Source organism: Sinohyriopsis cumingii, chromosome 3 (assembly GCF_028554795.1).
Source record: "Sinohyriopsis cumingii isolate HCF-2022 chromosome 3, ASM2855479v2, whole genome shotgun sequence".
NCBI lineage: Eukaryota > Metazoa > Mollusca > Bivalvia > Unionida > Unionidae > Sinohyriopsis > Sinohyriopsis cumingii.
Window position 1 is genome coordinate 50631600 of NC_142963.1, and position 61682 is coordinate 50693281.

At 36.2% G+C, this 61682-nt stretch overlaps 1 protein-coding gene across 1 annotated transcript; it reads left to right on the forward strand.

The window, feature by feature from the left end:
* The first annotated feature begins 24739 nt into the window (after positions 1-24739).
* On the forward strand, positions 24740-39909 carry LOC149802838 (autocrine proliferation repressor protein A-like). Its single transcript, XM_089951321.1, has 14 exons — positions 24740-25185; positions 25660-25771; positions 26315-26426; positions 27396-27512; positions 28379-28471; positions 29732-29821; positions 32861-32990; positions 33534-33654; positions 35360-35447; positions 35887-35925; positions 36309-36397; positions 37292-37385; positions 38953-39018; positions 39518-39909. Exons 1-14 carry the CDS (start codon positions 24978-24980, stop codon positions 39635-39637), a joined length of 1479 nt encoding a protein of 492 aa, XP_089807447.1. The 5' UTR covers positions 24740-24977; the 3' UTR covers positions 39638-39909.
* Positions 39910-61682: the final 21773 nt, after the last annotated feature.

The following is a 61682-nucleotide window of genomic DNA, read 5'->3' on the forward strand; positions in this document are numbered from 1 at the left end:
ATGTCATTCCGGATAAAATATGCATTGCAGTTTACGTATAATTCTTGTTCTATGGCATGACGCTTATAACTACGTCAAGTCTTATCTTACGACTGATGTATCTTTAAACAAAATCATCTTACAATGCTGCTTTACAAAAGCCCTGTACAGAACAAGTTTGCTCAAGGCATCTGTGCACGAGTACTTAAAAATGTTTAGAAATTATGCCGATCCACTATCAGGCAAAAATGTTGCTAATGAAAAAAAGAAAAGAAAACTTTAAATTAAATTCTAAAACTTGCCTAGAACAGAATTAACCACATATAACAGAAAACATTTCGACAAGGGAAAATGATGTGATTTAAAACAGCGTGATTTTATGATGGTATAAGAACTTTTGCACACCATGAGACTTGGTAGAGTGAGTAGATAATATATCAGAGATATGAATTAGAATCCCGTCGAATATCTTGCCTTTGTTTATTTGTAACTTGTCGTACTAAGCCAGTATGGCTGCCGTTACTTAAAATTAGGAAAGCAGACTTAATTGTCAGATTGTATCATCCTGACAGAGATTTCCTGGTCAGCTTCTCTGTCATTTGGACTTTTGGTAGGTATCAGCCATGGGAGCGATCTCCAGTCTAGAATTCCCTTCTTTGTACAGCCATACATTTCCGTCTATGTATTTCCAGATTTTGTTCTGCGTGTCGCAATTTACGTTTTCCTTCGACGCCATAGGTATATTCCATTCTCAAATATTACTAAAGCTCAGGATCTTTGATAGTTAATATTTGTAATAGAAACACGATAATAAAATGTAGCATAGTTCCAATATAAAACTAAGTCTAGAAACTAACTTTCATAAAGTCTGTTAATCATCTTTTCAGTGTAATGATTGGATTTAGCGTATGTCCTATTTACAGAGTGATTTTATTAATGAATCTAGCCGATAGCTAACAAAAAGTGCAATTTACTTTTTCCGGGAGAATCAAACTTCAGTAATTTACTTTTTCTGAGGAAGCATTACCATATGTTATTTTTAGCCTTAAATCCTTACTTTATCTTGATCACTTTACAAAAGAATCTCCGTGTTAAAATTATAAATTGGGTTTTCTTTCAATAAATAATAAGCAGATGTGATTCATTTTTTGACAAATTATAAAAGCAACCGATTTGTCATTACCTTCCTGAAATCGTAATTTTAAGCAAAAATATATTTTTTCAACGTCTTCTCCCTTCAGTGTTATGTTGGTTTGTATAAGCCGAAGAACCCTTTCCTCTTTATCATTTATGTTCTGTATCCATTTAAGGATTGTTTCTCACAATATGGATGTGAACTGAAAATTGAGAGCAAAACGAGTTTTTATGAATATGAGAAAGACATGTTTGATATTCCGATCACCAGAGTCTACACACTGGGGACATTTCTTCAGACAGGAAGTTTTAACACGGGTCTTACCTATTTTATCCTCGAAGTAATGGAACAATGTAACACACAGAATGTGTTCCTGATATGTGTTGGCACACTCGTCGGAGGTAGGTGGTGATGCCACTTTTCGTGTATTTCTGCTGTTTTGGTCATACGCAAGAGGCAATCATTTTTCTCCAGATATTTCAATTATCTTTAACTGGAAAGAAGTTTTGTTACCCTTCGTAATAGTGGGCACAAAAAATACTTGTTAACCTTCTTGTACCAGTATAAACTAAAATATTTACATGCTTCTAAAGGTTATCATGGCATATCTAATTATTTCATAGCTTATTTGTCAAATTTTGTCTCCAAGCCTTGTCCTAAGGGTGGTTGCCAAAATTGTGATGGATATAGTATGTGGCCTCTTCTTCCTCTTTTCACAGGCACAAGACTCTCTGTTTATCATTTTCTTTCTTTTTCCCTGTGATATTTTTTATTAATCAAAAACGTCTAAATCTCGGACGGTTCTTCATTTCTTAGTCTGTCTAGCTTTATGAGTGTGCAGTCCTCTGAAGGGGTCTCTTTCTGCCTTGTGGGGTCAGGGAAGCAGGAATGCCTGCCTCGGTAGCGCCTAGGAAATTTATATGAGTTTCTCGTCGGCCCAAAATGTCTTTGCCTGTTTGAAGCAAGAAATTTTTGCCTGATCTCAAGAAAGCTTCTTTGAGGTTTTGTTTGTCGATAATGACATTTTGAAGAAACTCTATACCTTGCGTTAATGTGGCATATTTCAAGGCGTGCAATCCGCATGTCACCATCGGCTTCAAAACAGGGACCACTGAACGAAAAGTCGATTTCAACATATCTCCTAAACCATGTCCTCGCTGCCCACATGCGTTCTCTCAAGATGCGTTGAAAACGTTCCACGATGCTAAGATTCTCGGTGGTGAAAAAAATGAATGTCACATTTCTTTAATTCTTTTTGGAAAGGTTGGTTCAGAAATTCGGTGCCTTTGTCGGTTTGCCATCGCGACCGCTTTGTTTCAATACCAAATTGAGGGCTCGCACTAAAATTCACTGCTCGAAATCTTTCAGAGTGGGCAGAGCTGTTTCGTGTAAAGATTTATGGTGAAAGTCTTGTAGTCATTGCAATAGTTGACCGTACCTTTGCGATTTTTCTGTTTCAGACAAATCGTTGCAATCCATCAAAGACTGCAGTTTGTGTTGTAACTGGGATATCTCGGGTAAATTCGGATTGAGAGGCAACTGCGGGGTCCGTTGTTCTTGCCAACGATGGTATTCCATTCGTCGTTTGTAAGGCACTAAAGCCAGTTTTCGTCCTTCCATCGGATTTCAATGGTCACGTCTGAGATTTTTAGATCCAAAAGATTCCTTTTATCTCTTGGTCCTTTTTATCTTGCTCCCATAAGTCCTCGCATGAATGTTCCAAATACTCCTTTCAGCAAGGGTCCTAACAACATGGACAAAATTCCTACGCGTTGTACCAAAATCTTTTTCTTTTGACGAATGTGTATTTTCTTCTCAACCATTTGGCTAAGAACGTGACAATGTTTGGCTAAGCATTTTCTCTGATGTTTAGACAAAGGTAATGTGCCTTTCAAGACGTTCAGATAACATTCGTACATGGTATCGATGACGTTTTTGGAGGCTTTTTAAATTAGTTTTTTCTCATGGATGGAGAAGCTTTGGACAGAACGGACAACATGTCCACGTGTTTGACTAAACGAGGAGGCACCCCTTTCCTTTACTTTCTTTTGGGGTTAGAAGAGTGATGGCTTCTAGGGAGTGGCATCTTTGGATGTTCAGGAGCACACAAAAACTGATTCCCATTCATTGCCTCAGGTCTTTTTTTATACTGGAATGAGTCGCCACTGATTGTCTTTGGATCATATGAACTTGATGACAGGCATCATACGTCATGGACGGGTTCGCAACGGACTACATCGGGACAGTTCAAGATTGGACAAGTCCAGTAAACTCTGTAACATGCCAGATCACTCTTGGACTTTGATTTTGGGAGCAGGTAGTTTGTGAGCAGCTACCACAGCTGCCACAGCAGCTAAAGAGGAGGAGGGTGTCACCGCTGAAGGAGAAGATCTTGGAGGAGTGACTTTTTTCTTGGGGAGGACTATGGGGGCATTGGAATCCCATTCTAAGAGGGTGTGAATGGTGACACCTTGTAGAGAACCGCTACCTCCAGGTTTCAATATGATTTGCTTTTGGGTTTGAGTGTCGATGCGGGGATAGGCCAGTTGCGTCAAAACTACCTAACTGTTTGGCTAAGACCTGCACTTGTGATTTTTCTCTAGGGCTTTTAAACAAGACCACGTAATGAGCATTGAGACTAATGGTGCGATGGGTTTTACTTTGTTGAAACAAATTTTGCGTTCGGTAAATGACACTGGCATTACGATGGTGCCGTTTGCGCGTAAACCACAGTTTAATTTATTCTTCGTCTTCTCCTAACATGTCGTCGAAAATAACCAGATGGGTTTGAGTTGGGTCAGACACGATCTCTTCGTCTTCGCCAGGAATGCCTTCCACAAACACAGTGGAATCGTCTTGACTTTCTCGCAATAGGTTGTACGCTGATTGCCACTCTTTGTAACACCACACTATCCGTTGAGATGGACGATTGATCAAATGATGTTTATGTTCGATCAAACGTTTGACAAATTCGGATTTGCCCGGTAACTGACATGTTAAAGGGATGGCGAAGATACAAGGCCTCCCAACTGGCACAATCTAAGTGTTCGTCGATGACTTTGAAAGAGGGGGAAGAGGGAGCAGAGACAGCAGAGGTAGCCTTAGTGCAAGGAATGTCACTTTTGACACGAAGACAGACAAGACAAGAGTTTTATACTTTTTCAGGACACGTTTAATTTTTTTAAATGAAACAACACGAAAGACACAAATACATAAAATCCAAATGGTTAAGTACATCGATAAAATACACATCAAAATGATCAAAGTGGAATATAAACAAGTGACTGTACAACATGTTTTTGGCAACAGAGGTGTCCTAGGGACATTGTAATGTTCTTAAAGTCTCTAGATTGAGTAGTCACACAGGTGTCCTTCCTGAATGCCTCCGACAAAAAGAGGTATAAAAACGATATACCATGCCACGACATTCATCAGTGGTGATACAACAGATTCTGTGGAAGGAAATCAATGAGAGTATTCAAACGGTTGAGGATTACTAGCACATATTACGACAACTGTGTCCCATCACAGTCGCAGTATTAAGGCAAACGTACAGGGAACGAATATTCGTTTTTCACAGGTTCATTTATATGAGGGTGCTGTTAAATCCGCAGGAGTCGTTTGGTTCGGTTCGATTTTTCAATAGTTTTCAATAGTTGGCTCTATTCCATTCTACCTTATAGTACCTGTCGGTATATGTTCGTCCTACGACGATGGCACGAGCTTAAACACATCTTGTCTTGAGGGTTGTTAATTCGGACGAGACTCTTTATGGTGCTGCGATGGTCTTCCATCAATAACACCTTTTTGCGTCCTGTCCCTTCGAGAAGAGACACGTGGATCATGAACAGTATCGCGTTTCCATCGGTGATATGAAAATTGTCGTTGGATTGTTGCACGTGGTGAATCTTGTCGATGACTTTGGAAGGTGTCAGTTCTGGTGGGCTACTGAACTCGATCCAAACGGGGGACTTCACACTATTGTGATGAATGGAAAGTCTCAAGCGATTGTTTTCTTCGGCTTGACATTGCCGTTTCAAAATGGTTATCAAAGAATCCCACATCTCGGTGATGAACCTCTCTGCTTTTCCAACGGTACGTTGGACTTTAAATCTTTTAACTTCACCGTGTAAGTGTAAGCCGTTGTCCTAAATTTTCTAGAGGAGCGCTGTCCGTCTCCCGAATGTGGTAGTAGTTTTGAGGAGTTAATGGCAGTGGACTTTGGATGGGTATAGAATATCCGGATATGGATTCTGGCTCACTCATGTCATCTTCAAAATCGCTTCCATGAATATGAGCCACAACTTCAGCTACAGTGCGAGCCCATAAATCACGTTTCTGTCTCTTACTTTCTTCTTCTTTCTCCACGAAATGATGCGATCGTTTCATCCTGCTGCAAAACGTCAAATGACTACATTTTAAACGCCATGGGTCTCTACGTTAATGTCAAACCAGAGTATTCCCTAAATAAAGGGTCAGTGTCTTCCCTTCCATTATTCATTTCACTTTTAAACGATGAACTAGCCAGCACCGATCGAATTTCTGATCAGAGCTTTGCGAGGTGTCATACGAAGGTTTTCTTCAGACAAGCCGACGTACTACTCCACCTCCTTTCGAGATAAAGTCAAGATACTTGCTATATCTGTAAGAAGATCTGGCATTCGGCTACAGAGTGTCAGTAGAGACAAAAGTCAAGATACATGTTCTCATTGTCAAGAGAAAGGACATTGGTCTTCATAATGCCCGAAGAAACAACAGTAGCAAGAGGAAGAGAAGGGTTCCGAACACAAAGATGTACCCTCCCCAAAGGATGAACTCAGACATGTACAGAAAGAGCCAAAAGGGAAGAAAAGAAGACGAGGAAAAAGTGAGGAAGAAGAGGATGAAAAACCTATGAAGTGAAGAAATTTAAAAAACAGAGATTGAACACAGACACAGAAGAAATCAATGAACTTTTTAAAGTGTTCTGTTGTGTTGTGTTGTGTTGTGGATTGGATTGTAAAATTTGTACCAGAATAGACCATTCAACGTAAGCATCTCTTGGTTTTGATTTGATATAATAAGGGCCTACACTCAAGCATTCTCTCTCTCTCTCTCTCTCTCTCTCTCACACACACACACACACACACACACACACACACGTGTACATCATGGGCAAAATAAGGGATTTTGAGTTTTAATTGATTTTGGCAAAACGAATATTATCTCATTTCGAGAGAAGTGGGTGGCCTTGAAAAGGACCGTTGGGTGTTTGTTTATATTTTTAAAAACACTTAGGAACGGGACGTAATCACCTTTAGCTGCCTTAAGCCTTTGCCACGGCCAAAGCCTACTTCTGGACTGGCTCCTGTCGATGATGATTTGGTAGAAATCACTAGGAGTGGTATCGCAGGCGTAGTAACAGGGTGGGGTTGTTTGGCTCGGGAAGGTCTTTTTCTCTGGGTCGTATTAAAGAAGTCTGATACATTTGTTTCAGACTCCTTAACTCTGCCAAAATGTCTAAGAGTACCATCACTGTCTGACTTTCACTGTCCTCCTTCTCTCCTAGACCTTGTTTATTCTCTGCTGCTTCTTCTTCTCCCTATCGTTTCCCTCTTCTTGAATCTTCTTCTTGCTGTTGCTGTTGAAGGAGAAAGGCTTGTTCTGCTCCTTTCGGCTGTTGTAAAAAAAATAATCTCTAATTCTTCTTTCTGTCTCTGTTCAACAGCCCCAATATTCCCATGTTAGATTCCAGTTGTCCGTACATGTTCACAGAGGGGAGGGTCTGAAAAATATTGTCCGTAAACTTTCCCAAGGGGGGTCAGTAATGTATTTCCCCATTGTCCGTAGGATATCCCACTAAACTACTCGGATGCCTTCGTAGCTGGAAACTTGACACTTTAGAGATGTTCAACGACAGGGAGTTGACAGAAGATAACGATCCTGGATTTAAGGACCCCGAATAGAAAAATCTATAATAGATGGTTTGCATTTGGACTTGGGTTTGCAAGACAAATATTTGTTAACTGGAGTGAATGTACGCCTAAGACTAAATCGAAGTAGTACCGTGTTTTATTCCATGACTAATGCTACCCAGTACAAAATCATCATCGAAGAAGTTAGACTTTACGCACGCTGTTTGGAACTCTAATGTAAAGTGGGACACTGCAAGCAGCCAGACTTTGAGTAGAACGACAGCCAAAGTAACCTCTACGACGGGTGGAAATGAAAACCTTCACCATTGCTTTTCGACTCCAATCCTTGATTGAAGATCATGTTTTCCAAGGGCAGCTAACCAAACATTTTCTCATTTGGATCGTGTGGTCATCAACCTAGTCGTCGATCAAAATCCTTTCTAGTCCCAACACTTCATCATGTCCAAGACAGGCGTCACTCGAAATAGCCCGACGATGTGAACCTGGCCCTTTGAATCTAACGCTGCCCAGAAAAGTTATTTGAGATCATTCTTGGTACCGTTTGAAACCACGTGACAGTTATGTACCGATAACAACCACGGCATTTTTTTTTTGGATGATTATGCAGAAGGATAATCTTTGGGGAGCTTTAATTTTACTCCAGACTTAGGCAGTGACGAAGACATAAAATCATGCCGACTTTATGTGAAACTTCAGTTTGCAGCAGTTCTAGTTAAGACAATAAACGTCATCTTGTATGCAGAATTTCACATTACTATGGAAATCAACTAAACGCAACATCTCCATTGTATATTGGAAAATTAAAACTAATGGCATGTCTGAAATATTTTCAGTCTGTGAGTGTCGGTGTATGTTCAAATCTAGCTTGAAAAGACTCTTAACCTTATTTGGTGGCTTAAAGGAAATGTTTATTAATACTATACACATCACAATCGATAGAAAATGAAGTGCCACTGAATACATCATATCAAGGTATGGTGTTTATGTTAAATATACACTATAAATGTGCAATGTAGCAAAGTTCTTCTGTTAAGAAGGTATTGAACGTTTAACCTACTCTTGTCTAGACTTAGTCTTAATGTAATGTTCGTGCGGACATGATTTTTCCGGGACTAATCAAAGAGAAATAAACGAACCATTTTAACTTTAACTTATAATCAAAAGTATATGATATATTTTATTATCTGGAAGAAACTAATTTCTTTCTATATTGAAAAACAAATGTACAAAACACAAGTGTAATGAATATTCCCCTGAATGGTACTAAAGATAGTTCATAGATTAAGTGCACTCTATACAGGTAAATACATTCTCAGCCGACTGTTATCAAGGCTGCACGTGCTTCGTATTGGATTAATTTGTTAGTAGTTCCCAAGGGGTTAGTACGCATGCATCAACATTTGCATTCGTCTGAAGTCGAGAAATAAATAGTTTATTTCTTCGGTTCGAGCAAGTAGATATTTACTTCTCAGAATCATTTATTTCATTGATTCACTCCTTAAATGTATATTTAATAGAAAGCTTATAACTTTATTACACCTATTTAAATCTTACATTGTCTTCCACTCAACTTTTCTATTTAAAAGTTCTTTAAAAGCACATAACGGTTCTCTAAAATATGCAGGATAGAAACTCTACATGTCAAACAAAAGAAATTAATTGTATTCCAGTGATAGTAAGAAGTCTGCAGTTACTGTGCTAAAATTTAAATCAATTATTTCGACAAAGCTTGTCTCTGTTAGGATAAGTTATATATTTAACATGCGGGGTTTTTTTTATAGCTGTTCTCAGAAATCAAGAGCAGCTACCGCATTTACACGCTTAAAAAAAGGGTTCAATTGCAAGCGGCATAGACCCAGATATGTCGTCACATAATGATCCAGTAGATCTGCGTCTATGCAGTTTCTTAGGAGTAATCGGGAGAAGAAATAAAAGAAAGAATAGACCTGATCTGCGGCGGCATTATTCTCTGGCAGATCCGTGTCGTTGTTGCTTGCAGTTAACTTCGACGTATTAGCGGGTGTATATGGTAACTAAATTGGAAATCAAATCCAGATATTCACTTATTTGCCCTGAACTCAATAAGATGGCATAAGTGCGGTACGTTCTCAATTAAATAGGTGTAAAATGAAACCTGTTTTTTTTTTAAAGGTTTCTCAAACTCCATGATAATTTTCCAAATGAATTTTTATTTGACTGCTGACCATTCGCATGGCAATTCTAGCTGCATGCAATGATATACTGTCCTGAAAAACACAAAAGAAGATAGGAAAAATACCGAGTGAAAAACGAAGGCAACCAGTTAATAGGTATTGATTGGAACATGACAGAAACTCACTGCACGGTCGGTTTATCAGACGATACATGAGCAAGTAGCTACTTTCATCAGAAGTGACCGAAACAGATCCCTTGTCCAAGTTATTTAGCAAACTTTTGAATCAGTCTGATTCTATTTATGGCTTTGATTGGTTTAGTGAAATGATGCTCTTATGGAATGTTTATTTGTGGCATTTAAACTCTTTTTAAACGTTAAATAAACACATTAATAAGGCAACAGGCAAATCACGTATGTTTTATTTCTACCCTATACAAATCTACATCAAAATTGTTCATCGAAGAAATAAAATTCTCAATTTTAAGACAGTTTAGACCCAAAATGTTGACTTGCTTTATAACCAGATAAAAACCAACATATTTTAATAAAGTATCTCAAGAAAGCCAATTATACCACGTTGTGCCTAAACACTAACGTGACGACAAAGGTGCAGACGAACCTAAAGTTCTCTCTCTCTCTCTCTCTCTCTCTCTCTCTCTCTCTCTCTATATATATATATATATATATATATATATATATATATATATATATATATATATATATATATATATCACCATAGAAACATGTCATATAACGCTATATATTGTAATAAATGCAGTCAGAGTTAATGTTGCTGAGCCATCGCTAAAGTATGATCGTTAAATATAAATGAATTACGGAGTTAAAGCTACACGAGGAGAGGTGATATTACACATTGGAGAAGAAACTAAATAATAATACCCGAGTCATTTCAAACGCTGCATATATATTCAATGTGTTGTTCGAAGCGATATATGTCTTTAATTGACTATCAACAAATTAATCTCTGCTGGATCATCTGTTTTATATAATACGCCAGTAATACACATATATTCTATCAGCAGTAAATAAAATATATTGAAACGTCAAGGGTTATATGTACATAATAGAAAACAAGTATCGTTCATTTTCATTCGTGATTCTTTTCATCATGCGTGCTTGCTTTTGGTTCGTTTGCTTTTTGTCTTTTTTTCTGAGTGACAAAATGTCATAGAAAAGACGTAAAGCTTAAAATGTAACAGGAATATAACTTCAAATGCCTAATCAACTAAATCGCCCTTCATATCAATTTTGTTATCTTCATCATGAAAATGATCAAATTTAAAACTCTGTTTTAGCCGTTTTTGGTGCTCATGATACCTAACTAATAATCATAGAATGTGTTCCTTGTTCTAAATCGGATTTGTAAATGACTGACATTTTATGTGCACTTTGTGGTAATACGATAACATCCATGGTCCCTAATTGATGTCCTACGTAATGCACGAGGAAGCTAATGCTTTCTCAGCTCCAATAATGCAGTAATAATTCTACTTTAGCTACAGTTTAAGCTCTCTAAAGGGAGAAAAGAGTTTGTGCAAATATCCGTTGCAAGAAAAGGCACTTGAAGTAATACATCTGAAATATGGCAAAACATACAGTCCGTAACGATACGAATATTAAATGCTATCGGCGATCCCTTTTCTTGCCATGGAAAATAAAGACAGTTTACAGTATAAAGACCAGATAGAAACCATTTGTAAAAGTCTTTGGTATTATACATACATGCATACATACATGCATACATACATACATACATACATACATACATACATATGTGCGTGCGTGCGTGCGTGCATGCATGCATGCATACATACATACATACATACATACATACATACATACATACATACATACATACATAGGTTTAATTAGTTGCCACCTCTTGTGCATGCTTTTAAAGATATAGAAATCTCCACAATAAGTAACATACTTTTGGGAACTAATGATGCAACAGATTTTTAGAATATACACAAACTTTTTTTGAAAAGACGAAATATACTATATTAGGTTCCCAGTATTTAAAGGATGGTGAGGACGACCTCTAAGATTTTTCTATATAATCAGTGTTTATATTTTTAATTAGATTTAAATAAAATATGTTCTACCCATGTTTTCATATCCATTTCAACAATTTCAATCATGGGCAAAGACATAATCTTACAGTTTCATTTGGAGCACTCCCAGGACTTTCCGCCAGTGATCGAAAAAAAAAAATTGGAAATACTGCAGTTACTGCTATTGCATTGATTTGTATCTTTTTTACCAGTCGACTTATCTAGCACACCACAACATCACACAGAATAATCACATTCGTTACACTCGACTCGTCAAAGACGAATTGGCTGAAACATTCCATCATTGTTTTCTTGGGGCAAGAGCTCTCTAAAGAGCTTCCTTTCATCGAACTGATTAATTACATACATATCAACGTTTTTAGTAGACACAAAGAAATATTTCACACATGAAGCAGAAAAGTATTACGTAGATTATATTTTATTACATATTTATTAAGGCAAAAAAGGCGTCCATTTGGGTTATTTTCACCACTCTGTGCCAAAACTTTAAACGCCGGCGTATTATATCGATTAAAAGCAGTTCCGAAATTTTACAATAACTTTATGATGGCGATTTTTCTAAATTTTGCTTTTGCATACAGCATTCGTTGTTTTAAATCGTATATTTGGTCAAATTATGGACTGTTTTCATATGAGAATGAAGAGATTTTTATTTAATACATTTCTTGCGCGGATTGATACAGTTGTCATTGGTGGGACATGAATGCCGTAAAAAATATTACAAAGCGGTCGTATCCAGCAGACTTCAGAGAGTAACATGTTAAAAAAGGGATTTTAATGACTGTGAGATATTTTGTCTTTACTTTGTTTATTTCTGCTTTAAATGTGAACTATTGTTTTGCCTTGTGAAACGTATAGTCGTGTTCGACAAGAGACCCTACGACCAAATTTCGACTATCACTTAATTTCGGTTTATACTCAACACTCATCAATACCAGATTTATGCAATACTTTCAAGATGAGTATGGCTGTAATAAGTCAAATTCGATACTTATACGGTTTATAGCTATATTTAGTCAATACCAGATTCATGCAATACTCTCATGGTCTATTGCTATATTTGATAAAGAGTGTTTCCTAAAATGGTGTGACGTTTGCCGTCGAGTATATCAGGTACATGATACGAGTGTATCATGTATATGATACGAGTGTATCAGGTATAAGATATGAGTATAGCAGGTATGTGATACGAGTTTATCATGTATATGATACTAGTGTATCAGGTATATGATATGAGTATATCATGTATATGATACGAGTATATCAGGTATGTGATACGAGTGTATCAGGTATATGACATGAGTGTATCATGTATATGATACGAGTATATCAGGTATATGATACGAGTGTATCAGGTATATGATACTGTATGGATAACACAGAATATCGAGTAGCAACAGATCATATCAGTTCAGTCACTGCAATTTTCATAATTCATTTGGAAAACTAATTATAAATAAAGTTAATACTTTATGCCTGCTCTTTGTTGTGTGGAGTTCATTGCAAGGAATGTTTTAACTGCATCACACCGTATTTACACGACTGAATTTTATAGAAAAGGTACGACGTCTTCCTATTGTCAAAACGGTACATACACCCACTATATGTTCCGGTGTCACGCGACATTAATGAAGGAAATCCCAAGTATAAGCGTAAAACAAGAAACTGTATTGTTTTCATAAATGCGAAACACAATAACATCTATTTTTCATTCCATTTTGATTCGCGTGTCAATGTTATTTTTGCTCTTATATAAAGTACACTACGATGTGATCATGTAGATGACTTAAAATGATCCCAAATTAAATGGTAATTCTTGTTTTAAAATATAACACTGATGTAGTTTTATCCAAGCCGGTTCATTTTTTATCGCTTAGTATTCTGCACGTTAGCTTTTATCACAAAATTTCAAGAGGAAAATTTACTGAGCGCGCGAGGTCTAACATTTGTTCAATACTCTGTACTTTCATGGTGAACCACCATCTCGCGACATTCAATCCGACTATTCATTCTGGTAATTACAATTATCATCATGGTAATTATTATTATTGTTCTTTCGTTATTGTTATTTCAATTTCAAAATGAAAAGAGAAGGGCACGAATTTGGGCGAAGCTGGAATGTCTTCGTAGCAGATTTTCATGTTGGCTTGGTTCATCAGTAACTAGTGATGTTAAAAGTTAAACACGTAAGCCTCAGACTGTGAGAGGTGTAGAAATTAATATTTTTATTAAATGTATGATTTAAGTTTATTCTTTTAAGACGTGATGAAATGCAGACCCCGAATTTACTTTGGGTGTGATTATTTACTACCCTCCACGGATAGTAAAATTGAAGAATTTTATTAAAAAGAAGAAGTAATCACAGACGTGGTTTATCCATTGTTTAGCAAGCATATATTTTCTTTGTGGTTCTTGGTGTATACTACTAGTGGCAGAGGAAGTATACAGATTTATGGGGAAACAAATCTTGAGAATAATACATAGCTGATTAAATGTTCGTTATTTTGGTACAAAAGGTAGAACAAAAGTCTAACCATGCATCACATATACATATATTTCATACTTTAACATGCAATAAATTCTCATTCATTTTACCCACAAGTTTGCTATCTAACACAATAATGAATGATGGAGTGTATTTACTATGCATATTTGTGTACCTGTGGAAATTGCAGCAGTAAAGAAACAGTCGAGAAGTGTTGATGCTGTAAAGAGATTATGATTTTGAATAAGACTGAGGAGGTCAGGGTGGACTGTATCATTGATTATCCTAGATTCCAGACAGTTTGCTTTGATGAATATATCCTGGAAGCAGCATAATGTGCCTAAAGACAGCAATATGGAAATTGCAAGAAAATTCTGTCCGAGGACATGAACACTAGTAGGCAAAATATTCTTACAATAGTTATGGTGCTACTATCAGAGTCAATTTAGGGACAAGTGATTGCTTTATACACATGTGAAAATTATGCTTAAAATTCTTTGTCATGAAATCCCTCCTTTATTGACAAAATGTATTACTTTACTTGAGTGTTGAATTTTTACCCGAACCTTTCATTTCGGTAATAGATTCTGCTAAAATTATTTGTCCATTATCTTGGAAATTCTCATGAAAAAATCTTTAACTTGAATCCTCTGTAATTTCATTTCTTGAACAGATTCTGTACTACGACATTAAAAACATACTGGTGTCTGTTCATGTTCACTTTAGATTAATTTAGCTTGCTAACACATGTTGTAGTAACATCTAATTTTATGCTAAATGCATTGACTATGAAAACATGAAATAAGTAAAAGAAAACTGGGATACATCAAATAACATAACTTTATTCAAGTTTACAAATTTGTTGTGTATTCTATTAGCAGTCATAATAAATACACGGCTGCATAGAGGTGGCAACAACTATCAAATGACTCTGGCTTACTGAACCACTTCCTCCAGCGCAGCCATCAATTCTTCGACATTCTCTGGAGAAAAAAAATTGTTACCCCAGTACTTCAAGAAAATGAGAAATGTCATCCACTCCCTCTATTCACACTGACAATTTACCAAAGAGAAGTAATGGAATTGGAAACAAAACTCAAATATTATTCATTTTAAGATACATATAAATCATAGGTTAATTAATGATTGAATAATAATAATAATAATAATAATAATAATAATAATAATAATAATAATAATTTTGTTGCGATATGTGATTTTGAATGTGTGCTACGAGAAAGACAGTGTTTGCATTGTTTTGATTAAAATCTGTCAAATCAGAGTTTCTTTAGTTTCTTCCTTCTGTGTTTATATGTATAGGGGAGAGGGAGGAAGAGGGGGCAAAAATATTAAAGGGTGGATGGTATCATTCATTGTGATATAAATAGCAATATCTACATACCCTTGGCAACATGCCACACATCAAAGGAGTGAGTGGTTGTCATATTCTCTCTGATCCATTTCTGTACCTGAACATACCTGTCGGTAATAATAGTGTCTTCCTCCACACCGTGATTCTGCAATTTTTATGGCTCTAGAAAGGTCCTCTTTCTCCATGTGGTAACTACTCTTTGCTTCATTGCTCTGAACAAAAGAGAAAGAAAAAAATAGGTTGAGCAAATTAACATTACTTCTATTTCTTGAAATGCGATGTCACTTGTACAAAGCTTAAATGTTTACCAACATTTAAAAATGGACTTTTGCATAACATTGAAAAAGTAAGCTCATTTTCTTGCATCATTGTCATGTATGAATGCTGACAAGTACATGAAAGTTTGCAATGCCTTTCCTCCTTTTCTTTACTTGCTGGACATTTACTTGACAACCTGTGTATTAGGTGAAATTTTAGACGTGTGTATACTGATCATTGTTGTTTTCACAGTTGAGGATTTCTCTTGAATATGTGTATCAGTTAAAGTGTATCAATGCTAAATAATAACAATTTGATATGTGTTTGGTCTACCAAGTCAAACGCTTGCATAATCACACTGAGCTTAATTAATACAATGTTATATGTTTCCTTTGCTGTTTTTTTTTTCTTAATTATCCTATCAGTCTGACATTGAACAGCAATACTGCATGACGGTGTGTATAGTCCCTGCAATAAGAGCATGAAATTTGTGTCTGGCAAATTTTAGTGTCTGCCTTTACGGTAAATATGGTTGTCACAGATGAAGTCTTCTGCATGTCTGAACAATAGTTGACAAATGCACCAAACCTTTTAGCTTACTTTTATATTTAAGGGTTGATCATAGAGTTTGACATATTACCAATACATTGTAGCTTTTCCGCAATAAAAAAAAATAACTTAATTATTGACTCATATGCTGATATAATTTGCGAGGCCTTAGAAATTCATATGAACTATGAAGCTATACAAACCATGTAAACATAGGGAATTCATGGAAAATTCACTGTGACATCATCAAAATACCCCATAGGATATATCATACCATCTAATGTCTTCGGTTCTCTCTAGTGCATTATCTTCCGGGTGCTGGTTCTCAAATATATATCTATAATTAGAGCAGTTTTATAACGTAAAATATTTACACCGACAGCATCAAAATATGTTTTTAAATTCTTTTTCTATGATTCTGTACATATTGTGAATAATAATACTATACTCTCCACATTGAACGAACATTACTAATCGCATTCACAATCAATGGGTTGTCGGTTTGATTCTGACCTAGGCATTCATCCATTGACGCAGTGGTGTATATTCTGGCGAACAAGGTAATTTACTCACAGTGCCTCAGCACGATTGGGTAATTAGCCTTACAATTAAACACAATTAATACATTAAGTATTCACCACATTTTGGCTTTGGCAGAAAACATTTTAAGAAAAACGAAGTTACGATGATCAAATTATAAACTCTCCCTTCATTCTATACAAAATATTTGCAATGTATAATGTAGAATACTAAACCCTATGTAGCATAAGAAATATGTTAAACCACAGTTATATAATATGTGATAAATTTCTGTATTACAATGAGGGTAATAATAAAGATAGCTATAAAACTAGCTTTTCAACAACTTGAAAAACCAGAAATGTTTTATCTTCATGGAGGTCTTTAATCGAACATTGAGCATGTAAATGAAAGAACGTTGCAAAATGGTTGTGTGCGCTTTCAAATTGTGGGAAAACAACGCTCCACCTGATAAAAGAAATAAACACTTATTTTATTCTATTGCGCTTACCTGTTATATCATGAAGTACAAGACTTCCAACAGGAAAGTAATTATGACATATACTGGTGATAAATTAGATACAGAGAGAGAATACTATATTAATATTAATAGCGGAGCTAATACTTTGTTTGTAATATGTATTTCTTCTAACCTTGTGTTGCAAAAATAATCAAGGCAACTCTTTTCACTGCTTAAATGCACACGCACGATCTTGATGGAATATGTATGTTAAGCGTTTTCATCATCCGGAATGATAACAAGCTTGTATTTCTTAAACAACTTATGATTTCTTTTATGACGCTTTCGAAATCATAATAAACTACAAAAGGAACTTTTACTGGTAGGTTCTAAAATTTACAACCCTCCTCTTTCAGCCACGATCTCACGTGAATAATCTTCCAAATTTCGTATTGTGTCTTGAACTGCCTTTTATCATTATTATCTAACTATGGGTACAAAAATATATATGCAATATTTATGTATAAAATGTCATCTAACTGTGGGTACAAAAAAGTCTTTGCAATATGTATGCATAAAATGGTGAGAAATATTTATGATCTTATAATCCAGTGCGCTTATTTTTGTCAGAGACAATTCTTGGACGAAAACGGTTATTTCTATCACAAGTGTCCGAGTGGTCTAAAGCGCCCAGCGTTACGGATCACTGCCACCTCTGTCTGCGTGGGTTCGAGTCTCGGGCTCGGCCAATGAGGGTACGTGAGAAAGCATGCCAGTAGCTTCTCCTGGGTCGGTGGTTCTTTCCAGGGTTTTCCCGGATTCTTCCTCCAGCCTTTATACTGGCCACCATTTATAGCCTATCATGTGCTGCAAAATGGAGTTAAACCCTATAACAACAACAACTGTATCTCCTGCAAGTTGGTCTAATGCATTAAATTGGTATCTCCCAAGATCACAGGATGACATGAGATTTTGGCAGAATCAACTATTATATGCAAAATGAATGTCAACATCTGCTTGTCGGATTTTGTTAATGCATTTAGATGCAAATTTCTAGAACTAGTCCAATCAGCAACGAACTCCATGTTTATTTCTAGGCCCGACTACCATCTTAATGAAAAATACCTTTAGTAGATGACTATGCATTTAGACCAAATAAACATTCGCATAATGATAAAACAAATGCAATCGGCATTCGTTTTAAAATTCGACCACTACATGGCTGGAGATACTTCAAGCTAGTGAAAATATTATCTGATTGATAATGGACCTGAAGAACATAAAACTGTACAACACGGTTTTGGCGAGCCTGCACCCGTTGGTTTAATAGCTGTTTGAAATATGCATTACAATTCTGGAACAGGTATTGCTGAATACTGGATAATATTGTTAGCGGATCAAACGAATTCTTGCCAGACAGTTCTGAATATACACATGCTTAGAAAAAATTAGGTGCACATATGTTCTTTTTCGTTGTTCAAAGTTGTTCGTTCCTATGCAGATAACAGATTACTGGTAATTTCTAATAGCTATAAATATTAATGTGGACATTGCTTTAAAACTCACGCTTGTAGCCATTAAAAACATTTATCACAGTTTGATGACTTGGCCGTTTTTGGTTTTTTGTGTATTACTTATATGGGCAACCTTAAGTATATATAGACATTGTAACTATATATTATGCAAAGATATATTTGTGTTTGAATATTCACATTAAATCACTTCAATCACTTCAATTTTACTTTAACTTTATTGTCTACCGGGAAGAAGGACATTTTGTCACATACACAGAGACTGATGGAATTGACTATTTCCGCAAACAAGTTGTAGTCACCTGTTCCGACTACCTCTATTGCATTCTTCCTATATCCTATATCTGAGGTATAAATACATATATATAGGCTATAAAACGTATGTGTCCGCTGATTAATGTTAATTATTTTAGCATGTGATGGCCTGAGTTGCAATATAATATCGAGTGGCCATCGAAAACTGATATCTGCTTGGACTGGTCCTCAACGGCAACCGTTTAGCCAATTCAATGTGAAAATCTAACAACAACCATCAATATGGTAAATGACAGGAATACAACTGTTTAAAAACCTCTTCCCAACAAACGAACAATACCTGTGGCTGGTTCCTGAATAAGAATAGGTACGAATTGTGCAGTCAAGGACTGCTTCGAAACACCAACAGAGTCTAAGCCATCAACACACGGTAAAGTTTATGATAACGATGTCATTTTACAAAGAATAATATGACTGAATGAAGGGAAACGGCTATATAGTCATTACTAAATTTTGAATAGTCTCTACAAATAGAAACCCCGCTAACTTGGCAAGAGATTCCTGAAAACGGTTACTCAAATTCTTCGATACATTAAAAGAATTAAATCCATCTTTATACAAAGAGTAAATTTTGCGATAATGAGGTAAACATCGTAATGAATAACGTGACTGAGAGAAGGGGTAAGAAAAGACATTTAGTCCTTGCTGAATTGCGAACTGATTCTGCAAATATAAAGACCTTGTTCACCCTGCAAAATGTTCCTAAAAATAGTATTGGGTCTCTTCACCGATTTGAACACAATAACAGAATCAAACCATCTTTATACATAGGGTTACAAAGAAACAAAAACGTCTGTGAAATAATATATCATAAAATGGAGATATTGTGGTATCCGAATATTTAATTACCTAAAGAACAATTGCATACAAATTTACCTTTTCTCTACAACTATTTTTCACCAACACTTACTTCAAAGCCTGCATGGTGAAGAGTAATTTATGAAGGGAAACAATTCATGTGTAAGTGAACGACTTGCAGATTACCATTATGATCTTCTCTTTGAGAATTTATATCCTATTATACCGACGGGCACAACAATATCTTTGATAAAAATATTTAATCCTACGGTAAAATAAACAATAGTTGTTGGCTTTGTTCAGTAATACACGATATTTCATCAACGAAAAAGGAAATCAAAGAATGTATCAGCATTGTTGACAACGCTATGACGATCCTCGGACTCGACAGATACAACGATGATTACGCGTGATCTGCTGACCCGTCAATGATAATACACAAGGATGCAAAAAATGCGTACTGAACATAAACAATTTATAACCCGGTACCCATGTAAATGTAGAAGATTTAACGTTTCATCGTTCTAATTACAACATTGGATTCGCGCAGCGTCCAGGACAGTTTCATGAACCTTCGTTATTGTTTTCATGCGCGATTCCTGTCAGTCATATTTTCGGGTTTTGCAGGGTCTACTTTCTAAAGCAAACACATAGTCATGTTATATCGAAAGCCTGACAACAATAATGCAATTTGGAATGTTGTTGATGTTTAAATTGTGTTGTCAGAATTATATTGTGGATGCCTGTGATAATCTCTTCAGTGGCTAAAAAAACACGTTTGTTCTCGTTTATGAGCAAGTAACTACCCAACATGGTGTCAGCGCACCGAGTCGTGTATAGCGTTTCTAAGTATAGTTTGTGCGCGTGGTGAACAGAATATATATCAAATGATACTTGACCTTTCATAAGAATCAGAAGTTTCTTTGCTCTTAATGATCATCCGAAACCATCAGAAGAAACTGTGCCTGACTTAAATCCCAATCATGATACTCTTGGATATCACTAGCTGTTGTCGTTCTTGGATAGGTATGAAAACATTGACACATGTCTTCAGATTTCCCAAACAATCCATGGTCAATATCCAATTTCTTGCATATGTAACCTAGCCTGGTTATTGTGGTGATGTATTGCCGTGTTTCTCTTTCATAAGATAGACCGAATGAGGATTATTACCACGCCTGTGGAAATCCCGTAATTCTTGTAGTTTTAATAAAACAGCACTTTCGAATAATGCTATATCACGAAGTTAATGCCGGCCTTATTGAAAATCAGCTTGCAAAAATAAGGAGCTATAAGAAACGATCTCGGTTTCATATTGAAACTTTCTCCGGCAAAGTTAACAGAAAATGCCCCATGTCGTTTACCCGAACGAAACTTAATTTTAAAAAAAAGTTTTTTTAAAAACACCTCATGACATAAGATTATCCAAGTCGGAGGTGAACACAAATGCAAACAAAGTGGAATATTTATATTCCACGCATTTATTCCAACGTTGTTATTGAATATGGCTTCAGAGATTGTAAATGCGGCTGCTTTAGGGGCTATCGGAACTGCAGCTAAGATGGCTCTGAAAAAAGGCGGTTGACACAACAATATGCACACAGGTCTTCGGCTACCCTGACGACTAGTAAACTACCGTCTTCGACTATCCGGTACGGCTGGCAAATAGCCTCGCCGTTAATGAAACTGAAGCTTCTCGCGTATCCATTAACTATTTGATTTGCTCGCCATGCCAGAGTCAGTCAAGCATTTCCCAGGGTTTTTTTATGCGAAATGAACTTGCATCAATGATCCTTCTCCTAGGAAAACTGGTATCATTAACTTGGGTTCATCAACAGGACCTGGATATCATTGGTTCGCATACGTGGTAATGTCTCGACATATATTTCATTTTGACTCGTACCGGCTTGCAACGCCATATGAAGTTGATTCTTTATGTGGTGCCTTTTCTACTCGATGCTCAAGAGTTGCTGGTGCTGGACAAAAACCACTGTTTTATTCAACGCTGCCGTGACAAACTCGGATGGAGGGCACCACTGTATACTCTTGAGCATTAACCAGCACCATGCGCATACATTGATTTTATATTAACACTTAGAAAGTATGTTTCATACTATACATTTACGGACACTAAGGCGTAGGGACCCGACATGGCCCTGATATGGATTTGCCACCGAAGCGGATTTGACTGAGTTTACTAGCCGGGTTGTTGCTGGCATCGACCCGGGCGAGCTTCGTATTTTCCAAGATCAAACTTGGAAACTTTAAATGTCTAATGTGGACATTCAAGATTTTGTCATGACGTCGCGATGTCAAAATAGTTTAAATTGCCTGAATATGAAAATCGAGTCTGTCGTTTGCTTTTATCGAAGACTATATGAATGGAAAAGCCACTCAGGTGCTGTCACAACTTCCCTCTCAAATTTCTTCATTTACAAAATACCTAGTGCGGATTACCAGCAAAAGGAGAAAAAAAAGAAACTTACCATATATTAAGGTCGACTTGTTTTTACTGACGTGGATGGTTTTGATAAACCTAAACCTCATACCTTAACAGCGCGCGAGTCTAGATCATATGTATTTATCGTCTGCGGTTATTATAGTGGATTCAGTTGACAGCATTGATATATAATCAGCCTGGTATATATAACAACCCCGACACGGGTCTTTCAAAATCTTTCAAATATCTTTCATTTTTACGATAGCATTGATAGCTAAAGATGAAATTCTTTTTGAAGCATTCGACATCTATCCGGACGGATACTTATCGCTGTTTGAGATTTGCGTTTCAAATTTATTATTACATGTGAATGATGGATTCTGAAAGCAGTGGCGATAATTTGACCGGCTGACAGCGGATGCTAACAGTGATTCTAATTTTGTATCATTTGTCAGCGAATGTTTTGAGCGTGTTCACAAACTGTTATATACACAGAAACAAAATCTTGTTAAAAGCCAGTTGGAAATTTACCTTTTGGACTACCCTAATATAATGATACTAATAAAAATTACAACTGCGATTTTACTGTGCAAAAGTTATCATGTTTGCGAAGAGTTTTCCGTGTGCTTGCAAAGAATTACGACAATGTTTGCAAAGTGTTTTCACAATGACACCGATGTTAGAAGTGTATATATATATATATATATATATATATATATATATATATATATATATATATATATATATATATATATATAAAGATGGAATTGTCTGCTCCTATGAAGGCAGTGTTTTTATATCTTTTGGTGTTGTCGCCGTCTACATTTCGAAAGAATTTGTTATTAGCTACATTATTTTCAATGGCTGATTTTACGTAAAATCGTCCTTGTTTGCCAAGCGTTTCCACAATGACACCGCTGTGGGCAGCATATATAAGGATGGAATTGTGAGCACCTGTGGTGGAAGCATTCGTTGGAGATGACGTTTTATAAATTGTTTGCACTAACTTTGTAAAATCGTGTTTCGCTCGTGTTTCGCTCGAAGAATTTGCTATACATGATAGTTCCATGATAGTTATATTTTACAACCCAATTTTTAACCACACCACACACACTCGCGTGTGACGTTAGGTGAAAAATGAGCAGAGTCATGAGGTGTAGAAGTCACTGACTCAGATCAGTAACCTAAATCTAAAATACCCATTGTGATACTACTATTGTTGAAAAAGTAAAGCCATATAGACAATGATTATTATTATCGATATATTAGGACAGAATTTTTGAGTAAATGTATTAAGATTAAAACTTTGTCTAAATTGTATTAAAAGCAATTTTTCATTAAATTCTATTGAAAGTAAATTTTCACTAAAATATATTGAGATTAATTTTATCTATTTGTGTAACACAGCTGTATGCTGATTTATAAAAAGTCGCGCTTTACGAGCAGGTGCAGAAATCCATAAAATATATTTCTCTTTTATGTAAGGGTCAACAATTTAGATTTGGTGGGAAGCTGCTGAACAGGCAAATTATTTAATCAATAATAGATGAGTTAAGCGAGATGATTCACACGGTTTCCGTGGGAAAGGTCGAGAGCCTTGTTCTGATCCGAAATGAGCGCAAACAAAACTGCGTATAAATAGAGACCAGACTTACGCAGAATTAGTTCGTTCCTCGTGTCAGAAAAGCTCTGTATTTTCCATACAGATAAGAATCGTCTGTGTTCGCAAATTTCTTCAAAAAATGGGCACTTTTTAATATTTGAGATTTTAACGGTAACGTTCATATTTTTCCAATGTTTTTGTGAGTTCTTTCTATTCTATATTATAATATAATGGAATGTTTAATTGTGTGCGTCTCCAAATTATTATTTTATTTATTTCGTTCTCTAATGTTCCATTTGATGTGATTATGTGAATTATTACGATTGTATACAGATGTTTTTCGATGATGGACCACATAAAACCAAAAGTAAGATAATAAAAAATATAAGAGCTTGGGGATTACCAACGGTTGGTCTTTATAAAATTACTGAAAATTACTTGGTTGAGACGAGTGACGAAACAAACAACATAAGTGGATCCATGTTTGAATGATTCTAAAATATTTTCTTTAGGTACAAAATACATTCCACAGTTTAGGAAATAATTTTAAAAATCCATTGTTGGAAACATGTGTTAAAAGATTAGTCATCTTTTTATATACAGTTAAAATTGATTCCATAACTACGAATGTAGTTTGTCCATTATTGTTGTAAGCAAAATACCCACATACAGAGCATATGTTTCAAATTGATACTTGAATGGTATTAGTATTGTCCTAGGATAGTTAATAACTCTAAAGCTAATTAATCCCAAACTCATACGCTCTCTCTCTCTCTCTCTCTCTCTCTCTCACACACACACACACACACACACACATCAGGCGACAATATCTATGTCATAGGTCATATACATAATAGAAAACTCAGATATAGTAGCTATCGATTATTTGTATATTCAAGCTGCTATTCTTATTCATTGTATGTCTGTGTTATATGAGTCTGTAAAGCGATCATCCCAGGAATACCCAACATTACTATTGCTTACACTGTCTGGGGTAATAAACATTTTATATACACAAAAATTGTTCAGCATGTGACTACCTTCATATCTTAATGGATAACCTTAACTGTGCAAGGTTGGAAAGAACGATAACGAAACATTCAGTGACCTATCATACAGCTACGGCATAACCTATTTAACACGGGATGCAAAATAAGCACATGTAATAACTGACCGACTGATGAATAGCATATACATGCAGGTGACTTATACGTGCTATATAAGTCAGGAGATTTTGGCCGGATCTTTAGACAAAGGGTAACTTACAACTTGATCGGATAACCATAACTGTACTTAGATAAAGATAAAGCCAAAAGCACTTGAAGTTTATATCCAGGCTTATACACACACGCGTCTCATCATTATAATGAATAAACAACAAACAACCAGTACAAATCGGTCTCTGGCAGCAACGCTCTTGATGCTGATCCTTATTTCGAAAGGTCACAGTACTCCTCTGGATGACTATGTATACGCCCCCGATGACCACTATAGTTACCAGGAAATCGCATCATTTAGGGGCCCGGATTACACTATGTACACTTACAACATGACATCGCAAAAATGGAAAGATGGTAATATCTCTCTCTCTCTCTCTCTCTCTCTCTCACACACACACACACACACACTCACACACACACAGACAGAGACACAAATCCAGGTATTTTCTTTTCATTGATTTTCCGTGATGTCTGCCGACAATAAAATTTAAAAAACATTTTAACAAATATTTTTAATACCTTGCAAAATGGAGGTCGGAGCGAGATAGATATGACTTTTTTAAGGGAGGAAATTTTTGTGTCTTGCCTGTTTATGGAAAATCGTTATACCTTCTTATTTCCTGTGAATCAATCGTCACTCGCATATATATATATATATATATATATATATATATATATATATATATATATATTATAATTCAGCGTGAATTTCATTACTTTTTCAATACATTGCAAATAACCAGGTAACATCAATAACAGAGCAAGCTAATACTATATATTGACTCACTGAAAGAAAGCTGCTAAAGCGATTTCCATCAAATGTTGCAGAGAGTATTTTAGACCGTCCAGTTTGGTGGCACTATCTAACGATTACCATTCCTGACAAGGTTGTCTTTGATTCGGCATTCCTCTTCATAGATGGTGGTTCCAATCATGATAGGTAAGGAGAACGCAATATCCAGAATATTTTATGATTTCGATTATCACCTGTTCTGTGTTCAAAAGTATAAGTTTGCAATGTTTATATACTTCATGTGACTGATGACATTCATCTGCATAGGTATTAAAATGATAAGGTTGTAATCTTTTATTTCTCCTACACAAAACAATATTTGACTTTCCTGAAAAAGGAACAATTTGCATAGGCAACAAGATGTTTCTAAAATTAGGTGTGATGTGTTACATCTCCACTATATGTAAATAAACCATTTTTTTGTAAATTTTCACTTTATTTGCAGAAAAATAACTCGTTTGTAATGGTTTGCATAAAAATAATAAAGCATTTCAACATTGATTTTATCTTACTTTTTGTTGTCTGTCTCTCAGATTTATGCTTTAAAAACGTAAATATTAGCTTTTGCTATCTTTTTCCAAATATATTCTACCAAGTATTACGAATCCATTAACATGCATTGACTCAAAACATATATACAGTACTTTTTATTTTAAAAATCACATTTTTTAAATTTTTATATTGGAACAGTCCTCCCAGCGTTACTGATACTTTTGTTGCCTTGACAACAACATTTGCGGCTAGTACAGGGGCAGTTGGTGCCAACCTTAAAATGATTCCAAACGAGCCTATTGTTTTCAGTGTGAGTAACGTCAGAAACTATTAAGTCACATGAGAATGTTAATCTCGCTCTCTCCTCGCACTCATTCGCTAACTGAAATACTTAGACAACAGTGTTTGATTGTCAATCTATAATATAATAGAAGCTTTTTAGGAGAAAAGTATGCACTTATCTGATTGATTAACGGATTCGAGTCGCCAAGTGATCTGGTCACCAGAACCCAAGTTATTCAAAGGACCTTAAATTTCGTTATGCCTCAGAACAGCAAACCAACACTTACTTAGTTTTCAGTTGACCTGGATATATTTTCAACTTCAGCTTTATGTACCCATTTTAGTCATTACATCATGTATTTTAGCTATATGACATAAAATGAGTACTGCAAAAACTCTATATCGTAATCAATTCTAACTGACAAGAGTACCTACATTACATAATGGAAATTGTTAATAGATAAAAATAAATTAATAAACCTAACACTCTAAGAACTGATTTGTTTTATTCTTTTAGTTTCTAAAACATTTAAAAGGTAATCTGAAACAGCCTATATAAATGTACAGCTTAGATATTGTCACACCAAAAGGGGTTATGTTTTCAAACCATAATGCCCTCTGATGTTATGGAAGGTAACTTCAACTCTACAACTAAATTTTCATAGGGGCAACATTATAAAAAACAGAATGTGAATGTTTCTAACCTGGTTAATATTTTGTGGGGTTTGAAAACTAAAGCAATGCTTTCTTTTTATGTGACAGTTGATTAAATATGTTTACCAGTTGGTAATGACAATACTATACAAGAATTAATTACGATGTATAGTTTCGGCTGTGCTCATTTGGTTTAAATACATCATGAAAGACCAGGATGAAGATACTAACCTTAGACTGGTTTACGTACAAAGTCATTCATGCTAACACGTGCAAATGGCAAGGAAGCTTTGTTTAATTCACATTAAGCGAGTTTGAGCATGAACCGGATTTATACTTGCAGGCCGATCCGACAAAGAAGGAAAGGGGGGAAGATGCTATAATAGCGTGGACCTGGAAAACTTTTGTAATGACAAACTCATCCGACCCGGAAATCCTTCTGAGAATGCCAATGACAAAAGTAAGACGATTTAATCTTATTTTTTTTAAATGAAAAAAACCACTTCTTTTGCAGTGTCTTTGTTTTTCTTACCCTCTTCTATTTGGGTTATAGATATGTAACTGGACACAACACGCTTCAAATAACCCTCGAGCAGAGTATTGTTCATAAGTCATAATTTTGTTTTCTTTTAGCACAATTTTAATTTTAAAATTTTAGTAGGTAAAGACATCTATTTAGTGTAATTTTAAACTGTTTGATAGTTGCATCTCATAAGCACACCATAACGGTGATCAAAAGTCAATTTAGACTGAACTAACAGTGCCCAATTATAATATTCCGTGAGAAATACATTGTAAAACTAATTGCATTGTATTGTATTTCAGTCGCAAAAGTTTGATTCTTTAATATTTGTTATCTCCTTGCTACAATTCGATTTGAGAAATTTGAATTTACCACATTTAGCCACGGGGATGCAGAACAGGCCCGAGGGGTCTCCTGCATGCGGTAAGTGGTGACTAATGGCGGCAGGAATTCACTGCTTAGTGTGCCATTCTCGAGACTGAAAGGGTGCGGGTTTGAACCTTCGCATCTCATCCCAGGTCGGCTAACATAGTGTCTCTCTGCAAGGAATTTATTCCAATTGCACTGGCTCTAAAATACTCCTCCTCAATAACGAATCCGTTTAACACCAACCAACCCAAACCAAACCAAAACCAATTTTCTTTAGTGCATCTGTTGAACATGGGCTTCGTTGCTGCGTCCCTTTTGCTTGTGTCTGTATGCGAAATAAAATAAGTGTTGATAACGTAAAGTCAGTTAAATCTCCCTGAAAACAAAATCACAATAAATATGTTATTATTATTATTATTATTATTATATCACAGGCTGCAGTACGCGCCCTGGACACCATTACTAGCGTTGCCATGGCAAAAGTCGGAAAGAAAGTAGACACATTCGTGGTCGGTGGTGCATCAAAGGTAAGACACTACTCAGAGAAGTAGATACTGCAAGCAAAATCAACTTATGTAATTATCCCCTAGTATTATTACATATTCTTGCATGATCAGATGATTTTGCAGCCGTGACGCTATTGATATTGTACCTTTGTTGTACTCCAACATAAGAGGTTCATGCCTTTCTCAAGTAATTTTGTAAGTTTAAAAAAACAAAGATTCCTTTGATAGGTGTGTGGTATAGAAGATGTATGTGCTAAGCAGAGAATCGTGTTAGAATACAGGATATGTATGGTTTACGACACGAAAATGGTAACTCACAAACTCATGGTCCAGATAACGTTTGTGTGGCGCTGTTTGCGTACACAGGGTTTAACTTGCCATTTGAAATAAGTTGTTTTCTAACATGCACAACTATGCATGGCCCTTAAATATGTGATTAGAAAACTTTGAAGTTACGCCTGAGTACTCGAACACTGAAAAAAAATTGCTTCCATTTTTTTGCAATTTTCCTCAGTTATCCTAACTTGGTCTCCGATTAATCATCACTAGTTGCCACAGAGCCACTTCAGCAATAAGGAGCTAGTTTATCGACATCGGGGAAACGTCTTCACTTTGTGAACAATATATTATGACGGCGATCGTATGCAAAGAATGCGTGTTTTCTCCTTGAGTATTGTGGGTTGTTTTCTTTTCCATTTACAAAATCTGAAATAATGCCAAACATATTATCAAGTTTCATTACTTTCTGTTATTTGTTACGGCACTCAAGTTCTTTATTTAGCCCGTGTCTTTGTCCACGTATCTAGTGTTTGGAACATAATCGAACAAATGTATAAAAGCAATCATATCTACGATCAGAACTAATGATAACATATCTATTTGCACATTTCTTGGACGAAATATTAGTTAATATGAGCCATTAATAATTTCGGTCAATACAGACAATTTTTCTCTCTTCATGATTTTTTTTTAAGTCAAGTTATGAAAATTATGAACTTAACTCAAATGGAACAAATTAAATAATTATGCTTTGAAAATAAAAATGCAATATGAAGAAGATCAGACGTCATCCCATTGTTAATTTATCTAACCATCGTTTCTGTGGTTTTCCTTACACAAACACAAATTTGAGATGAAGTAAAACATAACCAGTATACGAGCAATGATCAAGAGCATTACTGTTTAAAAGAAAAACATTTCAAATACGATTTTCATTTTGTTCAATGTTTGGCCAAATGATCATCATGAAAAAGAATATTTAACCGTCCATTCGCATTGCAGCGTGGTTGGACAACGTGGACCACAGGTGCTGTTGACAAACGTGTGATCGCTATAGTCCCAATCGTCATGGATCTTCTCAACATCGTGAAGGTAGGATGGTCAAACATTTAGTTTCACGAGTTAATTGAAGTAAATACAAGTGAAGTCCTTGATAAATCCATCTTGTTAGTATGCAGTCTGAGGTGCCATTGGGTAATTAAGTCATACTCGTAAACAATTTACCCAGCAGTGTATTACTCTTCTAATAGAGGACCAGAAACGCCCGAGATCCGGCGTCTGTTCATTAAATCTATCGCTACTCCTCCTCATCAACCATTACATGTTGAAGGAAAGTCATGACGTTTTACCCATCATGAGGTTGTGATGATCCTAAATACAAATGATGCCCTGAACATCCAATATGGCCGTAACGACAGACATCTTGATGATCTTGCTATAGCTTATCCTCCTGAATAGATGGCTGTATGGACATAGCGTTTTCACTACAAGACTTATGACATGAAAATAGTCCACAATGAAAATAATGTCGATTTGACGCATAACAGGACCGCTATATCAGCCATCTTGGAAATATTATGATCGTTATTCCTGCTGCACCAATGGACATAATCGACATTTTTCGAAGTTTTTCACTAGAGACTGCCTATGAGATGTAGATGAATGTAAGTTGAAAATGGTGTCAATCTGACGTCGAATATGGCAGTCTCTACAGCAGTCATCATGACAAACTTGTTACGGTTATTGTCCCACGAGGGGTGGTTTTATCTACATGGAGTGTTCATTGCATTTCTAGTATCGTATAGCTGGTCTTAAATTAAAAATGATGATGATCTAACCTCTTTTACTGTCGTACTGATCATCTTTTTATGATCACTTCTTCAGAATGTATGTTTGTATCGACATGGTGTTTTCACTAAGACACTTCGACAAATATGCAACTGACGAATGAAAATGGTGCTGATCCAATCTCCAACGTGGCAGCCATAAGGGCCCTCTTAATCATTTGATTATCAATACTTCTGTGTAACAAGTGAAAGCACTAGAGTGAGATTTTACGAAAAGGCCATTATAATGTGTAACTGATTCCGATTGAAAATGGCGCAGACCTAACCATCGGCATGAAAGAGCTTTTGTAATGATAATTGAAAGCCAGGTCTTCGTGACTTTGGGTTGAAGTGAGTAATGCCTGCTTGTATTTTTGTGCTACACTGCGATGATGAATACACTGAGTTTTAATATACTGATTAATTTTATCCAGATTTTCATTTTAGTTCTTTTTTTAATAAACAAGTTAATAATCTGCATGCTAACAACGATTTCAAGGTCTAATACTTGACCCATAGTTTTATCTGTGAGGGCTTAAAAGCATGATAACACACATAAAGCGATTATTTTTATATCCAACCCAGAATATACTGAATAAAACATGTTCAACACCTTGTTTATGTATATTTGTTTGCGTTCATTTTTTTTACAAATGAAACGAAATATTAGCATGTGTGTATATCTTGACTGTATCTGAGACGAGTCCAGTGGTTTTATAGCCATGCTATCACGTTCAAGGTCAATAACCGAAGATTTTAGTGCTGCAATTATTTTGTGAACATGTTAAATGAAACATTAAAAAAATATTTTTGTTAACAAATTTGGTACGTTGGAGATTCTCAAAAATATCTGAGATAATTTCAATGCTCAAGAGTTACAAGGAATGAAAGAATGGAGGAAATAGACATCTCGTGGATATTAACAAATTTTATTCGGAGAGTGTTAGCTCTCTTCGAAGGTCTCTTGTCTGAGTAAAAATTTACATATATTGTCAAGTGATAAATATAGTCCTTCAAAGTTTCCTTGAGAATTTTTATTTTATTAAAGAGTTGTCTTCTTCCTCACATAGAACAATTTGTTGTTAGTTACTCAAGATTTATATTTGTTCGGTTACCGAAAAAAATGCTCTTACGATTGAAGTGAATTACACCCAGTAAATTTCATTTTTACATAAATAATTTCTATGCTACTAACTGCTTCTGCTAATCTCTCAATATTTCTGCTAGATATCAACCCTGTATTAGCCTTAAGACATCATAATTTAAATCGATTATAATTCATCTGCATATTCGTAAAATGCGCTTAAAACAGGTTAGTCGTCATAAGGAATGTCTCGTCCACTGACCGATTTAAAGCTTTACACTTATCGGTTGTATAGTTTATACATGTCTCTATATTGTATATATGTAGGTCAACAATGTCTTGCTGATATATATATATATATATATATATATATATATATATATATATATATATATATATATATATATATATAGGTGTGTGTGTGTGTGTGTGTGTGTGTGACATAGAATTCTTTTCATTTCTCCCCCCCCCCCGTTTATTCATTTCTCTTTGTGATTCACCGAAGACATTGCACACCCTAACATCTTAAAAGGTGGACCATAGCTGCTACCTGCGTATTTTTACGTAAAGTGCGGATATTTCACCTAGTTTGCAAATTTGTGATGCAATCGGTAATTTTGGGGATTGTTTTGAAAATTGATTGTAACTGTATTCGTTTTTCACCACACTTTATGTTGGTGATTAGGAAACTTGTAAATCCTTTTTTAAAAAAGAAATGTTACAAGGAATTAACTTGTTCTTAATATTCTTGATTTTAAGTAAGCAGTGACTGTATATTTAGAGGAGAGACAATTATTGGATCGACACGCAAGTATGTCTCCTATTCACAAAAGCCTAAATTCACGGCTAAGTTCTGTTCTAATTTGAGAACAGTTTTGAGAGTATGGGGGTTGGGATATGCAGGCAAGGCGATGGTGCTTCAACTCGCGAACATGTGACGAATTATAACTCGGTCGGTGACGAATTATAACTCTCGAACAAATGTGTGTGGGAGGTGATTTATTTGTTGTTCTGGTCATCCTGGAATGACAGTTAGTCACATTGAAGGTTATATGAATAGCATTGCACCTTGCCAACCTCTTGATGGTTAAACTTGAAGCCTTCCTTAGGCGGGACCAGTCGTTTTCCTTACATTTTTCCTCTTCCTTTCTCCATTTTTCTATATTATTGTGTATTTTCGAATTTACATTTGAAAACTAATCATTGCATCATTTTCTCCAGAATCTTCATCACCACTATCGGTCTCTGGGAGGATGGACATTTGCCTTTAAGGATTACTACGATCTTAACTTTACCGGTGAACTTGATAATCCGAACACACAGAAGATGGCAAATATTATCGACCCAATAGGTTAGTTTATTGGCCTCTATCTTGTACAGAATTGCCTATCAAACCTATTAGGTACACAAACTGGATACCTCAAACATATGACCAGTAATATTTGTTCACCTGGAGTTTGAGTGTTAATGAAGACATATAGTCACCATGTGACCTATTGATAAAAATGATTCTTGTGATATTGCAGGAAAACTTGGACGATAATCTTTGCTGATCCAAAGTTTCAGTGATATTGAAGAAATACGGTCATGTCCTGTTAACATGAGACTTGATATAGTTGCAACACATGACTGGTAATCTCTACTCACCAGTAACACAGTAATCTCCAAGGACAGAATGTTAGGTACAAATGAACTAAATTCGTGTAAGCGTACGTAAGGTTATGATGTAACAGAATATGACCTTGGATATGTTACCATTATAACAATCACAACCGATTATAAATGTTTAGCGTCTTCAGTATATGTATTCTAAATAAATAAACAAATAAATAAATAAATAAATATTTGCCCTTAATATCTGAGCTTACAATGATATTTACCCTTAATATTTCAGCTTACAATGATAGATTCACTAACAAGCCCAAGTATATCATCACCACTGGTGGAGACGAATTTTTCATGCCGGATGACTCTGACTACTTCTATGATCAACTAAATGGTCCAAAGTATCTGAGGTATGCATAGTGTATACATTATATTCGGTATATCATTCCGAGATAGCACTTTCCGTTTTGTTTGGTGTATGTTTATTATTCTCTATAATAAATTCTATATACCTTGATTTCTTTCTTAGAATCCGGAATGATGTCTATTCAAACGATAATTAATTGCTAGGTGTAAATGCGGGCGTTTCTGCTACGCACTAATGCCTATATCACCGACTTTGTAGCATCACTGTAGGTGACGTGAACATAGTCAACATGATGTACGGGTTGGTGCGTGCAGGCAAGGCGATCTGTGCGGTTTACCGGCGGACCTGGGTTCGAATTCCTGTAGAATACGAATTAAAAATTATCTAACCTGTATGAAAATATTATTTCTTCACACGCACACACACACACACACACACACACACACACACACACATTTTCGGCCTATATTTTAAAATTATGTATATGCTTTGTATGGTACAGCAAAAATATGTTTATGAAATGTTACAAAGCCCAATTTCTCTTCTGATCGCATTACTGTTTAATGCTCAATATTTTGGTGAGAATTATTTTCATAAATTGATGCCAGTCATCCTGAATAACATTTTTCTCAGACCTTTATTCAATTCTTATCTGAAAAATGATAATAAATAACGCTGCGAAAATATATGTTCAGTTAACTTCTAGAAGATGTCACCGAGCTTTGTTCTTTTGAGCAATCAAGTTTCTTGGTAAAGCTATGCAAGAGAAGTTATTTTTCTTGAAACATCTAATTCTCTAACGATTTTAGGTTGTTGTGAATCCACGTGATTTGTCACCCGATCATTTATATACAGCGTGTTGGTTGATTTTTTCGAGAAAGAAAATCATGACTTCTTTAGTTCTCTTCGATGTTTTAAAAATAAGGTTTATACATCTTATTTATTTCTGTCGACTTGGATAAAAGAGAACGTAAAAAAATTCTGACGGTTTGCTTTTCTATATAAAAGGTTATTCATAACCGAATTTGAATATTGGTATCAGATTTCGTGGGAGCTGGAGTTGTTACAACGTTTATAATTGATCCTTATTTAATACGGGTAACGACGTTTCCGCCAAGGACTACAAACACTCGCGGAAAAGCATAGAACGAAACTAAAATTCATCAAGGGAGCAGATAAATTCACTATATGTGTGAGAATATATCAAATATATTGCTGCATTTACCTGTACCTGTACCTAAGCAACATAAATTGTTGAATCAAAAACGTTTACAAATATTATGTTTTTCATTCTCAAATGCATTATGATATAAAAATAAGAGGATTCTTTGTGGTGTAGTAATAGTCGTTTTATGCGAAAGAACTCTGGATAAAATCATGCGTTACACATACGATTTAGTATGTCAATACCGGTTTAGTGAGTTCAAAGGAGCATGGTTTCAAAGAAAACTTATACAGAACTGTTACGCCCTACTATGAACTAATTTATTTTCTTTTTATGATTCTTCACGGTTTTGCCCACCAAAAAAGATGACATTTTCAACAATGATTTCATTCTTGTTTTCTCCTCTGATATATGTGAAGTGGGTCCTCTACTTTATTGTTGTCAAATGTGGATCAATAGCAGCTAGGTCTTTAAAAGTGTGGCTCGTGGTGACAACGAAAACTAGTAGCCCACATAAAAGTAAATGTAGAATTTTTACTTGCGGCAGGATGCATAAATAACGAAACTTTCATTCTTCCTCTAGAAAACTCCCTAATGCAGAGCACAGCTGCGCTGGGCACGAAACAAGTCTTTTCTTCAGCATGAGGGCATTTTTCCTGTCTGTGGTGTTGGTAATGAAATCAATCGAGAAATTAATTTTTTTAAAAATTCAGGGAAAATTTTCTCAACGTTTCTGGTCCTATTGACAGATTTAATATGCAATCTCGTATCTAATATATATATAAAATAAGTAATTTCGTTGCAGATGTAGTAATCAAGAATTTCAACCATTACATTACAGGAAAGGGTGAAGGGTGAGTTGGAGGGTTTTGTACTATTTGTTAATACTGAGTTTGCATTGTACTTAATTTGCATACTATTTACCGAACTGTTTTATAGTTCTTTCAACAAAGTGTAAGACCGGGGGAGGTAAATTATTATTATTTTCTTTTGTTCTTTTGTCTCTGAGAGAGTTGCAAGACATTTATGAATGACTTGAAATATGTCTTTTTAGATTTCACATTTTTGTAAATAGGTTTGTTTAAGACGTATGCTATTTTCCTATTACAGAACGAACCTCTCCCTAAAATGGACTGGATTAAATTGTCGGTATGTATGGTGATTTATATTGTCCTAGTACGACACATGTTTGCTTTTCATTTGTTTGCGTCATGATTCGTACTATGTGTTGACTTATCATTGCAAAACATCGTATTAACTGACAATAGTTTCTCAGTCTGAAAGCTATTATATGTTCATTTACAAATCTTAAGTGTAAGTATTCTTTAGGAATTCGAAAGCTCCATACGGTCAGAAAATTATGTATGCCTTCTGTCTTGTATATGCATTACATATAATTTGGGTTTTCAATTGATTCAAAACATAAGTACTTAACTCATTTATTACGATAGATTTGTGCAAATGTTAGCTTTACTACAATGATGATCGAAAATGATGCAAAAAAGTTGACGTTGTAACTACATCTAATTCAGACGCCAAACGGAGGTAAAATTAGGCTCACACTTGATAGACAACCTATGACGATTCATGCATACCACGCACAGACACTCGACGGAAAAAGGTATGATAAGAGAACTGTATCTCATGTTCCATATATATATATATATATATATATATATATATATATATATATATATATATATATATATATATATATATATATATATATATATATATATATATATGTGTGTGTGTGTGTGTGTGTGTGTGTCTGTGTGTGTGTGTGTGTGTCTGTGTCTAAGTAGAATCGCTTTGAAAATCGATCACCCAGTGGAAGTTTAAGACACAGCAAATTCTCCAGAATAATGTGACCACTTTAATTTGAACAAAAAATATGTTCTCCAATTGATTCGCTAGGACCCAATGGGGATCGAATTGTTAGAATTTTAATGTGTATACATTGCATACATTAAGGTCGGTTTGGTCAAATATCGCATTTGCTGTTTCCTACATTGGGCGCCCTCACAAAAAGGCAAGGGGGTACTTTGCCCACCCACCCCCATTTCACCTCTAAACATGTTTTGACCTACATCCGTAAAATTTAATAGCTGACCACTACATTTTGCCCCCCCCCCCCCCATAATTCTGCGGGCGCCCCTGGTTTAATGAGGTAGAATCAAGTATGATTGATTCAGCTACATAAGCCACATAAGCGTAAGCGTAAAGCAGCACGGCATTAAGTCTATTCGTAAGGAAGCAAGTTACAACTACGTTACATAATCTAGTAATTTTAAATTTATTTTTAAGTGAAGTACAATTTATTGTTACTTTCTGTTGTGAGTTATCACCATTTTGAAAATTAATAGTTTCAGCTAATTTTATTTTACAAACACGAAGGAACGATAACGCATCATAAAACAGCCAGAAAAATTCAGCGGTGCGTTTTTGTAAGGTATCAGACAATATGAATAGCCCTTGAATATAATTAGATCTTACGTGTGTGTGCAAATTTCAGGAGAGACTTCCGACTTTTGAGAGGGACCCCTGGAAATCCTCGCAAGCCCCAAGTCCATCCAGTAATATGGCTGACCCAGGACGTGACATATTTGGTAAATAACTTTTCTTTCCTTTCATAATACACAACCTTTACATCATAGTCTGTATATATTAAGAACAATATGTACAACCTTTGATTGTACATTTATTCAGTTCTATCGGCCACTGTGTGGTCATTGGTATGGATCGTTTTCGAAGGTTTACTGGTAGGTATTGGCCGGCCAAACAAGTGTCTGTTTGGAAGGCACGCTATCAGCTCGGCCTATATAAGTTCAAATTATGATGTAAAACCAATATTTTCACACAAATCACTTGTATGTTATTCAAAATTTTATTTCCATATTTATGCATATTTAATTTTTCTTCTTCTTTTCCTTTTCTCTCCCTCCATACCATGATGAGCAGATCTTAAAACGTGACAACTGTATACGCTCTAGTGTACATGTGTGCAATCAATGAGGTGCCATCAAGGAAATGCCTAAAAACGAACTCCAAACACCAAAAGTAGACTTAAAGTAATAACTTTTTCTAATCAGTCTTCTACATGAATCACTGGCACTGTCACTTGCAATACATGACCTCTTGATATGTGTCATCCATACAGTATTCCTATAATACTCTACGGAAAAAGGTCCACAATTATCAGAAAGAAAATCGTGCTTAAATATATTAATACAATTTTCTTTAAGTAGCAATTATAACTCGCATCGCAATCGTGTTTGAAAACAATGTAAGAATCAGCCTTGATTTGTGTTGATTACAAATCGAAATTAAGTGACAATCGATTATTGAATACATTGTCTGCTACCGATTTAGATTGCACGCTTGTCCAATGCCATACAAAAATTCCCGTTTGAATGTAAAAATAAACAAAATAGAAAAAGAAAATCATTGCAAGTAAACTCGCGATCATTAAAATCTTTTATTTAAAGATTTCATTTTCTTATGTGTGTCAGATATAACCACTATGTTATGATTCTTCTTTACCCCAATCCAACAGTATCTATCAGCGCATGAAATACGTTAACAAGAGTACTAAATCTGCAATCATTAATTGTACAAAATATGCAGTTATATATATATATATATATATATATATATATATATATATATATATATATATATAGCGCAAAATCTGTAAAATTGTCCTAAACTTATTGTAAAATTTAGGAACTTCTTTTTATCGACGTAGTAATGCTGTTAATCGCATTGGCACAAAAATGAGCAAATCCATTCAAATCTACTATTTTGCCTTTAAAAATAGAATGAAAGAAAATCTGTTTTTGTAGTAGATATATGGCAATATTTCACTCATGACAATACAATGTTTCCGCTTTACCCGTGAAATACTTCAGTTTATCTACTCAGACAATTCAGATATTCTCTATTTAACATATTGTCATTTAGTTAGCTTATCCGTATTGAATCTGTACGACTTAATAACATTTCTAAAGATCGCTGAAATTGAACGAGCGTCTCGGTAAATTGAAAATGTACCCGCTAGGAAGAAATGTGGGTTTAATCACCAACTGAAATTTGTCAAAGAAATGTTATGAAAATGTGTTCGGTTGATTGTAAGTGTTACAGTGTTTTCACTTTTATTTTTCATGATGTCCAAAGGGTAACGGAATATTCGAAGTTGAGTTTGAAAATCCAAAAGAAGGATGGCTCGCATTCTTTATTCAGGTATTCTTTGAATCGGACGGCTTTGATACTTGCTGTTTCATGACTGAAATAACATACTTTAACGCAATATCGGCAAATATAATCTTAGAATCATGAATTGTGTTGTTCTAATTAACAGCTGGAAAAGAGCAACAATCAGTGCGACATTAGCTCTTTTATAACAAAATAAGGAAGATATTATATTTGCATTAGGTACAACTGATAAGCAGAAAATTATCCTTTCACTGAACAAATCGTTTTTAATGTTCTTTTAAGACTGTATATTGAGAGTATCTGGATATCAAATTAATTCCGCTGATTTTCTGACCGATCAAGATGTTTCATCTGATAGCTATTTTATATCTTAAACACTAAAACCTGCCAACTTCAATCACTGTCCGAGGTATATTCTATCTCGGCTCCTTCTCGTTGTCTACTCCGTAAATTTTATCTCGTGACTCAGATTTTCTGAATGGATGGGTTTCCTTGTATGTATTATATAAACATGTGCCTATTTCAGGTGACCTTTCCAGGCTTGATGGGCTCTGTGTTAGAATTCACAACCGATGCTATGATCATTCCAAGCACGTTTCCGTTCGAAGACTGCCATGGAGAACAATGCCAAGGAGAGCTTGTATAATGTATAGTAGTGATACTGGCTCACCAAATACCCGCCATTTTACAGGGCACTCGCTCTGTTTAATCATTATACTGATACGTTTATTTGAAATATTACGTATTATGAGAAAACGTGGCGTGTTATTTTAATTATATTGCAAGAATAAAATATGTATCTGTCGAATATCCATGTTAATGAATCCTATACTTATATGGGACGCATGAATCTCGACAGTAAAAAAAGAACATTCCAGGATACTGACATATTAACATAAATTTTTGTTCGTAACCCAAATGCAGCCTTAACTTTATTAAAAGCATTTTACTGAAGAGAAATGTGCATTTCCAAATGTAATGAATCACAAAGATGAAAGTTTAAGGACACTAACGTGTGCGTATTTCGGTCAAAGAAATTGGTGCAAGCTAAAACAGAGACAAAAAATTTCAGAGAATTCCGAAGATTCACGATCTATATGCATTGGAAGATCATGTACAGACGAAGGTTTAATAATATTCTCACACCATCCCGTTTGTTTGTACCCCTCTACCGGTTTTAAACAGAAGGCATCAATGATATAAAGATGCAGCACAAAACTTAGTTATTTCATTCATTGATTTATAATTTCTAACCAGATTGTCGCGGGGGTCCTGTCATGAAAACGAGGGAATCTCACGTTGTTACACAAACTGTATTTATTCACACACGTTCTGAGTGCACATCAATGAGCTTCCATGATGGATCGCGGCGCCACCTGCCTTAGGGAGCAGTCCCGATCTAATGTCGCAGCTACTAAAGGGGGCAGTTATTAGTTAGAACTAGCAAGTAAACTACGATACCACATATCTCCCCTCTTTTCAGATTATCCGAACATAACATTTTGCTTATGACTAGATAGGAAAAATTAATTAATTCCGCCAATTGAAACATTAAATAAGTAAGCAATGAATTTACTATCTTTGTATCTGAACTGTCCACTGAAAGGATTTGACGGAATTGATTTATATACATGTAATACTGTAAACTTGCACATGATAGTCCTGAATTTAATACTATAGAAACCTAAAAGTCCAATTCTATTGCAATAATTCAAAATTCGAATATTTAACTACGTGTTGTCACGTTTGTAAAAGTCACTTTCTTAGACAAAATCACTGAATCTGGCTGGCTTTCGGACGACTCTCTCACTTAACGTCCGCACTGGAGTGTTTGGACTGTTGGGTCCATTGGGTACAGCTGGTTTGCTGGGGGTTGGCTGCACTGGGTCACGCTGGGTGGTAGAATCATCAGATGGTAGCACGTACTCCATGTTATTGAGAGACTTTGTGCTGGACTCCAAATCAGTCCTGACAGGACACTGTGGGGACTTTGCTGCAATGTCTGCAGACGAATTTGTATTGACTGGAAGTAGATTCTCATGGCTTTTCATCCGTTGTACATGGATTTGATTGTATATCCCTTGGGGAGTTTTTACCTAGTAGCTTCTTCGATCTTTGTCGGTTTGAATAACTATGCCTGGTGTTGACCACTTGTTATCATTTCCATGCCATTTGATTCTGATGCTGTCTCACTCACTAATATCTGCTAAATTATGTGTAGTGTGGCGCCCATTGTAAAAGAATTCATATCTTTGTTTTATCTTAAGGTCTCTCTGCCTGATGATTTTGAAGTTTGGCCACTTGGGGTTTAACTTCTTTTCAATAATGGGCAAGGTGTTCCTCTTATGGCATCCCATCATCAATTGGGCTGAGCTGGCACCTGTCGCAGCTGTCGGTGTGGCTCTATAAGCCATCAAGGCAAGGAATACATCATCCTGTTTAAGTATGGACTTTGCAATTTTAACACCACTTTCTGCTTCACCATTCGCTTGTGGGTAATGAGTACTGGTAAATACTTGTCTGAAGTTGTATTTCTCAGCAAACTCCTTGAATTCTGAAGAAGTTAACTGCGTCCCATTGTCTAATACTACGATTTCTGGGATTCCCCATCGTGCAAATGTGCTCTTTAACTTTCCAATTACCTGCTGGGAGGTTGTTTTTGTTAGATGCATAATTTCCAAATAGCGTGTGAAAAGTAGTCAATAGTTATCAGGTATCTTTCTTGTTAGACTTCACAAATATCGATAGCAATATTCTGCCATGGTCTGTCTGGCACAGAGGTTGTCTTCAATGGTTCCATTCTCTGCGCTGGCTTCCTAAGCTGAAAAATTCACATGTCTCTATTTTGTCTTGGATCTGTCTCACGATTCCAGGCCACCATACACAACTTTGGGCTCTCTCACGGCATTTGGCTAATCCCTGATGACCCTCATGAATGTTATCAAGAATTCCAGGCCTTATTACGACTGTAGGTATGAGAACTCTGTCCCTTAAAAAAAATGCATCGTTCTAAAATAGAGTTCACTGCGTACAGCAAAGTATGGATATACATCTAGGAGACAGCTATTTTTCTTATCCGGCCATCCATTTCTGGTGAAAGTCATTGCAGTCTGCAGATGGTGGTCATTCCTGTAACCTTCTTTTATTTGTTCTAATTTCATATCGGAAATTGGCCAGCATGCCTCCATTGACTCTATAAAAACTTCCATTTCCTCTTCGTATCTGGCTTCCTGCCCTATGAGAGGACTCTGAGAAAGGGTGTCTGGAACTACGAAAAGATTCCCAGCTACATACTCTGCCTTTGCGTTGAAGCGTCTCAGCCGCATAAACAGTCGTTGAAACCTCAAAGGAGCTTTATCGAAATCATGTGTGTTAATCAGTGGCTCTAAAGGTTTGTGGTCAGTATGCAATCTGAACGAGTCCAGTCCAACAAGATATCGTGAAAACTTCTCACAGGCCCACACACATGCAAGGCACTCCTTCTCTATCTGTGCATATTCAACCTCTGCAGGGGTGAGTGATCTGGAACAAAAGACAACTGGCTTGAGTTTCTCTCCATGTTGATGGAATATTGCCCCACCAATTCCTTAACTGCTTCCATCAGCGCTGACAACTGTTAAGTTGCCAGGGTCATACAATGCTAAGACTGGTGTGAATCCTGGTCTGGGTCCCAATACCAGGGTGTGTCTGATACCAGCAGGTCCATAATTGGTCGCATTATTGTAGACACGTCTGGGAGAAATCTACCAAGGTAGTTGATCATGCCCATGGTGCGACGAAGCTCACTGATATTTAATAGAGCAGGTAGCTCTTTTACTGCGGAACCCTTTGCTGGACTGGGGAGTATGCCATCCGAGCTGATCACGTGACCATTTGTCTCTGTTGATCTTGAGACCACTCCTTTTGAGCTTTTCCAGTACCAAATTTAGGAATCTGTCATGCTACTCTAAGGTCTGCCATAAATGAGTGTATCATCCACAATGGCCTCTGCCCCTTCATAGCCAGTCAGCAGCTCTGTCATTTTTCTCTGAAAAATTTCTGGTGCCGACGTAATAACAAATGGGACTATTTTAAAGCAGAAGCGACCCAGCACTGTAATACGGGTTGTCAGTTTTGCACTTACTGGATGTAAAGGTATTTGATAAAATCCGCTTTCTGCATCAAGTTTGGAGAAGACAGTGGAGCCTATCAGCTCCGGTGATCTATCATCTAGAGTAGGGAGCATATATCTTTCAAGTTTGACAGCCTCGTTGAGCTTCTTCAAGTCAACATAAATTCTGACTTTGCCATTTAGGGACTGATGCCATAGGCGCGCACCTTTCTGTGGGCTCAGTTACTTCCTCAATGATGCCTTCCTGCTGCATATGGAGCAGTTCTTCTTTCACCTTAGACAACAAGGGAAATGGTACACGCCTTGGTGCAGCTATTCTGTATAGCCTGGCATCATCCTGATTTATGATCTTTACTGGCTCAAACTTCAACAGGCCAAAGTGTCCAAAGGCTGTTTTATTGATCTCTTCAACTCTTTTCCCAAGACCCATTACATGTGCAAGTGTACGACCAAGGAGATTTTGGCACGTGGTCCCTTAATGACAAATACCCGAACTGGTACGATTCTTTTTTATAGGTAGTATGTGCCATAAACTCGCCTCTTGAATCCAGAATCCCTCCAGGGCTGCACAACTTGGATTCCGATTGTCTCAGCTATGATTTTGTTGGAAGAGAGTTGTATGTTGCTTCAGACATAAATGTTGAGTCTGCTCCAGTGTCTATTTTGAAGTGAACTGAGGCTCCACAAATGTTCAAAATCACACGACATGCCTCGTTATCATCATCGCGCATAGCTACTGAGCCAAGAAAGAATGATTCTTGGTATTCTGCATAATCTGTAGCTGGTGTTTCATTGAATGTGACCTCATTTACTCTTTTTGAGCGACAGTCATGGCAAAGTGGTAAAACTTTGTACAACTTCTGCACAGTTTTCCTTTAGCGTGACATCTCTTACCTCTACCATGCCTCTTGTTGCATTTGTGACATGTTTATTGTGCTGTTGTTTGACCAGTCTGATTTAGTTTTCGCTATTGACGCTGTCGATTTCGGTTGGTTGATCCTGGTTAAGTGCTTGATGCCTTGTTCTGTTTAGAAATTTCATCCAAATTTTTAACTGTCTGACTTTGGTCGCGTATCTGACTTTTCACCAGTTCTGACTGTCTCGCTATTTGTATGGCCTTCACTAAAAAGAGGTCGGCCTCCATTTGTAGCTTTTCCGAAACGTCTTTATCCAGAATTACAATTACAAGGCGATCCTTTATTGATTCGTCCTTTGTGCGCCAAAGTCACAATGATCGGCAATTTCATACGGCTTTCTTACAAATTCCTCCACAGACTCTCCTGGTTTTTGACTAAGCTGGTAAAAAAGCGCTCTTTCGTGGATTACATTGCTCTTGGGGACGAAGTAATCATCAAATTTCTGCAAAACTGTGGAGTACTTGTCGGCATCTTCGCCGTTAGCAAACTCAAACGATTTAAATATTTGTTCTGCTTTTTTCCCCATTGCATATATTAGTAAACTTACTTGAACATCTTTAGTTTGGTGGCGATCCTAAAGCGCGCAAAACGCCGTTTCCAATCCGGCCACTCCACTGGCTTCCCAAAGTTTAAGCTCTCTGGTGCCTGGAAATTTGCCATTTTCACTCACTGCAAACGTTTATGTATATTTTGGAGTCACATCTGACACCATGTCATAAACACGAGGGAGTCTCAAGTTGTTACACAAAGGGGAGCAGTTATTAGTTAGAACTAGCAAGTAAACTACGATACCACACATGTCCCAAACCCTGTCAGCTTGTTGACGTTTCCAAACGGGAGTTTCTTTGCATGGGTCAGCCTATGTGTCCAAGCTACATCTGTGATATAGTTCATCATCTTTGATAATGTCAATAATTCCGTAAATTTTTTGCGTAAATATCCTCGAACACTTGTGTACAAGAGTTAATCCTTTTTGTTTGGTCAGATTGATTTGGAAATATTATAACTAGACAGTACAAATAGACTATTCACTGAAAAATAGACTATTCTGGAAACAAGAAAGGACAGCGAGCAATTGTGTCTGCTTGGTTATATAGGGACCCTTGGCGACAGTAAGGCTAGAAATTATAAATCAACGAATGAAATAACTAGGTTCTGTGCATTTTTATATCCTTGATGATTTTCGTTTCTAAAATCGGTGGGCTGAAAACAAACGGAAGGAGTGCGAATACAATAGTGGTCATGCCGACATGCCAGATAGTTTTAATATTATAAAATTATACACCATATCTCCACATACACTAGGCCTAACCTTTGCTAACATATATTGTTAAATGTATCTCTTTGCAACTTGTGTAATTGAGGAGAGCTAATCTTCAGCTGATTAGAGTCCAAAGCCCCCGTTAGCAACGAGAGTCTCTTTATGTAACATGAATATGTTAAAAACAAAGTATTTAAAACTATTTCCCAAGCAGTTTGAAAACATTGGCAACCAAAGTGCTTATATTTTACGGTGTTTTGCGTACGTGCCATCCGGGAGGAACAATTCGCTAGTACTCATCCTAATCTGAGAAAATGGTATAACTGTTCCGTATTTAGTAAAGCCCTCCGTCTCCTGGTTGGTTAGTTACTCGCATAATAGTGACATAATGCCGACAAGGTAAGTTTAAAAACCTCTTCACTCTGCAGAACTGCGGTGTTTATTTGGGACCTTTATTTGGACGCTTTGCATGATGAGTAAGCAACGCGAAACTTTTCCATTTTTTTTCTCTTTGGTGTAAAAATACGGTTGATAATTATATAGTTTAGCCTGATCAAAGCAAGTGTGATGCAGTAGTCAAGAAGAACTTCGAATGGTGCTGACAATACAGTATTTACCTGTCCACCTCATGAATATGGACTTACTAAAAGAAATTGACCAACCCACCTTAAATAAAATCTAATTACATACATGTAGACATTTTGTAAATCGACGTGGAATAACATCGCTCTACCTTTAATATTTGTATTAAAACATCATTAAATGGCATTGTATTGGACACTATGGCTTGGAAACGAGTGTTGTAACTTATCTAGGTCTCTTCTCCGAGCATACAAAAACGACCCAAAGATAACATTCAGCTTACTAAACTTCGAACACATCTGTAAAACAAGGTAAAATATTTGGTGTATTAAAAGACATGAATTATTTAAAAGGTAAAGATAATAAACATATGGATATATAGTTACGGGCGTCCTCTGGGAGTGGAGTAAGGAATGTGTAGTCCACTCACCACGAATTGTTTAAAAATTACATTGTAAAATATTAGTATGGTCCCTTTGATTTTATCTTAGCCCACCCAAAACATGAATTTGCCCCCTCCCTGGAATTTGTTTTGTGTACACCCATATATGAAGTTTATTAAATAAGGTGTTAGTGAGAGAGGTTAAGGGATATGAGAGAAAGAGAGAATGAACACATCGAACAGGTTACATTCATTTATGTTCATTTGTTTATGTTTACACGGTATTACCTAGAACATAATTGTAAGTATTAAAGCATGTAATTTCGTGGAGATATTTAAAGTATCTAGCACCCCACACTTTATTTTCAACGCGCCATGTGTAGTGACTAAGATCCATTCATCTGCTATCCAACACACCACATCACAAATTATACAGTCTCGGGTTCGGTCAATGTGGGTGGGTGAGAAAGCTTGCCAGTAGCTTCTCTTGGGTTTGTGGTTATTTCCGGGGTTTTCCCGGGTTCTTCCTCCACCATTAATACTGGCCGCCATGTATAGCCTATCCTGTGCTGAAAAATGGCGTTAAACCCTACAACAACAACAACAACAAATTATACTATCCAACACGCTGCGTGTAGTGACCAAAACCGAGTCATCTATTATCCAGCAATCCCACATTAAACCACCAACACGCCGTGTGTAGTGACCAATACCCGTCATTGATTATCCAATACCTGCACACCATGCCATCCAGACGCCGTATGTAGTGACCTGCTGCCTAGTGGGTATGTGTATATAGCGGAGATTTAAATATATAATGTATTACCTCTACCTTAGATCATGTTGGATGTGTCAGTAAATTTGCATATATTGTATCGATGTTATAATGAGCGCTCTACAGGTATTATGAACTTCTGAGAGAGTGACAAGTGTAAGGTGAAGTTGTTTGTATTTGCAACATGCCCAGCGGAGAGAATGTATGCATACGTCTGTGTTATTTCATGCACTGTGGCTGAAATTTCTTTGGATATTGTACTTGTGGAATTTTTGCATTATCCAAACACACAGCAAACAAAACTGACTGCTTCCACACGCTTGAAAAATCAATTTGAAATTAATCTAAAGTACACCATCTTGAGTCGAGACATGTCATTCTCAAACGGGGAAAACAAATTTTCACACACTAGACAGCATCTAATTCTGAAAGTGAAATGAAAGAATTATAAAATATATAAAATGTAAAAAGAGTTATCAACTTTTTGAACAATTTACATCTGAAGTCCGGGAAATGAAAATGACCAAGCGAAGCTAGTAGTTCTTTAAAATCTAACCCTGTGCTAAATACAAAACTGTCGAGTGCCATCATAAAATAAATATGAAAAATTGTGCAATTATTATTATTATTATTATTTTCATATCACCATGTATGATGTTCTCAAAAAAAAGATACAATAACATTGATGCTATGCATGGCAATAAGCTAATTTTGCTTATTTTTCCTCTTGCTTACACAATATGCCTTGTGGCAGTATTGCGGGTACAAAGACCTTAAGTATGATGAAATTAGAAGTCTTAGAACACAGTAGTAAAGTCAACTTCAATTCAGAACCTATGCAATAGGTGAAAGAAATGTACAGTGAAAATGTTTCTTCTCATTAATTTGTTATGAAGTTAAGAAATAAATTATGACAAACCAGATTCGCGTTCTTCCACATACTAGTGTTAGAAGAATAAAAAACATTTTATACTTTGATCTTTGACCTCCATGAACCTTGTCTGTTCTATCACTTTTAAACCTTCTAAAAATCTAAACTCCCTATGCAGAATACGGAACTGTAGATCACCACCTAAATAACATGCGGAGATTACAAAAGACATGAATATAATATTAAAATGGCCAAGGCTTCCTACTGACTTCAGAGGCGCCCTACAGTTTCGTACTTTGCATAGGGATATATTTTTTTAAAGAAAACGGATTTCCCCTGTTTTCCTCGCTGGTTATACCCTTTTAAAAGACTTTGAACACCTTTTTATTTATAATAAAATATATTTTAATTCCCTTTATTTTGGTTTATGATTGATGTGTGTAATAGGGGCGATATAGAATACAGCTTGAACTTACTTCAGATGTGCACCTTTCAAAAACATGCTAGCTCCGATTGATCATTTTCACTTTCTGGACTTCAAAGGTAACTTGTAAAAACGAGCAGCAAACATTTTTTACATTTTATATATTTGGTAATTCATTCATTGCACATTCACAAGCAAGTATTGTCTAGGCTGGCAAAATTCATTTTCCGTATTTTAATAACTGCTAAAGATAGAGTACTTTAGACTAATCAAGCTGATTATTTAGCATAGAGGATCCGGCATCTTTTTTAGCTGTGTGCTTAGATCATGTAAATTTCCACAAGCACAACATCCAAAGAAATTTCAGCCAAAGCACATGAAAGTAAGATAGAGGTATTTCAACATTCTCTCTATTGTGCATTTTGTGAATGGAAACCGCTTCACTTTACACCCACCACTCTCTCAGAAGTTCATAATATGTGTAGACGGTCCCCTTTAGCGGAGACTGAAAAATTAGCGGGTAAAGATCGACCACATTATGCATAATCTCTTCTATTTGCTTCCTAGTGCAAGCGTTTCGCCAAAGAGACTAATAAACTGTAAACTATTCGCAAAGTTTCCATTTGATTTTTTACAGTCATTCCGAATCTTCCACAGAGTAATTATCCTAGACTTCAGACGCTTGTTTTAAAATTGGTCATATATATATATATATATATATATATATATATATATATATATATATATATATACGACCATTTTTAAAACAAGCGTCTGAAGCATATCTATATCATAATATATATGTTACATTCTTCGCTAATTTGTCATATATATATATATATATATATATATATATATATAGTATGGCAAAAATTGACTCTATCGACGAACATGACCTTCAGTCCGCTGCCTCTGCCAAACCTTGACTCTATCGACGAATATGACCTTCAGTCCGCTGTCTGTGGCAAAACTTGACTCGATCGACGACTGTTATCTTCGGTCCGCTATGTGTGACAGACCTTGAATCTACTGATGAATATGACCTTCGGTCCGCTATGTCTGACAGACCTTGAATCTACTGACGAATATGACCTTCGGTCTGCTGTCTCTGACGTCTTGCTGTATTACATATATGATACACGTTTGCCTGGTAACAACCCTTTCAGAATTAAATCGTTAGATCTGATATAGCGATTGTTAAGAGCAATTTAACTCACTCTTCGATAGAAAAATTAATTAGACTGCAGCCTTCTCTTAGCAGTGGCGGCGAAATGGGGGGGGGGGGGTAATGGTGGGCCGAGTAATTGCCCCCGAGCTCCAAGCGAAGTGGGGACGCGACGCAGTAAGAAGATTTTTGGCAGCTGAAATGATTTTTTGTTAGTGTTTCACCTTCACCTTACTGTAACGGGAGCAATTCTTCAAAAAACGTATGTCTGTGGTGGTGGTGGTTGGGGTTTCAAAAACAAAAACGGTTCTCTATAACAAAATAGGGGCGCCGCTAAACAAACATTTCCTCCAGGCACTTCGAACCTATCGACGTCACTGACTGTTTTCATCAGCATCCTGAACTAAAACGTTGAAACTGTTTCCAACGATGCGCAGTAAATTATATTTGCAATGTTCTTTATCTAAAACATTAAAATAGACAAACTTGGGCAAAGCACGTTTGTAAAATATAATATAAAATATTTCGCGAATGGTGATGCTAGATTATATAGTAGGGTTGACTTGCAATATTAAGGTTTGCAATAACCGCGCCTAAATTCATACTTTTTATATTTTACCTCTAAGACACAACTTGGTGTCTACCTTTATATTTGCTATTGTATTCCAACGCAGTGGATTCTATTAAAATTTGACTATTCCTCCATATTTAAACCATTTTTCTATCTTGAGTTACAATGGCAGGATAACTTTAATTAAGTTGAACAATACTTGAATTGTGAGGGGGAAAAAACAAAGAATAATCGAAAAACTGACAAATTACCGAAGAATGTAACTCACATAAACCAAAGTATCCACGTGAATATGAACTTCAAAGACAGTTTGGAAAATGTGAGCAGTAATTGAAAAGAACAACACAGAAGAGCGGCTACGAAGGAAATAAGAGAAATCCGCGTTGCCTGCAAGTCATGCGAAAGTCGATGGAAAACAAGTTTAAGCAAAATATATTACTGTTTACACGGTGGAATAATTATTTCATTGGTTGTGTAGTGTACCAAAACGTTGGCCTTTTCCAAAATAATTGCAAGAACAACTGAAAGAACAACTGAATCCCATGCCGGAAAGGATATGAAAATTTTAAGTAATACTATGAAACAATAAACTTAACTATTACAGTACAGCGGAGCAGAGCCGGCCCAATCAAATTGGCGACATGCTTTAAGGAGCACCTTATTAGACGGAAGTGATATTTTCGTGGGAGGAGGGGCGCCAAATTCAGAGAATTCCTAGTGCTTGAAAAACTCATTGGGCTGGCTCTTCTTAAGAGTATGTTTTGGAAGATGTTGAAGATCAAACAAATAGTATGGATTTCATCAACCTGAATATCACTTTCATTCGTCCGGTCTACAATTGACTATTTGGTAGTGTATGGGATCCAACCGAACAAAATAATTAAGTAGTTAAATGGAATAAGCAACAAAGTGAGTACTAGTGGACCAAAGGATAGTTACATTTTATGGTTAAAAGCAAAGCAAATCGTCCATACACTCTGATAAATTCCCATTTTTTTTTTAACTTAAGAGATCAATTACGATAGGTGTTAGAATGACATTTTTAAAATGTATAAAATTTTAACCGGGTAGATGTTAGCATGGCCACCGTAACCTCTGGAATTGGTGTAGCACTTTTAGCATCAGCGTTTTGTCTTCCCTCTGCTGCAAAGGTATCAAACATGAGATAGTGACCTCTGCTAAAAACTAACTAGTATCAACACAATAGTCAGAAGGTCAATAAGCGATAACGAGAACAATGACAAGAAGTGTATTAATTTCATTGTTACCGAGTATACAAAATACATGGGAATGAAGATTGCAATCAGGAAGAAACTAAACAAAACAAAAAACCAAGATGTTCAAGAATATTTTTTAAATTTGAGGAAGGAAAGACACTAAAAGAGAAGTTTTGATACGCTTAGAGCAAACTTAAAGCTTATAATGGTTGCAACAAATGATACAAATTGAAGAAAAAGTTTTAATATTCATTTGCATCATTTTTTGTATGCAACTGAATAACTATATTGCAGTAAATGGATCACTTGATAAAGAAATTATTTTTACTAATCCAGTTAATAACAGAAGTAGTAGACTATCAATTTCATTGCAGAAAATAGCACTGTCAATAACGCAATAACTGTTTTAATCCATGATGGTCTTTCTATTTACAAAATTGAAATGTAAATGAACAGAGTACAAATCGCTATAATACTAACGACAGTGAATTATTTATAGCGAGTGTTTGAAACGTGACAGTAATGTTCTCGTCACTCCAATCATTATGTTCTAGTGAATCTCTACAAATGTGTGTTGATTGTGAATTTGTTTCACAAAAATTGAATAGTCATTGCAAACAATGTCGAAGGGGATTTATTAACATACTAAATATTAGCATTAAAGCAGAAGATGGAAAAGTAGTAGAGTTGTATGGTATGCCAGTAACATATTTATCACGTGAAGTAAATGTGAGAGATTTCTTTTAGATATCCTAGTGAACTTAATTTAAACCTATACAGAAAAACCGAAGCGAAAAATGTAGCAAGAATAAATAAATAATCAATGACTTCAACTTGAATAATCACCATACTGCATATTTAGGTGCTGCAGGTAGATCAGCTATGTAGGTGCTAGACGGTTTGTACAAACACAACTTAATATTCAGACACACGAGACATTGGAAAAAGGCAATTTGAAATATATAAACATAATGTGAGTAAAGGTATACAATAAATTAAGACCTATGGAACGAAGTGGTTGTGAAAGAGCTAACGAACCTCAAGATTTATTACAATAGATTGATGGCAACGGGAAAAAGATTTTAAATGAGACTCTTTTAAACAGAGATTTAACACTATATTTACTGTTATGATAATATTGCAAACTTTAAGGGAATTATCACAATTGTAAGGGCTGAAATTGTACAATATATACTCGCTTATAAGTTGAGTCAAACTATAAACAACAACGATCCTGATCTGCCGCAGCATAATGCACCTGCAGATCAGGGTCTATGTTGTTTGTTCCTCTGATTACTCCAAACAAACTGCACAGGGTGCATAATGCGCCGGCAGATATGGGTCTGTGCAGTTTGCAGTCGGACTCGTCTTATAAGCGAGTACATACAGTACCTAAAAAATAATTATTGCTGATGGATTTGACTATCCTCCATCAACCTATGCTGCATAAAGTTTCACATATGATTTGCATGAACCTGTTTTTCAAATCTGAAACACATCAGGACTGAATCAAAATTTTCATTAATATGTTGAAGAAAAAAAGTGTTAATTAACATTCTCTTAATTTCTTCATCGAAATGGGACGATGTGTTTTGCTTACACACTAATTTTACAACAAGTTATTTTCTCTCAGTTAAATGAATAGTGGATGTACTATTTAGAAGAGAAAAGTATGCTGATTTTTGGATTAAACTGTATCATACTTAACAATGTAAAATCAATCTGGAAGCACTAGTTTATGCAACATCAGCAGTTATTATTGGTGGTGCAAAACTAATTGGCTAATAGCCACATGAAGCTTTTATCTGTTCCAAATTTTTAAATCCTGGTCGATGATAAAGAAGCATCATACGGGATATTTTAGCAAAGGAATTTCAGCAGAAACCTGCAGAGCTAATAGAAAATTCAGCTAAGACAACCGATTATCTGAATGAAAGATTGATAGAACAATGTTTACTTACTTGGTTATTAAACAATTTCAATGGAGCTTTTGCTCAGTACGTATCTACTCGCCCAGGTACTAATCTACATAAACCTAGGCAACCCTAAACTTTGTGATTGAATCAGACTTCTATTTAGCAATCAAAGAATTTATTGTCGTTGAGGTAGGACATCAAATCGGTTACAAGTTTCTTTACAACTTCGCTAGTTTTGTGAGTATACGATAGTAAATACAAAACTCCTACCAAACAAAAGAAAAACACTACAAGGTGTTAAAGATCTCAGTCTGAATTTTTACTGCATTAAACATACTCCTAGCAATATCAAACCCGGCCAAAACGTACAATTGGCAATACCTAAGTTAGGGTCTGAATATTTGATTGTAGCTGGTAGAACCTTTGAGTCATTTGATATAATGATGAAATGCTGATAAGCCAGCAGCTAATAATTTGAAAACAATACTGATAAAAGAAACCACCACTTCTTATGGCATCCAATACGATTCGATTACTTAGAGTCAATGGAAGCAATCAGATAACAAGTACAGGAATGGAGCTCCCTTCTTGTATGCCTACACCACTAGATAGTTTGAGTTTGCTCTCACGTCTTTCATCTAGTGTCAGTTTTAAAGATTTGGATACTTATGTTGCGGTGGAAGGTCTGAGCACATTCCTGATCAAAAACACAGAACCATCTAGTCGCAGCACTGGGTGGGTATTCGCTTTATGAGGCTAGCAAAATAAAGCAACATTGTGTAGAATCTTCCCTACCTGAAATTGACAAGGAGAACATTTATCTTTTCGGACAAATCAATTAAACCATAATGTGCAACTTTCCTAAGCTGACATATGAGCAATTTATTGTTTTTACAGATTCTACAGTATTGCCGAGTCACATGACCACAAATCTCATGGTATGCAGATTCTATTGCAATAAGCCTTTTCTCTATATTCAATGTTTGTATCACGTAATGTTGTTGTTGTTGTAGGGTTTAACGCCATTTTTCAGCACACGATAGGCTATACATGGCGGCCAATATTAATGGTGAAGGAAGAACCCGGGAAAACCCCGGAAAGAACCACCGACCCACGAGAAGCTACTGACAAGCTTTCTCACATACCCACATTGGTCGAATCCGAGGCTCGAACCCACGCAGACAGAGGTGAGATGGCAGTGATCCGTAACGGAGAGCGCTTTAGACCACTCGGCCACTCGGGGTCCCTGTATCACATAGTCCTTTAACCTCTGGTGTCAAGAAAAATGTAGGCCACAATATTTTGGATGAAATGACCACGAAATGTAACAAATGGCAAAATAAGGTGTCCAGATTGCAAACACAGTAAATTTGGCGCATGCGTCGATTTCTTTGAAATGAATTTTAATAGCTATGGATGAGAAGACAAATATTCTACCTACTGAAATTTGGTAGGTGACGTTCATAAAATGCTCACTTCATTTTACTGGCCCCAGTTTAAAGCAACTACCCAATGCTGCAACCATGTGGTTTAAGCGAATTGCCTTTTTTAGAATGGGAAATAGATTCTGACCTATCGCCCTGGCATACCTATCCAAATGTCTAAAACGGAATGGGAAAGTCCAGATGACACTCTGACTAATCAATAAAGAGTGAATTATTGCGGTGGCAGCAAATACAACTTTGACAAATACATACTTGATTCAAAACAAATAAATGAGTTTTAAAGGAGTTTTGAAACTGTGTCAAGAAAGACAGAGAGATTTATACATAAATGTTGTTCGCATCAGCTATAGAAAATATCACGATTACTGTAAAAGAATGACTCAATAAGCTATTCACCTGCTCATAAAGATGAACGAAACTACAGCTGCACAAAAACATGTTTATTTCTTTTGTATAAGATACCCAGGTAAATATTCAAAACAAGCTAAATAAAACCCTTAATGCTTTAAAAATATCAGATGGAGATATTTTAGTGAGAGTGACAGATGTGAAGTGAATTGTCCAGTTGAACAAGTGGAATAAAACTGAGTGACATGATTTTGAAGCAGTTACAAAACTTGAATGGTAAGACATCATATAAACAAAAAGTCAACAACATATTCATCCATCTGAGAAATGTTACAAGAAATCTATTATCCGCATAATGAATGGTTTTACATAAGATCACATAAAGGAATACATTGTTAACTTGGCCACTTTTCTAAAACACTATAATGTAAAAGAATAAAAACTAGTCAATATTTAATGAGATAAATAACTAAATAAGGTTTTATTGTTTTGGTTAAGTTTTTTTGTCATTTTTCTACAAATCAGATAATGACCAAACCATAAACTGTCCATTCTTCTTGAAGAAAATATTTTCCACTTAGAAATTCAATATATATCACTAAAAAAAGCTGAAACACAAAAATGACCATAAAATAAATGAAAATTAATTACATGGGAGGAATTCTTGGATTAGGTAGAAAGCAATAATAAGATCACAAATCTTTTTTGCCACAGCGAGACAAACTGCTATCGTTTTCAATACAGACACAAGTTATACCCAATATCTGCAATGATGTATCAACAAAACCTTCATATCATAATTAAATATGGAGTTACAAATGTAAAGATACAAAATTTGCATTTGGTTTGACTTAAATTGAATATAAGAACATCTACAATATTATCATCTCTCCAACATTTTTGTACAATAAAACTTACAACTAGAAACCGATGCTGTGTATGTATGCAATACAACTAGAAATGGATTCTATGCATGTATGCAATAGTGTTTTACAGTACCAAAGTGGATATATGAAGTTTCTGTGAGATGATAATGTTGTTATGATAGATCCTGGCAAATATGTTGAGTAATTATTCAAAGTTTTTCATCGTCAATACTTTGCTTTTGACAGTTGTTGTTGTTGTTGTGGGGTTTAACGCCATTTTTCAGCACGATAGGCTATACATGGCGGCCAGTATTAATGGTGGAGGCAGAACCCGGAAAACCCCGGAAAGAACCACCGACCCACGAGAAGCTTGCTTTTGACAGACAAATGTACCAATTCTGAAGACACGAAAAAGACTGCATATAACCAAATTAGCATTCAGTAGCAGACATTCCTGAATATATGTTTGTGTGTGTGTGTGTGTGAGAGAGAGAGAACGAGAGCGCATAGTACAACTCTGTTGTGGTTTCAGATCAAATAAAAGGTTCAGCACTTTTGTCTATTTGAAAGACAGTGAAGGTTTAAAAATCGTTTGAAAAATGACATGTCATGCCTAATTGCACGAAGGAAGTGACAGGATATACACTCAGACATCACTTTTCTTTAATTTCAATTTGACTGAGATGGGAAAGTAATCATATGAAAGTGTGGTTATGCTATCCTCTAAATATAACTTGCTGACAAAAGGAGACAAAGCGACCGCATTTTATGAAAATGTAGTTTTGTAGGGATTAAAATTAATCTTAATTATGTAATGCATACCTGTCACAATTTTTAAAATTTACCTTTTGGCAATGGAAATATCTCATCCAAGATGGCTGCACAAACTTGTTCTTTACATTTCTTAGAACACGTGCACCAACCCAATCTGACCTTCATCAATGGCCTGTGTGCTACAGCTCATCCTCCTTCTTTTTCAGGATGTTTGGCTAATGACGGACATCAGAGCGCAGAAGGCATATATTACATAATTAAGTTAGCTTCACCACTCCAAAAACTACATTATAATATCAATAATACCTTACCTGCCACAATTATTGAGCTGAATTGGGTCAGTAAGGTGGGTGGCTGAGGAAAATTACTCATCTTGAAGCCCAAGGTTATATGTGATCGCTAAAATCCAGCCCTCACAATTTCGTGTGAAGATAAGTGATTGAAATATTTAGTAAACTGTATATGTTCGAAAGGGCAGCTATATAACCTTTGATTATACAGGTTGAACCAAAATGAAGAAAAGAGCTGCAGCAAAGAGATGATGGCTAGGGTTGACACGTTTCCAAGTGTATCAATCACAGAAGATTTTCCACTCTACATCGTATACCTTAGATGTCGAACGTCACTGGGCCTGGACTATGCTGTCAGCAACTTTGCTCACAAATGTTACCTGGTGGATAGATTGCTTGAGATAAACCCATCGTGAAGGTTGAGAATCTGTGGATTGGTGTGGAGTACCTCTGTTATAAGACAAGATTGTTCCACTGAGGTAACACCTTTGGTCTGTCCACCAATAGGTCAAGGAGGTCATTTAACCTTGACCTTTGAAGCAACAAGCTTGGGATGTCATCGTGATCTTGTGCAGTACTTGTCAAATGAATCCAATGGGTGGAAATGCGTAAGTGAACAATCGATCCCAAATCAGGCTGAATGCATCCACTGCCCTTGCTGCTTAGTCTGGGACTGTGAAGATATAAATAGGTGACTGTTAAAGAGTTTTGTTGTAATCAACTAAAGGTTTCTCCCATTGAAGGAACAAATTTTCTGCAACTGCTTAATGTAGAACCCATTCTGCTAGGACTATCATGCCTGTACTGCACAGACTGTATGCAATAATGTGTTTCTTTCCTAGAATATGATGAACTCCATTTACTTCCTTCTGACTCTGGACAGCGTAGAAAGTTCCAGACTTCCATATAGTGAGAAAGAAAAGTAGCTCCTTGTCATCAGAGATATGCCACCACTGCCGTGCGATCTGAGCAGAAAATGACGCAGCGCCCCTTGACATGCTCTATGCATCTTTTTATGGCAAAGAACATTACTTACATTTCTAAACTGTTGATGCTGAGAAGACCGTCTTTCTGTCACCAATGACTGTGGAGAAATATTCTTTCTGGCTCTAACTGATCCGCAAATTGAATCTGATATGTCAGTGTATATACAGAATTGAGGTTGTTGGCCATGCTGAAAAACTCCCCTCAGAACTTTTCTTGGTTGTAGCACTACTTGAGGAGGTACTGAAAGGTCTACCCTTTCTGAACGGCCAAACGGAGTAACTGAAAAGGACGTATATTATGTCTCCCAAGGTTTACCAGGTTTGCAGAGGAATTCAAGATACCATGAAGAAAGAAGTATAGATGAGCTGACAATGAAGTCTTGGTCTGTGAAATCTTTTGAAGTTCCTGGGTTTTGTGTATCCTCTCTGGGGGAATATGAACCCTGTCTAGAGAGGTAGGGAAATTGTACATGAAATCCTGGAGTGAGATCGGCTTTCGCTAGGATTGGAATCAGTCCTTACCGAGTCACTATTTACCAACAACAGGTCATGTGATATGATAGGCACTGCTGTTGTGCAATAAGCAGATGGTGAATTACTATACAAGTGGAATTCATAAGTACCTGAAGTGTGCAGCTATTACTCCCATGACTATGGTAAAGACCCGGGGCGCTGAGGATAGACTGAATGGCATGGCACAGAACTGAAATACCGCCTGTCCAATTGAGAACCAGAAATATTTCTGTGCAGAGGATATATTAGGATGTGGAAGAATGCATCTTGAAGATCGATGGTAACTGCCAAGTCTGTCGGTTTTAATGCATAACTAAAGCACAGTTTTTATCCTGAAAGTTTTCCTGAGCAGAAATTTGCTATGGGGATAAAGATCTATAAACATCCGTTTTCCGCCCTTTCAAGAGACTATAAATGTTTAGGAGTAGAAGGCTGGAAACTGGATGTGCTTAACCTCTTTACTGCGTACTTAAGAATTAGGGTGTGCACTTCTTTCACTTTAATATGTTGACTCAAAGAAAACAGATGTTTTCAAGATAGGAGGGAGTTCTGTGATGTGTAGGCATAGACTCTCATTCACTACAGAGAGGGCCCAACTGTTGCAAAAAAGGGAGGCAAAAGTAGACTTCATCACCTTAACACTTGCCTCTCCAATTTCTGTTGTTTCGCTTGTGGAGTGAACTTATATGGGATTGGCTACATTTTTGTTGTCTTTGCATGCCTTTTCATTGGAATTGTGGCTGGTCCATGGTTTAGTCAGGTTGAAGAGCGAGTACTGGCTGCTTTCAGAGGGCCAGCAACAGATGCAAGAAAGCTATGTTATCCATCCCTAACATTCTGAGATGCAATAGTGAAAATGAGACCACTAAAAAGGTATCTGAAACCAGATGTGAAGCCCTCATAAGATGTTTGCCAAATATTTTGAAGAAACAAAAGCTACATCTCAATAGAGGTGAAGAAACTCTGCTAACAATGCCCTTGTCATAGATAATACATGTCTTAAAGTCCTAGCTACAGTCTCTAAAAGCTGTTGCAAAATAATGGGTGATAATGATTCTTCCTTCAGTACGTTAAAAGTAGACTTCAGTAAACTGAAGGAAGCTGCTGAAAACAGATCAGTGTGTGAAGCCAAGGATCTAACCAAGAGGCCAGCATAGTTGTTGTTGTTGTTGTTGTGGGGTTTAACGCCATTTTTCAGCACACGATAGGCTATACATGGCGGCCAGTATTAATGGTGGAGGAAGAACCAGGGAAAACCCCGGAAAGAACCACCGACCCACGAGAAGCTACTGGCAAGCTTTCTCACATACCCACACTGGCTGAATCCTAGACTCGAACCGCCGCAGGAGGCCAGCATAGGAACCTGCTGAAATGTGATGCAGCAGCAGCAATATGGTGGGTGCTCAGGGGAAGCCCAGACAATCTGATACAACCTCGTAAATATGCATGGTTCTTGCTCAATATTTAAACAATTCAAGATCTTGATGATAGAAGCATTTATTCCAAGTTTCATCAAAATCGGATCACAAATATGGCTTCCAAAGTGGTAACAAGCTGAGCCAATGAGATGAAAGATTACATGATTAATTTGCGTGGATCTCACTCACTATCAAACTCATCCAAGATCTTTAAGATTTAAGCAAGATTACATGATTAATTTGTGTGGATCTCACTCACTATCAAACTCATCCAAGATCTTTAAGATTTAAGCAATATATTCCAAGTTTGATCAAAACTGGATAGAAATCTGGCATACAGAGTGAAACAAGGTCAGCGTTTCAGATAAAAGACCACATCATTAGCATCAGTGGATTTTGCTCATTACTGAACTTGTCCATGATCTTAATGAAATAAGCATATATTCAAAGTGGGATCAAAATTAGATAAGAAACATGGCATAAAGAAAGGCAATATACAGCCAATCTTTATTAAACTAGTCTGACATTTTAGTTATACTGAATATCAAAGTTTGATAAAAACTGGATCAGAAATATGGCCTCTACTGCAGTAAGATAGTTAGCAGATCTAGTGCAAGACCACCTCATTAATATGCTTCAGTCTCACTCACTATGAAGCTCATCTATGATTTGGATGATATAAACATACATTCCAAATCAGATCAGAAATATTAACTTCAAAGTGGTAACAATCAATTGTTGACAGATAGATGCATAACAAACAATGAATGATGCACACGTGTTAGCTAAAATGTGCATTAACTCAAGTCACAGAGGAGTGTCCAGATGTATGGCTTCTAGAAGAGCAACATGCTGTCAATCTGTCTACATAATAGATTAAGGCCATTATCAGAAAATATGGCAATGATGTCATGTTTTACATACTGGTAGTCCTAGAGATACAACAGATAGGCATTGGTCATAGAAATGTAACAGAATAAATATTGCTCACTGAAATCTGGTAGAATCAACAATAAATCAATGTAGATTCTACTGGGTATTTTAACACAATGTTAAAACAAGGTGTAATGTCAAAACATCTGGAAAAAATGTTTTTCTTAAGCTTTATTTGCAAAGCAAACAAATAAACAAAACAATGGTTAAATACAGACTCTCAATCAGGTCTCAAAATTAACACTAATCTGTTATCCCATGGTTAGTGATTTTGCCGAGAGATCAATGAAACCCACTAATTCATTGTCACTGTGAAAATTACATCCAACATCCTGCACTTGACCAGGTACAATAAATGCTTGCAATACAAATGACCATGTGTAAAAGCACACGTCCACTTACTCATCAATTAAATTAGTGTGATTACTGTCAAAACAGTCATCACACACATGGAACAAGCCTAATGTACTGACACCAAAACTTTTTAATAATAATAATAATAATCGTAGAATAATAATAACTGCCTTAATTTATTCCCTAGGAACTGTTCAGCCATTTCAGCTCATCTCACATAGTGTCAATGTCTATTAATCCTTTCCCACATAGCACCAAACATTGAACAACAACTCAGTACAAGTCGTCTGTCTGTTGCTACAACTGTACAATATGCTATGAATCAAACAGCATGCCAAAAGCTGACAGTATCCCAACATGGCTGGCTGGAAAAAACTGCACACTGATATATCAATATTTAAAGCTTTCAAATTCATTACTGAGTGCTTACTATTTTTTTTCTAAAGTATATTTGACTTTTAGTAGAAGAGTGCATGATTCGACTTTGGAAATTGGAGAAAAAGTATTTGAACAATCTAGTACTAGGTCTTAAACATTTGTATATGAAAACTGACTCAATCCATTCTATCTTT

Coding starts and splice junctions, on each gene's coding strand:
- LOC149802838 (XM_089951321.1), top strand. CDS start 24,978: ATGAATAAACAACAAACAACCAGTACAAATCGGTCTCTGGCAGCAACG. Junction 25,186..25,659: donor ATCGCAAAAATGGAAAGATG/GTAATATCTCTC, acceptor CAAATGTTGCAG/AGAGTATTTTAGACCGTCCA. Junction 35,448..35,886: donor TTTTCCTGTCTGTGGTGTTG/GTAATGAAATCA, acceptor TTCCTATTACAG/AACGAACCTCTCCCTAAAAT.